Source organism: Panulirus ornatus, chromosome 16, assembly GCF_036320965.1.
Source record: "Panulirus ornatus isolate Po-2019 chromosome 16, ASM3632096v1, whole genome shotgun sequence".
Taxonomy (NCBI): Eukaryota; Metazoa; Arthropoda; class Malacostraca; order Decapoda; family Palinuridae; genus Panulirus; species Panulirus ornatus.
This window is the reverse complement of record NC_092239.1, coordinates 20949736-21021824: the sequence shown is the minus strand read 5'-3', so window position 1 is coordinate 21021824 and position 72089 is coordinate 20949736. Positions and strand designations below refer to the sequence as shown.

Sequence of the window (72089 nt, the reverse complement as noted above, 5' to 3'; positions counted from 1 at the left end):
AGGGAGGTGAATGCAAGAGTTTTGGAAAGAGGGGCAAGAATGAAGTCTGTTGTGGATGAGAGAGTTTGGGAAGTGAGTCAGTTGTTGTTCGCTGATGATACAGCGCTGGTGGCTGATTCATGTGAGAAACTGCAGAAGCTGGTGACTGAGTTTGGTGAAGTGTGTGAAAGAAGAAAGTTAAGAGTAAATGTGAATAAGAGCAAGGGTAATAGGTACAAAAGGGTTGTGGGTCAAGTCAATTGGGAGGTAAGTTTGAATGGAGAAAAACTGGAGGAAGTAAAGTGTTTTAGATATCTGGGAGTCGATCTGGCAGCGGATGGAACCATGGAAGCGGAAGTGAATAATGGTGTGGGGGAGGGGGCGAAAATCCTGGGAGCCTTGAAGAATGTTTGGAAGTCGAGAACATTATCTCGGAAAGCAAAAATGGGTATGTTTGAAGGAATAGTGGTTCCAACAATGTTGTATGGTTGCGAGGCGTGGGCTATGGATAGAGTTGGGCGCAGGAGGGTGGATGTGCTGGAAATGAGATGTTTGAGGACAATGTGTGGTGTGAGGTGGTATGATCGAGTAAGTAATTCACACTGTCTGCCTTTATTCATTCCCATCGCCACCTCGCCATACATGGAATACCATCCCCCTCCTCCCTCATGTGTGCGTAGTAGCGCTAGGAAAAGACAACAAAGGCTCCATTCGTTCACACTCAGTCTCTAGCTGTCATGCAATAATGCCCGAAGCCACAGCTCCCTTTCCACATCCATGCCCCACACAACTTTCCATGGTTTACCCCAGACGCTTCACATGCCCTGGTTCAATCCATTGACAGCACGACAAACCCGGTATACCACATCGATCCAATTCACTCTATTCCTTACCCTCTTTTCACCCTCCTCCATGTTCAGGCCCCGATCACACAAAATCTTTTTCACTCCATCTTTCCACCTCCAATTTGGTCTCCCACTTCTCCTCGTTCCCTCCACCTCCGACACATATATCCTCTTGGTCAATCTTTCCTCACTCATTCTCTCCATATGCCCAAAAAAATTTCAAAACACCCTCTTCTCTCTCAACCACGCTCTTTTTATTTCCACATATCTCTCTTACCCTTACGTTACTTACTCGATCAAACCACCTCACACCACACATTGTCCTCAAACATCTCATTTCCAGCACATCCATCCTCCTGCGCATAACTCTATCCATAGCCCACGCCTCGCAACCATACAAAATTGTTGGGACAACTATTCCTTCAAACATACCCATTTTTGCTTTCCGAGATAATGTTCTCGACTTCCACATATTCTTCAAGGCTTCCAGGATTTTCGCCCCCTCCCCCGCCCTATGATCCACTTCCGCTTCCATGGTTCCATCCGCTGCCAGATCCACTCCCAGATATCTAAAACACTTTACTTCCTCCAGTTTTTCTATATTCATTACCTCCCAATTGACTTGACCCTCAACCCTACTGTACCTCTTAACATTGCTCTTATTCACATTTACTCTTAACTTTCATCTTTCACACACTTTACCAAACTCAGTCACCAGCTTCTGCAGTTTCTCACATGAATCAGCCACCAGCGCTGTATCATCAGCGAACAACAACTGACTCACTTCCCAAGCTCTCTCATCCACAACAGACTTCATACTTGCCCCTCTTTCCAAAACTCTTGCATTCATCTCCCTAACAACCCCATCCATAAACAAATTAAACAACCATGGAGACATCACACACCCCTGCCGCAAACCTACATTCACTGAGAACCAATCACTTTCCTCTCTTCCTACACGTACACATGCCATACATCCTCGATAAAAAGTTTTCACTGCTTCTAACAACTTGCCTCCCACACCATATATTCTTAATATCTTCCACAGAGCATCTCTATCAACTCTATCATATGCCTTCTCTAGATCCATAAATGCTACATACAAATCCATTTGCTTTTCTAAGTATTTCTCACATACATTCTTCAAAGCAAACACCTGATCCACAAATCCTCTACCACTTCCGAAACCACACCTCTCTTCCCCAATCTGATCCTCTGTACATGCCTTCACCCTCTCAATCAATACCCTCCCATATAATTTACCAGGAATACTCAACAAACTTATACCTCTGAAATTTGAGCACTAACTCTTATCCCCTTTGCCTTTGCACAATGGCACTATGCAAGCATTCCGCCAATCCTCAGGCACCTCACCATGAGTCATACATACATTAAATAACCTTACCAACCAGTCAGTAATACAGTCACCCACTTTTTTAATAAATTCCACTGCAATTGAACCAAACCTGCTGCCTTGCCGGCTTTCATCTTCCGCAAAGCTTTTACTACCTCTTCTCTGTTTACCAAATCATTTTCCCTAACCCTCTCACTTTGCACACCACCTCGACCAAAACACCCTATATCTGCCACTCTATCATCAAACACATTCAACAAACCTTCAAAATACTCACTCCATCTCTTTCTCACATCACCACTACTTGTTATCACCTCCCCATATGCGCCCTTCATTGAAGTTCCCATTTGCTCCCTTGTCTTACGCACTTTATTTACCTCCTTCCAGAACATCTTTTTATTCTCCCTAAAATTTAATGATACTCTCTCACCCCAACTCTCATTTGCCTTCTTTTTCACCTCTTCCACCTTTCTTTTGACCTCCTGTCTCTTTCTTTTATACATCTCCCACTCAATTGCATTTTTTCCCTGCAAAAATCGTCCAAATGCCTCTCTCTTCTCTTTCACTAATACTCTTACTTCTTCATCCCACCACTCACAACCCTTTCTAATCAACCCACCTCCCACTCTTCTCATGCCACAAGCATCTTTTGCGCAATCCATCACTGATTCCCTAAATACATCCCATTCCTCCCCCACTCCCCTTACTTCCATTGTTCTCACCTTTTTCCATTCTGTATTCAGTCTCTCCTGGTACTTCCTCACACAAGTCTCCTTCCAAAGCTCACTTACTCTCACCACCCTCTTCACCCCAACATTCACTCTTCTTTTCTGAAAACCCATACAAATCTTCACCTTAGCCTCCACAAGATAATGATCAGACATCCCTCCAGTTGCACCTCTCAGCACATTAACATCCAAAAGTCTCTCTTTCGCGCGCCTGTCAATTAACACGTAATCCAATAACGCTCTCTGGCCATCTCTCCTACTTACATACGTACACTTATGTATATCTCGCTTTTTAAACCAGGTATTCCCAATCACCAGTCCTTTTTCAGCACATAAATCTACAAGCTCTTCACCATTTCCATTTACAACACTGAACACCCCATGTATACCAATTATTCCCTCAGCTGCCACATTACTCACCTTTGCATTCAAATCACCCATCACTATAACCCGGTCTCGTGCATCAAAACCACTAACACACTCATTTAGCTGCTCCCAAAACACTTGCCTCTCATGATCTTTCTTCTCATGCCCAGGTGCATATGCACAAATAATCACCCATCTCTCTCCATCAACTTTCAGTTTTACCCATATCAATCGAGAATTTACTTTCTTACATTCTATCACATACTCCCAAAACTCCTGTTTCAGGAGTACTGCTACTCCTTCCCTTGCTCTTGTCCTCTCATTAACCCCTGAATTTACTCCCAAGACATTCCCAAACCACTCTTCCCCTTTACCCTTCAGCTTCGTTTCACTCAGAGCCAAAACATCCAGGTTCCTTTCCTCAAACATACTACCTATCTCTCCTTTTTTCACATCTTGGTTACATCCACACACATTTAGACACCACAGTCTGAGCCTTCGAGGAGCATGAGCACTCCCCGCGTGACTCCTTCTTCTGTTTCCCATTTTAGAAAGTTAAAAAATACAAGGAGGGGAGGATTTCTGGCCCCCCGCTCCCGTCCCGTCTATATATATATATATATATATATATATATATATATATATATATATATATATATATATATATATATATATATATATATATATATATATATATATATTGTATTTTCTAACATTCTAAAATGGGAAACAGAAAAAGGAGTCAACCGGGGAGTGCTCATCCTCCTCGAAGGCTCAGACTGTGGTGTCTAAATGTGTCTGGAGGTAACCAAGATGTGAAAAAAGTAGAGATAGGTAGTATGCTTGAGGAAAGGAACCTGGATGTTTTGGCTCGGAGTGAAACGAAACTCAAGGGTAAAGGGGAGGGGTGGTTTGGGAATGTCTTGGGAGTAAAGTCAGGGGTTAGTGAGAGGACAAGAGCAAGGGAAGGAGTAGCAGTACTCCTGAAACAGGAGTTGTGGGAGTATGTGATAGAAAGTAAGAAAGTAAATTCTCGATTGATATGGGTAAAACTGAATGTTGATGGAGAGAGATAGGTGATTATTAGTGCATATGCACCTGGGCATGAGATGAAAGATCATTAGAGGCAAGTGTTTTGGGAGCAGCTGAATGAGTGTGTTAATGGTTTTGATGCACGAGACCGGGTTATAGTGATGGGTGATTTGAATGCAAACGTGAGTAATGTGGCAGTAGAGGGAATAATTGGTATACATGGGGAGTTCAGTGTTGTAAATGGAAATGGTGAAGGGCTTGTAGATTTATGTGCTGAAAAAGGACTGGTGATTGGGAATACCTGGTTTAAAAAGCTAGATATACATGAGTATACGTATGTAAGTAGGAGAGATGGCCAGAGAGTGTTATTGGATTACGTGTTAATTGACAGGCGCGCGAAAGAGAGATTTTTGGATGTTAATGTGCTGAGAGGTGCAACTGGAGGGATGTCTGATCATTATCTTGTGGAGGCTAAGGTGAAGATTTGTATGGGTTTTCAGAAAAGAAGAGTGAATGTTGGGGAGAAGAGGGTGGTGAGAGTAAGTGAACTTGGGAAGGAGACTTGTGTGAGGAAGTACCAGGAGAGACTGAATACAGAATGGAAAAAGGTGAGAACAATGGAAGTAAGGGGAGTGGGGGAGGAATGGGATGTATTTAGGGAATCAGTGATGGATTGCGCAAAAGATGCTTGTGGCATGAGAAGACTGGGAGGTGGGTTGATTAGAAAGGGTAGTGAGTGGTGGGATGAAGAAGTAAGATTATTAGTGAAAGAGAAGAGAGAGGCATTTGGAGGTTTTTTGCAGGGAAAAAATGCAAATGAATGGGAGATGTATAAAAGAAAGAGGCAGGAGGTCAAGAGAAAGGTGCAAGAGGTGAAAAAGAGGGCAAATGAGAGTTGGGGTGAGAGAGTATCATTAAATTTTAGGGAGAATAAAAAGATGTTCTGGAAAGAGGTAAATAAAGTGCGTAAGACAAGGGAGCAAATGGGAACTTCAGTGAAGGGCGCAAATGGGGAGGTGATAACAAGTAGTGGTGATGTGAGAAGGAGATGGAGTGAGTATTTTGAAGGTTTGTTGAATGTGTTTGATGATAGAGTGGCAGATATAGGGTGTTTTGGTCGAGGTGGTGTGCATAGTGGGAGAGTTAGAGAAAATAATTTGGTAAACAGAGAAGAGGTAGTAAAAGCTTTGCGGATGATGAAAGCCGGCAAGGAAGCTGGTTTGGATGGTATTGCAGTGGAATTTTTTAAAAAAAGGGGGTGACTGTATTGTTGACTGGTTGGTAAGGTTATTTAATGTATGTATGATTCATGGTGAGGTGCCTGAGGATTGGCGGAAGTCTTGCATAGTGCCATTGTACAAAGGCAAAGGAGATAAGAGTTAGTGCTCAAATTACAGAGGTATAAGTTTGTTGAGTATTCCTGGTAAATTATATGGTAGGGTATTGATTGAGAGGGTGAAGGTACGTACAGAGCATCAGATTGGGGAAGAGAAGTGTGGTTTCAGAAGTGGTGGAGGATGTGTGGATCAGGTGTTTGCTTTGAAGAATGTATGTGAGAAATACTTAGAAAAGCAAATGGATTTGTATGTAGCGTTTATGGATCTGGAGAAGGCATATGATAGAGTTGATAGAGATGCTCTGTGGAAGGTACTAAGAATATGTGGTGTGGGATGCAAGTTTTTAGAAGCAGTGAAAAGTTTTTATCGAGTATGTAAGGCATGTGTACGTGTAGGAAGAGAGGAAAGTGATTGGTTCTCAGTCAATGTAGGTTTGCGGCAGGGGTGTGTGATGTCTCCATGGTTGTTTAATTTGTTTATGGATTTGGAAAAGAGAGTTTTGGAAAGAGGGGCAAGTATGCAGTCTGTTGTGGATGAGAGAGCTTGGGAAGTGAGTCAGTTGTTATTCGCTGATGATACAGCGCTGATGGCTGATTCATGTGAGAAACTGCAGAGGCTGGTGACTGAGTTTGGTAAAGTGTGTGAAAGAAGAAAGTTAAGAGTAATTGTGAATAAGAGCAAGTTTATCAGGTACAGTAGGGTTGAGAGTCAAATCAATTGGGAGGTAAGTTTGAATGGAGAAAAACTGGAGGAAGTAAAGTGTTTTTAGATATCTGGGAGTGGATCTGGCCGCGGCTGGAACCATGGAAGCGGAAGTGAATCATGGGGTGGGGGAGGGGGCGATAATCCTGGGAGCTTTGAAGAATGTTTGGAAGTCGAGAACATTATCTCGGAAAGCAAAAATGGGTATGTTTGAAGGATAGTGGTTCCAACAATGTTGTATGGTTGCGGGGTGTGGGCTATGGATAGAGTTGTGCGCAGGAGGGTGGATGTGCTGGAAATGAGACGTTTGAGGACAATATGTGGTGTGAGGTGGTTTGATCGAGTATGTAATGTAAGGGTAAGAGAGATGTGTGGAAATAAAAAGAGCGTTGTTGAGAGAGCAGAAGAGGGTGTTTTGAAATGGTTTGGTCACATGGAGAGAATGAGTGAGGAAAGATTGACATAGAGGATATATGTGTCAGAGGTGGAGGGAACGAGGAGAAGTGGGAGACCAAATTGGAGGTGGAAAGATGGATTGAAATAGATTTTGAGTGATCGGGGCCTGAACAAGCAGGAGGGTGAAAGGCGGGCAAGGAATAGAGTGAATTAGATCGATATGGTATACCGGGTCGACGTGCTGTCAATGGATTGAATCAGGGCATGTGAAGCGTCTTGGGTAAACCATGGAAAGTTCTGTGGGGCCTGGATGTGGAAAGGGAGCTGTGGTTTCGGGCATTATTACATGACAGCTAGAGACTGAGTGTGAACGAATGGGGTCTTTGTTGTCTTTTCCTAGCGCTACCTCGCAGACATGAGGGGGGAGGGGGCTGTTATCCCATGTGTGGCGGGGTGGCGATGGGAACAAATAAAGGCAGACAGTATGAATTGTGTACATGTGTATATATGTGTATGTTTGTGTGTGTACATATATGTGTACATTGAGATGTATAGGTATGTGTATTTGTGTGTGTGGACGTGTATGTATATACATGTGTATGTTGGCGGGTTGGGCCATTCTTTCGTCTGTTTCCTTGCGCTACCTCGCAAACGCGGGAGACAGCGACAAAGCAAAATAAATAAATATAAATATATATATATAGGGATATATATATATATATATATATATATATATATATATATATATATATATATATATATATATATATATATATATATATATATATATATATATATATATATATATATATATATCAGCCAAGATAAGAAGGGAGTACCTATCTTCAGCCCCTTTTACACCACCTATCAAAATGTAATCAACAAAATCGTCCTCCTCACTCTCTCCAACCATCGCCTAGATCTATATAAGTCTGGACAGAAGGTGCTGCACCATTCTTGCCACCATCACCTCCTACCACCAAAGATCCCTCATAACAATGTTACATTTTTCCACCAGAACCACAATGAACCAATCTGAATTATTACGGACCATTACAAGAATGGCTCCATCCTACATTTTCTGAAAACCATCAATAGTTAAGTAGTAGACTGCCAACCCAGCATATGTGCAAAGACAGTCTGTTTAATCCCAGCGTTTATCTAATGCATAGCCCTACTGTCTATTTTGTGTACATTTTTTGCATACAGTCAGCCTTTGGATGCAGTCAATTTAGTACACTGTTATTCAGTACAATATTAACATCATCATTATCATCCTGCTTGTTTCATTTTGTTTTCTGTGGGAAACAGTGAAAGAGAATATACCTACAAAGAAGATTTTGCCAGAATGGCAAAGGTACCATGTAGCACTCACCACTTATCTTACTTGAATCACACACTTTCTCTGAACTGCGACCCCTATGAATACCACTGAGTTTATGTTCCTAAAAGGCCACTGGTTACCAAACCATGGTTGTCAGGATAAAGATACAAAGTCAATGGAAAATTGGGGGCTACGGGGACTGCCTCTCGCGTGAAATATCTTAAGTTCTATGATGAACACTTCAAGGCTGCAGATCAGCAAGTTTTACTTAAAGAAAAAAAAATGCTTATTCTATAAAAGTACAAAGAAATTATGTACAAAATTGGAAAGTAATAACATGATGGCAGTATGTTATCCCTGATGCCTTGCCTCCATACTCCCAAAAAGCAGTCAGCTAACTATCCCACACAAAAGGCTACACCAATGCTTACCCTAGCAACACTGCCTGGTTATAATACTACTACAGTCTCTCCCAAGCAATGGTGATTTGCCAGACTGGGTTACAAGCAGCCCATGATCACATAACACTAACCCAGTGCAAGGGAAAAAATTTATATATATATATATATATATATATATATATATATATATATATATATATATATATATATATATATATATATATATATATATATATATATATATATATATATATATATATATATATATATATGTATATATATATAATATATATATATATATATATATATATGTGTATATATACATATATATATATATATATATATATATATATATATATATATATATATATATATAGCATTTATGGATCTGGAGAAGGCATATGATAATTGTGTTACTGGAGTGATAGTTTTCATACATGGTGCTCTGACAAGAAAATAGTGAAATTGGAAAAAAAAAATGTAGCTTAGACATTGAAACTTATTCTTTTTTTTTCAAAGTGATAGAGATGGAAAGCAAAAAGGTGTTTTTCATAAATGTACTGGAAAAGTTGATGTCCAGATAAATTTTTGGTCTGTCAAGGCTTTATTATGGCGGATGACCAACTACCTACCCTCATGTATCCAAGATATGGTTGTACTTTTGTGTAATGAAGAAAATTGAGAAACATCGTAAGCCAATATTCCTGCTTCATGATAAGAGAAGTGGACAAGGCAGTATGATAAAGTGGTTAAATTGATGAAAGCTACTATTGACGTTTGTGTAAATGAATTATACATTTCCCTTTTCCATAGCCAGAGGTTGAACCATTATGTGACATTCATTTTATTTCATTTCATTTCAATCTAGAAGTTTCAGTTTTCTAAATTATTTCTTACATTTTTCATATGTATATATATGTATATGTGTGTATGTGTGTATATGTGCGTATGTATGTGTATATATATATATATATGCATATATATGTATATCATCCCTGGGGATAGGGGTGAAAGAATACTTCCCTCGCATTCCTCGCGTGTCGTAGAAGGCGACTACAGGGGACGGGAGCGGGGGGCCAGAAATCTTCCCCTCCTTGTATTTTTTTTACTTTCTAAAATGGGAAACAGAAGAAGGAGTCACGCGGGGAGTGCTCATCCTCCTCGAAGGCTCAGACTGGGGTGTCTAAATGTGTGTGGATGTAACCAAGATGTGAAAAAAGGAGAGATAGGTAGTAGGTTTGAGGAAAGGAACCTGGATGTTTTGGCTCTGAGTGAAACGAAGCTCAAGGGTAAAGGGGAAGAGTGGTTTGGGAATGTCTTGGGAGTAAAGTCAGGGGTTAGTGAGAGGACAAGAGCAAGGGAAGGAGTAGCAGTACTCCTGAAACAGGAGTTGTGGGAGTATGTGATAGAATGTAAGAAAGTAAATTCTCGATTAATATGGGTAAACCTGAAAATTGATGGAGAGAGATGGGTGATTATTGGTGCATATGCACATGGGCATGAGAAGAAAGATCATGAGAGGCAAGTGTTTTGGGTTTTGATGCACGAGGCCGGGTTATAGTGATGGGTGATTTCAATGCAAAGGTGAGTAATGTGGCAGTTGAGGAAATAATTGGTATACATGGGGTGTTCAGTCTTGTAAATGGAAATGGTGAAGAGCTTGTAGATTTATGTGCTGAAAAAGGACCAGTGATTGGGAATACCTGGTTTAAAAAGCGAGACATACATAAGTATACTGTGTAAGCAGGAGAGATGGCCAGAGAGCGTTATTGGATTACGTGTTAATTGACAGGCGCGCGAAAGAGAGACTTTTGGATGTTAATGTGCTGAGAGGTGCAACTGGAGGGATGTCTGATCATTATCTTGTGGAGGCTAAGGTGAAGATTTGTATGGGTTTTCAGAAAAGAAGAGTGAATGTTGGGGTGAAGAGGGTGGTGAGAGTAAGTGAGCTTGGGAAGGAGACTTGTGTGATCAAGTACCAGGAGAGACTGAGTACAGAATGGAAAAAGGTGAGAACAACGGAAGTAAGGGGAGTGGTGGAGGAATGGGTTGTATTTAGGGAATCAGTGATGGATTGCGCAAAAGATGCTTGTGGCATGAAAAGAGTGGGAGGTGGGTTGATTAGAAAGGGTAGTGAGTGTTGGGATGAAGAAGTAAGATTATTAGTGAAAGAGAAGAGAGAGGCATTTGGACGATTTTTGCAAGGAAAAAATGCAATTGAGTGGGAGATGTATAAAAGAAAGAGACAGGAGGTCAAGAGAAAGGTGCAAGAGGTGAAAAAGAGGGCAAATGAGAGTTGGGGTGAGAGAGTATCATTAAATTTTAGGGAGAATAAAAAGATGTTCTGGAAGGAGGTAAATAAAGTGCGTAAGACAAGGGAGCAAATGGGAACTTCAGTGAAGGGCGCAAATGGGGAGGTGATAACAAGTAGTGGTGATGTGAGAAAGAGATGGAGTGAGTATTTTGAAGGTTTGTTGAATGTGTTTGATGATAGAGCGGCAGATATAGGGTGTTTTGGTCGAGGTGATGCGCAAAGTGAGAGGGCTAGGAAAAATGATTTGGTAAACAGAGAAGAGGTAGTAAAAGCTTTGCGGAAGATGAAAGCCGGCAAGGCAGCAGGTTTGGATGGTATTGCAGTGGAATTTATTAAAAAAGGGGGTGACTGTATTATTGACTGGTTGGTAAGGTTATTTAATGTATGTATGATTCATGGTGAGGTGCCTAAGGATTGGCGGAATGCGTGCATAGTGCCATTGTACAAATGCAAAGGGGATAAGAGTGACTGCTCAAATTTCAGAGGTATAAGTTTGTTGAGTATTCCTGGTAAATTATATGGGAGGATATTGATTGAGAGGGTGAAGGCATGTACGGAGCATCAGACTGGGGAAGAGCAGTGTTCTTTCAGAAGTGGTAGAGGATGTGTGGATCAGGTGTTTGCTTTGAAGAATGTATGTGAGAAATATTTAGAAAAGCAAATGGATTTGTATGTAGCATTTATGGATCTGGAGAAGGCATATGATAGAGTTGATAGAGATGCTCTGTGGAAGGTATTAAGAATATATGGTGTGGGAGGCAAGTTGTTAGAAGCAGTGAAAAGTTTTTATCGAGGATGTAAGGCATGTGTACGTGTAGGAAGAGAGGAAAGTGATTGGTTCTCAGTGAATGTAGGTTTGCGGCAGGGGTGTGTGATGTCTCCATGGTTGTTTAATTTGTTTATGGATGGGGTTGTTAGAGAGGTGAATACAAGAGTTTTGGAAAGAGGGGCAAGTATTAAGTCTGTTGTGGATGAGAGAGCTTGGGAAGTGAGTCAGTTGTTGTTCGCTGATGATACAGCGCTGGTGGCTGATTCATGTGAGAAACTGCAGAAGCTGGTGACTGAGTTTGGTAAAGTGTGTGAAAGAAGAAAGTTAAGAGTAAATGTGAATAAGAGCAAAGTTATTAGGTACAGTAGGGTTGAGGGTCAAGTCAATAGGGAGGTAAGTTTGAATGGAGAAAAACTGGAGGAAGTAAAATGTTTTAGATATCTGGGAGTGGATGTGGCAGAAGATGGAACCATGGAAGCGGAAGTGGATCATAGGGTGGGGGAAGGGGCGAAAATCCTGGGAGCCTTGAAGAATGTGTGGAAGTCGAGAACATTATCTCGGAAAGCAAAAATGGGTATGTTTGAAGGAATAGTGGTTCCAACAATGTTACTTAGTTGCAAGGCGTGGGCTATAGATAGAGTTGTCCACACACAGCACATATACATATCTATACATCTCAACGTATACATATATATATATACAACAATGTTGTATGGTTGCGAGGCGTGGGCTATGGATAGAGTTGTGCGCAGGAGGGTGGATGTGCTGGAAATGAGATGTTTGAGGACAATGTGTGGTGTGAGGTGGTTTGATCGAGTAAGTAACGTAAGGGTAAGAGAGATGTGTGGAAATAAAAAGAGCGTGGTTGAGAGAGCAGAAAAGGATGTTTTGAAATGGTTTGGGCACATGGAGAGAATGAGTGAGGAATGATTGACCAAGAGGATATATGTGTCGGAGGTGGAGGGAACGAGGAGAAGAGGGAGACCAAATTGGAGGTGGAAAGATGGAGTGAAAAAGGTTTTGTGTGATCGGGGCCTGAACATGCAGGAGGGTGAAAGGAGGGCAAGGAATAGAGTGAATTGGATCGATGTGGTATACCGGGGTTGACGTGCTGTCAGTGGATTGAATCAGGGCATGTGAAGCGTCTGGGGTAAACCATGGAAAGCTGTGTAGGTATGTATATTTGCGTGTGTGGACGTGTATGTATATGCATGTGTATGGGGGTGGGTTGGGCCATTCTTTCGTCTGTTTCCTTGCGCTACCTCGCAAACGCGGGAGACAGCGACAAAGCAAAGAAAAAAGAGAGAGATAAAAAAAAAATATATATATATATATATATATATATATATATATATATATATATATATATATATATATATATATATATATATATATATTGGATAGGGGAGAAAGAATACTTTCCACGCATTCCTCTCGTGTCGTAGAAAGTGACTAAAGGTTACGTGAGCCGGGGGATAGAAACCCACCCCTCCTTGTATTTTAACTCTATAAACGGGGACATAGAAGAATGAATCACGCGTGGAGTGCTCATCCTCCTTAAAGACTCAGATTGGGGTGTCTAAATGTGTGTGTGGATGTAAGCAAGATGAGAAAAAAGGAGAGATAGGTAGTGCGTTTGAGGAAAGGAACCTGTATGTTTTGGCTCTGAGTGAAACGAGGCTCAAGAGTAAAGGGGAAGAGTGGTTTGGGAATGTCTTGGGAGTAAAGTCAGGGGTTAGTGAAAGAACAAGTTCAAGGGAAGGAGTAGCACTACTCCCGAAACAGGAATGGTGTGAGTATGTGATAGAGCGTAAGAATGTAAACTCTAGATTGATATAGGTAAAACTGAAAGTTGATGGAGAGAGATGGGTCATTATTGGTGCATATGCACCTGGGCATGAGAAGAAACACCATGAAAGGCAAGTGTTTAGGGAACAGCTGAGTGAGTGTGTTAGTAATTTTGATGCTCGAGTCAGGGTTATAGTGATGGGTGATTTGAATGCAAAGGTGAGTAATGTGGCAGTCGAGGGAATAATTGGTGTACATGGGGTGTTCAGTGTTGTAAATGAAAATGGTGAAGAGCCTGTAGATTTATGTGCTGAAAAACGACTAGTAATTGGGAATACCTGGTTTAAAAACAGAGATATACTTAAGTATACATATGTAAGTAAGAGAGATGGCCAGAGCGCGTTATTGGATTACTTGTTGATTGATAGGCGCGTGAATGAGAGACTTTTGGATGTTAATGTGCTCAGAGGTGCAAATAGAGGGATGTTTGATCATTATCTTGTGGAGGCGAAGGTGAAGATTTGTAGAGGTTTTCAGAAAAGAGGAGAGAATGTTGGGGTGAAAAAAGTGGTGAGAGCAAGTGAGCTTGGGAAGGTGACTTGTGTGAGCAAGTACCAGTAGAGACTGAGTACAGAAAGGAAAAAGGTGAGAACAAAGGACGTAAGGGGAGTGGGGGAAGAATTGGATGTATTTAGGGAAGTAGTGATGGCTTGCGCAAAAGATGCTTGTGGCATAAGAAGCGTGGGAGGTGGGCAGATTAGAAAGGGTAGTGAGTGGTGGGATGAAGAAGTAAGATTATTAGTGAAAGAAAAGAGAGAGGCATTTGGACGATTTCTGCAGGGAAATAATGCAAATGACTGGGAGATGTATAAAAGAAAGAGGCAGGTCAAGAGAAAGATGCAAGAGGTGAAAAAGAGGGCAAATGAGAGTTGGTGTGAAAGAGTGTCATTACATTTTAGGGAGAATGAAAAGATGTTTTGGAGGGAGGTAATTAAAGTGCGTAAGACAAGGGAACAAATGGGAACTTTAGTGAAGGGGGCTAATGGGGAGGTGATAACAAGTAGTGGTGATGTGAAAAGGAGGTGGAGTGAGTATTTTGAAGGTTTGTTGAATGCGTTTGATGATAGAGTGGCAGATATAGGGTGTTTTGGTCGAGGTGGTGTGCAAAGTAAGTGGGTTAGAGAGAATGATTTGGTAAACAGGGAAGAGGTAGTAAAAGCTTTTCGGAAGATGAAAGCCGGCAAGGCAGCGGTTTTGGATGGTATTGCAGTGGAATTTATTAAAAAATGGAGTGACTGTATTGTTAACTGGTTGGTAAGGTTATTCAATGTATGGATGACTCATGGTGAGAAATACTTCGAAAAGCAAATGGATTTGTATGTAGCATTTATGGATCTGATGAAGGCATATGATAGAGTTGATAGAGATGCCCTGTGGAAGGTATTAAGAATATATGGTGTGGGAGGCAAGTTGCAAGAAGCAGTAAAAAGTTTTTATCGAGGATGTAGGAAATGTGTACGTGCAGGAAGAGAGGAAAGTGATTGGTTCTCAGTGAATGTAGGTTTGCGTCAGGGGTGTGTGATGTCTCCATGGTTGTTTAATTTGTTTATGGATGGGGTTGTTAGGGAGGTGAATGCAAGGGTTTTGGAAAGAAGGGCAAGTGTGCAGTCTGTTGGGGATGAGAGAGCTTGGGAAGTGAGTCAGTTGTTATTCGCTGATGATACAGCACTGGTGGCTGATTCGTATGAGAAACTGAAGCTGGTGACTGAGTTTGGTAAAGTGTGTGAAAGAAGAAAGCTGAGAGTAAATGTGAATAAGAGCAAGGTTGTTAGGTACAGTAGGGTTAAGGGACACAACAATTTGGAGGTAAGTTTGAATGGTGAAAAACTGGAGAAAGTGAAGTGTTTTACATATCTGGGAGTAGATTTGGCAGCGGATGGAACCATGGAAGCGGAAGTGAATCATAGGGTGGGGGAGGGGGCGAAAGTTCTGGGAGTGTTGAAGAATGTGGAAGTCGAGAATATCATCTCGGACAGCAAAAATGGGTATGAGCAGAAGAGAGTGTTTTGAAATAGTTTGGTCACATGGAGAGAATGAGTGAGGAAAGATTGACAATGAAGATATATATGTCACTGTACAGTGAAAACGGGAATGAAATGCTTTTGAGATTGACAGTCGATTTTCCTCCTATCTTTCTTTCATTCTCAGAGTACTTATGCAACTGCAGATTTGTTTGACAGGACTAATTTTCAAGGCAATGGGCTGCAGGGAACACGAAGTTTTGATAACCTTTCCTTAGTACGCATCATAAATGTAAACTGTATAACATGACAATTAGATATAATATACACAGTATCATAGATAAATATTTGCGCCGGCCGCCGTATTCATAATACATACACAAGCAATATTCTCACTGAATCACAAATGACATTAAAAGTATAGTCAAATGTTTAAATTTATTACAAGTGTTGCTTGATTCTTCACTGAAAACATCACAGTTTGTGCTCAGCTCATGTTCGGTCGCTGGCTGTCCGTCAACAAGGTTACAGCAGATATAAACGAGCAAAGACCTCAAAGGTAAATGAGACTCCAGCGATGCTGTATCCTAGGAGGAGGAGCATGAAGGATCCCTGTATGTGTGTGAGGGTGAGGGACGTGACGCTTCGGCCAGTCCTTGTCCCCTGCCGTTCTTGCTGCTGCTGCTGCTGGGCCAGGTGTTCCCGCTGCCTCCTGCTACTCTGTCGACGAGCCTTAGCCATCTGATCGCCGCTCCATTTTTCGTACAATCCTGCCTGACGAAAGGGGAAACAAGTTGTCTTTACTTTTCTCCCCATCTATTCAGCAGATGAGCGATATCTCTCTTTACAGCAAAGTGACCAAGTTAGAACATATTGCACGTTCCGTCATCCCTCCTCTCTCTCACTTACACACACACACACACACACACACACACACACACACACACACACACACACACACACACACACACACACACACACACACACACACACACACACACACACCACACACACACACACACACACACACACACACACACACACACACACACACCTCACTCCTGCTTTTCACCTCTGCTAGCGGCACTCCTGCTGTCAATCTTTCCCTCATGTTCCTTTCATGCATCAGTACTAGGAAATGTTGTGTCATTTAGTTCCACAACTACTCTTATACCTTCACTTCTTTCTTAGATTTTTATCTAATTTTTCTTGCGTATTGGAAAATCTCTTCGGGGAAAAAATGAGAAAAAATGTCCTGCACTTTACTGATACCTGCGAACCAGCAAATTTGTATGTTAATAGTTTTTATGAAGCATTGGTAGATTATCTGAGTTTATCTTTGTCAATGATGTCTCATCCTCCACTATTTAGTTCTTACTGCATATGTGATTCTAATCATCAGACAAGAATGACATTCTTCCTTCACTTATTCATCTAAATTTCATGTCATTTTACGGATCCCAATTCTCTGTACACTTCAGGGAACTCTTGTGTCAGCTACGCTAACAAAGAAGCGTCCACACAAGAGAAACTTTCGCTCGCCTTCAAACTTCCTAGTGGTCATCAATTCACTGCTGTTGCTCACGGTATTTGGTGTGTCACCTGGTGTGACTTAACTGAAACGCTGATTGTATACCTGAGTACAACATGCCTGACTACAGCTTCGCCTTCAGATTGGTCATTCAGCTTTCCACCATGTACCTCTCCATCTCTCCCTACTGTTATACAGACCTTTCTTCGCCTCCAGTACCTTCCCACACACCAAACAGTATTACCATAATTCAGAATTTTATCCCATGCCCTCAGTCATATTCTCTCAGTTTAGTGTCAGTAGAATATCCACAAAAATCTTCATCTCACAGCACCTTTAACAAACTTCCTTCGGGGTAAATCTCCAGTCAAGTGAATCAGAATACGTGAAATGTGTCTGGCGTCAGTGATGAAAACCCGTACCTACCTCCACCCGAACTCACTCAGGTTCATCCACATGTCACGTATAGCATCAGCATGGAAGGATCTACTGCTTAAGACTCGAAATTGGACATTGATGACTTCGTCTTTAAGCTGACGTAAGCAGTGCAGTGACCCTATATACAAGCAGTTACATAATAGGAATGAGAGAAAAGGTTCCACCCATATGAAAAGACAGACATCTAGAGATGAAGAGAATAGATTGATGACTATTCTTGAAAACGGAAGGAGAGACAAGAATATGTACATCTCCCTTAAGATACAGTTCGATATGCTCTCCTAAAACTAGTCACATTGAGGAACCCACCTCTATTACGGCCATGATGCAGCGATCTAGCTGGGGACGGTAGGGGGCGTCGTGGGGAATGGGCCAGGCGGACAGGCCCGGCAGGATGTGCTGGCGGCCTACGTACAAGTCTGTGCTGCCGTCTGGCCGGGTGAAGTTCTCGGCGATGATGTGTTCCATGTAGCGGCGGCCCTCTACCACCGCCTGGCTGGGAGCCACAAAATGGACGCAATGAGGTCGTGCCACAAAGCGTAATTCAGCTGGTGTCTGTTCTTGTAGACCAGACTGTTCACGAACATGGTAGTCACGCCCTTTTCTAACTTCAGAATCACAGACAGTAGACTAACTTTTATCATAAGAGTGGAAAGAATATTTTCATTGATCTATTTACAACTACTTAAGGACAAACTCTACAAGATCCCGCAGCTCAAGTCTCCGCTACTTCCAGTAGCAGTAAAATGAAGACTCCTTTGAAGTGGAGAGTTCTTTGATGAGAGTGAACTCCTAGTAATACAGCCTCGCCAAAGTTTCTCTTCACTGCCGGCGTAACCTTGCTATGTATGAACGGGACTTGGCGACCAGAACATACCTACGTCATCACCTACTGCTATCGTTCGGAGAGTGATGGACGCTACAGTTAGCACATCTCGCTGTGTCACTCAGGCACTTCCCACTTCTGGCTTGATTTGTTTCGTTTTACATAAGAGACAATTCTGACTCTTGCTAGTACAGATGATTGTATGACTCCAGGATATGCTTCTTCTAGAAGCAGTGAAAAGTTTTTATCGAGGATGTAAGGAAGTGTAGGAAGAGAGAAAAATGATTGGTTCTCAGTGAATGTCGGTTTGCAGCAGGGGTGTGTGATGTCTCCATGGTTGTTTAATATGTTTATGGATGGTGTTGTTAGGGAGGTGAATGCAAGAGTTTTGGAGAGAGCGGCAAGTATACAGTATGTTGTGGATGAGAGAGCTTGGGAAGTGAGTCAGTTGTTATTTGCTGATGATACAGCGCTGGTGGCTGATTCGGGTGAAACTGCAGAAGCTGGTGACTGAGTTTGGTAAAGTGTGTGAAAGAAAAAAGCTGAGAGTAAATGTGAATAAGAGCATGGTTATTAGGTACAGTAGGATTGAGGGAAAAGTCAATTGGGAGGTAAGTTTGAATGGAGAAAAACTGGAGGAAGTGAAGTGTTTTAGATATCTGGGAGTGGATTTGGCAGCGGGTGGAACCACGGAAGCGGAAGTGAATCATAGGGTGGGGGAGCGGGCGAAAGTTCTGGGAGCGAGGAAAAATGTGTGGAAGTCGAGAACATTATCTCGGAAAGCAAAAATGGGTATGTTTGAAGAAATAGTGGTTCCAACAATGTTACTTAGTTGCAAGGCGTGGGCTATAGATAGAGTTGTCCACACACAGCACATATACATATCTATACATCTCAACGTATACATATATATATATACACTCACAGACATATACATCTATACATATGTACATAATTCATACTGTCTGCCCTTATTCATTCCCGTCGCCACCCCGACACACATGAAATGAACACCCCCTCCCCCCGCATGTGCGCGAGGTAGCGATAGGAAAAGGCAACTAAGGACACATTCGTTCACACTCAGTCTCTAGCTGCCATGTATAATGCACCGAAACTACAGCCCCCTTTCCACACCCAGGCCCCACAAAACTTTCCATGGTTTACCCCAGACGCTTCACATAACCTGGTTCAATCCATTGACAGCAAGTCGACCCCGGTATACCACATCGTTCCAATTCACTCTATTCCTTGCACGTCCTTCACCCTCCTGCATGTTCAGGCCTCGATCACTCAAAATCTTTTTAACTCCATCTTTCCACCTCCAATGTGGTCTCCCACTTCTCGTTCCCTCAACCTCTGACACTTATATCCTCTTCGTCAATCTTTCCTCTCTCATTCTCTCCATGTGACGGAACCATTTAAAAACACCCTCTTCTGCTCTCTCAACCACACTCTTTTTATCACCACACATCTCTCTTTCCCTTTCATTACTTATTCGATCAAGCCACCTCACACCACATATTGTCCTCAAACATCTCATTTCTTGCACATCCACCCTCCTCTGCACAACTATGAGGAGGGTGGATGCGCTGGAAATGAGATGTCTGAGGACAATATGTGGTGTGAGGTGGTTTGATCGAATAAGTAATGAAAGGGTAAGAGAGATGTGTGGTAATAAAAAGAGTGTGGTTGACAGAGCAAAGGGTGTTTTGAAATGGTTTGGTCATATGGAGAGAATAAGTGAGGAAAGATTGACAAATGTATATATATATATATAGAGAGAGAGAGAGAGAGAGAGAGAGAGAGAGAGAGAGAGAGAGAGAGAGAGAGAGAGAGAGAGAGAGAGAGAGAGAGAGAGAGAGAGAGAGAGAGAGCAGAAGAGGGTGTTTTGAAATGGTTTGGGCAAGTGGAGAGAACGAGTGAGGAAAGATTGACCAAGAGGATATATGTGTCGGAGGTGGAGGGAACGAGGAGAAGTGGGAGACCAAATTGGAGGTGGAAAGATGGAGTGAAAAAGATTTTGATTGATCGGGGCCTGAACGTGCAGGAGGGTGAAAGGCGGGCAAGGAATAGAGTGAATTGGATCAATGTGGTATACCGGGTTGACGTGCTGTCAGTGGATTGAATCAGGGCATGTGAAGCGTCTGGGGTAAACCATGGAAAGTTGTGTGGGGCCTGGATGTGGAAAGGGAGCTGTGGTTTCGGGCATTATTGCATGACAGCTAGAGACTGAGTGTGAACGAATGGGGCCTTTGTTGTCTTCTCCTAGCGCTACCTCGCACACATGAGGTGGGAGGGGGATGGTATTCCATGTGTGGCGAGGTGGCGATGGGAATGAATAAAGGCAGACAGTGTCAATTGTGTGCATGGGTATATATGTATGTGTCTGTGTGTGTATATATATGTGTACATTGAGATGTATAGGTATGTATATTTGCGTGTGTGGACGTGTATATATATACATGTGTATGGGGGTGGGTTGAACCATTTCTTTCGTCTGTTTCCTTGCGCTACCTTGCAAACACGGGAGACAGCGACAAAGCAAAATGAATAAATATATGAATATATATATATATATATATATATATATATATATATATATATATATATATATATATATATTATTATTTTATTTTTTTTATTATACCTTGTCGCTGTCTCCCGCGTTTGCGAGGTAGCGCAAGGAAACAGACGAAAGAAATGGCCCAACCTCCCCCCCCATACACATGTATATACATACGTCCACACACGCAAATATACATACCTACACAGCTTTCCATGGTTTACCCCAGACGCTTCACATGCCTTGATTCAATCCACTGACAGCACGTCAACCCCGGTATACCACATCGCTCCAATTCACTCTATTCCTTGCCCTCCTTTCACCCTCCTGCATGTTCAGGCCCCGATCACACAAAATCTTTTTCAATCCATCTTTCCACCTCCAATTTGGTCTCCCTCTTCTCCTCGTTCCCTCCACCTCCGACACATATATCCTCTTGGTCAATCTTTCCTCACTCATTCTCTCCATGTGCCCAAACCACTTCAAAACACCCTCTTCTGCTCTTTCAACCACGCTCTTTTTATTTCCACACATCTCTCTTACCCTTACGTTACTCACTCGATCACACCACCTCACACCACACATTGTCCTCAAACATCTCATTTCCAGCACATCCATCCTCCTGCGCACAACTCTATCCATAGCCCACGCCTCGCAACCATATAACATTGTTGGAACCACTATTCCTTCAAACATACCCATTTTTGCTTTCCGAGATAATGTTCTCGACTTCCACACATTCTTCAAGGCTCCCAGAATTTTCGCCCCCTCCCCCACCCTATGATCCACTTCCGCTTCCATGTTTCCATCCGCTGCCAGATCCACTCCCAGATATCTAAAACACTTCACTTCCTCCAGTTTTTCTCCATTCAAACTCACCTCCCAATTGACTTGACCCTCAACCCTACTGTACCTAATAACCTTGCTCTTATTCACATTTACTCTTAACTTTCTTCTTCCACACACTTTACCAAACTCAGTCACCAGCTTCTGCAGTTTCTCACATGAATCAGCCACCAGCGCTGTATCATCAGCGAAGAACAACTGACTCACTTCCCAAGCTCTCTCATCCCCAACAGACTTCATACTTGCCCCTCTTTCCAAAACTCTTGCATTTACCTCCCTAACAACCCAATCCACAAACAAATTAAACAACCATGGAGACATCACACACCCCTGCCGCAAACCTACATTCACTGAGAACCAATCACTTTCCTCTCTTCCTACACGTACACATGCCTTACATCCTCGATAAAAACTTTTCACTGCTTCTAACAACTTTCCTCCTACACCATATATTCTTAATACCTTCCACAGAGCATCTCTATCAACTCTATCATATGCCTTCTCCAGATCCATAAATGCTACATACAAATCCATTTGCTTTTCTAAGTATTTCTCACATACATTCTTCAAAGCAAACACCTGATCCACACATCCTCTACCACTTCTGAAACCACACTGCTCTTCCCCAATCTAATGCTCTGTACATGCCTTCACCCTCTCAATCAATACCCTCCCATATAATTTACCAGGAATACTCAACAAACTTATACCTCTGTAATTTGAGCACTCACTCTTATCCCCTTTGCCTTTGTACAATGGCACTATGCACGCATTCCGCCAATCCTCAGGCACCTCACCATGAGTCATACATACATTAAATAACCTTACCAACCAGTCAACAATACAGTCACCCCCTTTTTTAATAAATTCCACTGCAATACCATCCAAACCTGCTGCCTTGCCGGCTTTCATCTTCCGCAAAGCTTTCACTACCTCTTCTCTGTTTAACAAATCATTTTCCCTAACCCTCTCACTTTGCACACCACCTCGACCAAAACACCCTATATCTGCCACTCTATCATCAAACACATTCAACAAACCTTCAAAATACTCACTCCATCTCCTTCTCATATCACCACTACTTGTTATCACCTCCCCATTTGCGCCCTTCACTGAAGTTCCCATTTGCTCCCTTGTCTTACGCACTTTATTTACCTCCTTCCAGAACATCTTTTTATTCTCCCTAAAATTTAATGATACTCTCTCACCCCAACTCTCATTTGCCCTTTTTTTCACCTCTTGCACCTTTCTCTTGACCTCCTGTCTCTTTCTTTTATACATCTCCCACTCAATTGCATTTTTTCCCTGCAAAAATCGTCCAAATGCCTCTTTCTTCTCTTTCACTAATACTCTTACTTCTTCATCCCACCACTCACTACCCTTTCTAATCAACCCACCTCCCACTCTTCTCATGCCACAAGCATCTTTTACGCAATCCATCACTGATTCCCTAAATACATCCCATTCCTCCCCCACTCCCCTTACTTCCATTGCTCTCACCTTTTTCCATTCTGTACTCAGTCTCCCCTGGTACTTCCTCACACAGGTCTCCTTCCCAAGCTCACTTACTCTCACCACCCTCTTCACCCCAACATTCACTCTTCTTTTCCGAAAACCCATACAAATCTTCACCTTAGCCTCCACAAGATAATGATCAGACATCCCTCCAGTTGCACCTCTCAGCACATTAACATCCAAAAGTCTCTCTTTCGCACGCCTGTCAATTAACACGTAATCCAATAATGCTCTCTGGCCATCTCTCCTACTTACATAAGTATACTTATGTATATCGCGCTTTTTAAACCAGGTATTCCCAATCATCAGTCCTTTTTCAGCACATAAATCTACAAGCTCTTCACCATTTCCATTTACAACACTGAACACCCCATGTATACCAATTATTCCCTCAACTGCCACATTACTCACCTTTGCATTCAAATCACCCATCACTATAACCCGGTCTCGTGCATCAAAACCACTAACACACTCATTCAGCTGCTCCCAAAACACTTGCCTCTCATGATCTTTCTTCTCATGCCCGGTGCATATGCACCAATAATCACCCACCTCTCTCCATCAACTTTCAGTTTTACCCATATTAATCGAGAATTTACTTTCTTACATTCTATCACATACTCCCACAACTCCTGTTTCAGGAGTATTGCTACTCCTTCCCTTGCTCTTGTCCTCTCACTAACCCCTGACTTTACTCCCCAGACATTCCCAAACCACTCTTCCCCTTTACCCTTGAGCTTCGTTTCACTCAGAGCCAAAACATCCAGGTTCCTTTCCTCAAACATACTACCTATCTCTCCTTTTTTCACATCTTGGTTACATCCACACACATTTAGACACCCCACTCTGAGCCTTCGAGGAGGATGAGCACTCCCCGCGTGACTCCTTCTGTTTCCCATTTTAGAAAGTTAATACAAGGAGGGGAGGATTTCTGGCCCCCCGCTCCCGTCCCCTCTAGTCGCTTTCTACGACACGCGAGGAATACGTGGGAAGTATTCTTTCACCCCTATCCCCAGGGATAATATACATATATATATACATATACACATACACACACATACACATACATACGCACATATACACACACACACACACACACACACACACACACACACACATACATATATATATATACATATGAAAAATGTAAGAAACAATTTAGAAAACTGAAACTTCTAGCTTGAAATGAATGAAAAAATGAATGTCACATAATGGTTCAACCTCTGGCTATGGAAAAAGGAAATGTATAATTTATTTACACAAACGTCAATAGCAGTTCTCATCCATTTAACCACTGTATCAATAAGCTTCAATGTCTATGCTACATTTTTCTCCAATTTCACTATTTTCTTGTCAAAACACCATGTATGAAAACTATCACTCCAGTAACACAACTATAAACATTTACTTCCCCTTTAAAAAGAAGTTCTGGGGAAGTCTGTCTCGATACACTGCGGGAAACTCTACCACCTGGCGAGGTTTGTGTTGCAATGGTTCCCGATTCACAAACGTAGTAGCATCACTGGTGGGCCAAGGTAGTTCCGTTGGCGAAGAGGCGCTCAAAGCTGATCTGTCCGTGGTTGTTAGTAGACGCATCTCCTTGTGTAATATATATATATATATTGGGGTGAAGAGGGTCGTGAGAGAAAGTGAGCCTGGGAAGGAGACTTGTGTGAGGGAGTACCAGGAGAGACTGAGTACAGAATGGAAAAAGGTGAGAACAAAGGAGGTAATGGGAGTGGGGGAGGAATGGGATGTATTTAGGGAAGCAGTGATAGCTTGCGCAAAAGATGCTTGTAGCATGAGAAGCGTGGGAGGTGGGTTGATTAGAAAGGGTAGTGAGTGGTGGGATGAAGAAGTAAGAGTATTAGTGAAAGAGAAGAGAGAGGCATTTGGACGATTTTTGCAGGAAAAAAATGCAAATGACTGGGAGATGTATAAAAGAAAGAGACAGGAGGTCAAGAGAAAGGTGCAAGAGGTGAAAAAGAGGGCAAATGAGAGTTGGGGTGAGAGAGTATCATTAAATTTTAGGGAGAATAAAAAGATGTTCTGGAAGGAGGTAAATAAAGTGCGTAAGACAAGGGAGCAAATGGGAACTTCAGTGTAGGGGCTAATGTGAAGGTGATAACAAGTAGTGGTGATGTGAGAAGGAGATGGAGTGAGTATTTTGAAGGTTTGTTGAATGTGTTTGATGATAGAGTGGCAGATATAGGGCGTTTTGGTGGAGGTGGTGTGCAAAGTGAGAGGGTTAGGGAAAATGATTTGGTAAACAGAGAAGAGGTAGTAAAAGCGTTGCGTAAGATGAAAGCCGGCAAGGCAGCAAGTTTGGATGGTATTGCAGTGGAATTTATCAAAAAAGGGGGTGACTGTATTGTTAACTGGTTGTAAGGTTTTCTAATGTATGCATGATTCATGGTGAGGTGCCTGAGAATTGGCGGAATGCTTGTATAGTGCCATTGCACAAAGGCAAAGGGGATAAGAGTGAGTGTTCAAATTACAGAGGTATAAGTTTGTTGAGTATTCCTGGGAAATTATATGGGAGGGTATTGATTGAGAGGGTGAAGGCATGTACAGAGCATCAGATTGGGGAAGAGCAGTGTGGTTTCAGAAGTGGTAGAGGATGTGTGCATCAGGTGTTTCTTTGAAGAATGTATGTGAGAAATACTCAGAAAAGCAAATGGATTTGTATGTAGCATTTATGGATCTGGAGAAGACATATGATAGAGTTGATAGAGATGCTCTGTGGAAGGTATTAAGAATATATGGTGTGGGAGGCAAGTTGTTAGAAGCAATGAAAAGTTTTTATCGAGGATGTAAGGCATGTGTACGTGTAGGAAGAGAGGAAAGTGATTGGTTCTCAGTGAATGTAGGTTTGCGGCAGGGGTGTGTGATGTCTCCATGGTTGTTTAATTTGTTTATGGATGGGGTTGTTAGGGAGGTGAATGCAAGAGTTTTGGAAAGAGGGGCAAGTATGCAGTCTATTGTGGGTGAGAGAGCTTGGGAAGTAAGTCAGTTGTTGTTCGCTGATGATACAGCGCTGGTGGCTGATTCATGTGAGAAACTGCAGAGGCTGGTGACTGAGTCTGGTAAAGTGTGTGAAAGAAGGAAGTTAAGAGTAACTGTGAATAAGAGCAAGGTTATTAGGTACAGTAGGGTTGAGGGTCTAGTCAATTGGGAGGTAAGTTTGAATGGAGAAAAACTGGAGGAAGTAAAGTGTTTTAGATATCTGGGAGTGGATCTGTTAGCGGATGGAACCATGGAAGCGGAAGTAAATCATAGGGTGGGGGAGAGGGCGAAAATCATGGGAGCCTTGAAGAATGTGTGGAAGTCGAAAACATTATCTCCGAAAGCAAAAATGGTTATGTTTGAAGGAATAGTGGTTCCAACAATGTTGTATGGTTGCGAGGCGTGGGCTATGGATAGAGTTGTGCGCAAGAGGGTGGATGTGCTGGAAATGAGATGTTTGAGGACAATATGTGGTGTGAGGTGGTTTGATCGAGTAAGTAATGTAAGGGTAAGAGAGATGTGTGGAAGTAAAAAGAGCGTGGTTGAGAGAGCAGAAGAGGGTGTTTTGAAATGGTTTGGGCACATGGAGAGAATGAGTGAGGAAAGATTGACCAAGATGATATATGTGTCGGAGGTGGAGGGAACGAGGAGAAGTGGGAGACCAAATTGGAGGTGGAAAGATGGAGTGAAAAAGATTTTGAGTGACCGGCCCTGAACATGCAGGAGGGTGAAAGGAGGGCAAGGAATAGAGTGAATTGGATCGATGTGGTATACCGGGGTCGACGTGCTGTCAATGGATTGAATCAGGGCATGTGAAGCGTCTGGGGTAAACCATGGAAAGTTGTGTGGGGCCTGGATGTGGAAAGGGAGCTGTGGTTTCGGGCATTATTACATGACAGCTGGAGATTGTGAGCGAATGGGACCTTTGTTGTCTTTTCCTGGCGCTGCCTCGCGCACATAAGGGGGGAGGGGGATCTTATTCCGTGTGTGGCGGGGTGGCGATGGGGGTGAGTAGGGGCAGACTGTGTGAACTGTGTGCATGTGTGTATATGTGTGTGTCTGTTTGTGTATATATGTGTGTACGCTGGGATGTGTGGGTGTGTATGTTTGCGTGTATGGCCGTGTGTGTGTGTGCTTGTGTGTGTGGGTGGGTTGGGCCATTTCTTTCGTCTCTTTCCTTGCGCTACCTCGCAGGCGCGGGAGACAGCGACAAAGCAAAATAATAATAATAATAATATATATATATATATATATATATATATATATATATATATATATATATATATATATATATATATATATATATATATATATTTATTTATACATATATATATCTGTGTGTGTGTGTGTGTGTGTGTAATATCTTAAGATTAGCTTGAGAACATTAGTTTGACTACGTCTCCATACAGTCACGTTACAGCATGTTCTCAATGCCTGATAATTAACGTATCTAGCATAGTTCTGCATATAAATATTGCACTAATATAATGATAAACAGTTTACGACGGAATTTCACAATATAAACGAATGAACGGCTCGCAACTCACTTATGATCCAAGGCTTGCTGAAGACCCTCTAGAACACTGGGCCCGATCAACAGCAGCTGACTAAATTTCTGAAACACTTCATACTCGGAGTTGCCGAAGAAAACTTTGAACGCAGCTCCATACGGTCCCCACGTTGCTCTGGAAAATAACAAAATCTCGAAGTTGATGAAGCACAAACCTTGTAGTTTTTGGATTAATGCAGATGTTGCATAACTTAAATGTCTCTTATTGCCAAAGAAACAGTCTCAAACTTATTCCATCAGAACAAAATTAGACGAAGAAGTATAATTCTCCACAACAATAACTTATCAGACCTTGATACCAACAGGTCATATGCATGAGTAAGACTTTCTTCACTGAGTAATCATTCCGGCAGAGTCATCACAACAAGAGATGTAGGTCAATATATCACCTAAGAACAAAGTGAAGACCACACCAGTAAGACATCTCTAAAGATGGATCAGGCAGTTATCAGCTGAGTGTTTGTGCCTCAGTGTATTGATGGTCAGAGACACAAAACTACTTTCTTATCTTTACGTGATTGTTTTCTATCCAAGTGTTGAACATTTGAGTTAGTAACTTTCATTTCTGTGCATGACTGTACTGAGATGGGTGTAATGTGGATGGTAAAAACGTTAATGTTATCGATATAGTTCTTGAATCGTGTGGGCTTATCATCTAACACCAGATATTCTTGTTTGTTGACCACTGGAAATGATCAGTGATCTACTATTTGGAACTTGCAGTGCTCTCTACAGAAACGGAAAATACATAGCCTTTCTTCTACGGGAGAACGATAATTTGCAGCCGCTTAGAAATGTCTTTACCTGTCGATCACTTCAACCAGGTGTTCGACAGTCTCTGGTCGAGGAGGGTACTTGGGCAGCGTGAGGTGGGCGGTGAGGTTGCCGCGGTAGACCGCCCCGATGATGAAGGCGAACACCAGCCAGGCCGCCACCAGCAGGCGGCTGGAACTGGTGGTGGGCAGCCGTCGTGGCAGGTTCTGCCCCAGCAGCATCCCTGCCATGTCCTGCACCACCGACCCCGCCCCTAGCCTGCTGCCTCCGTCTCTCCTTTGCCCTACACGGATGACCTGAGACACACTAGTACTTGTAGAGGGTTATTATCAAAGTTATTGGACGTAAACTATGCTCAAAAAAGTCTTTTTCATGAATATGAAGTACAGTTTTCTTTCTTTGAAACAGACAACACTCTAGATACCCTTCCTGCAGGCAGTATAATAAGCTGGGGCATTTGAAACAAATCTTGGACATCAATGGGCATTACTGCTAACGTAAACACTAGTTACAGCCGAAGTGATCCAGCATTTAGCGAGTAACATTACATTGTTAGAAATTCCAGATACCATATCAATACCATAAGCCTAGATATATCCTGCTGGTAATCATTCATGAGCAGTTTTCGTGATATCAGGAGATAAAGTCTTCAGTAAGGATAAAATGTATAAAGTACAGCAGGTGGCATGTCGTACTGTGTCAATGCGACTTAAATGGAAAGGGAAGATCACGGCGGAGCTGGGCACTTCCTGCTACCCTTCTTAACCCTCTACACTCTGAACTGGGGTCATCATGGAACCCAGATTTCAGTTTTTAAACGTTATCACTTTAGATTATTCGACTAATGGGTGACATTTTCAGTTGTTGTTTGAGTACTTACCTTTGCTCTGTGATTCGTGACCTCGCAGTTTTGACAATTATCTGTGTAATGATATGAATCAAAATCTCTAGGGACTTACTTAACCCGATGTCAGTTCTATGCGTAGGAAACTGTTAAACTTGAAATAATCGCCAAGAACATTAATATTTGTCCTTAAGCATTTTGCACTCAACGCCATAGATCATGAACTATTAGAAGACCTTTTGAAGAGTCCAATTTCTCTTAGAATATTATTTCGTTTGTGTTTGTATTTCACACATGTTCTTCCTATTTAATGTTTTGTATTTTTTTAAAAGAATTTTTAAAGAGTTCAGTTGTTCCTCAATGAACTGTCTTTTAATTAGTGATTTGCTGACCTTTCAAGCGGAGAATACTTTCCTTGATACATCATACATTCATTTTCAAATCACAAAACTGACTCTTAAGTTAGAAATTTCCTGTAGGGTATAACAAAAGGAAAATGGATCAGATTCTTTCTGAGTTCGTTTCAGTCAAAAATTAGCATAAAAACTTTGTCCAGAAGAGAACTAAAGATCTGGAAAAAGTAATCAAACACTCAACATGAGTTCCGGACCGTCACAATCACCTTCCAACACATTTGACATTTTCATTTCTAGATCCTCCCACTCGGCATACACCATTTCTGCACCTTCAGGGACAGCCAACCACATTCTTATTTCTGCTACATGTGATTGGTTACACCCATCCTCTTCCCCAGCCATACTGAGATGCTATGTTCTGGCACACTAAGCGCGCTCAGGGAGTACCCCGGTGTTACTTTTATACCAGCTTTCCTTGGGACCGCCCAGTACTACTACACCGCTGGCAGTAATGCCTCACTTTGTGCTGACCGTAGAGTGGAGGTTATCCTGGATATAGGATACAGTCCTCTCTCTCTCTCTCTCTCTCTCTCTCTCTCTCTCTCTCTCTCTCTCTCTCTCTCTCTCTCTCTCTCTCTCTCTCTCTCTCTCTCTCTCTCTCTCTCCCTGATCTGTGAATGCTATTCATATGGAACTATCTTACAAACACGGATATATTGAGTCGCCTGAATTCTTTAAAACGATTATAATACATGAAAAAGGTTTGAGTTATCATACCATAATGAGGACTGCGGGTACACAGAGCAGGAGGGTGAGGACAGATCCCCACACCAGGTCGGTCAGCGGGTAGTAGAGGCTCTGCCAGCGGGGCGACAGGCTAGGCTTTCTCATGCTGAAGGCCAAAATGGCGTACTCGTAGGCGTAGGTCATGTCAAACCTCTCCAGACGTTGTGGTAGCACCATGTGATATACAGCTGCCATGAGGGATTTCCTCTCCTCTACCAGTTTCACTACCTATGGAGGAGACAGAGAGAGACAAAGCTTGACACATGCGAGAAAAATGAAAGACCGAGTTTAATCCTATATGATCATAAAGTAAAACGGTGCAAAACGTCGTATCATGTTTTGGGATAACGAATCCTCATGTCGTGTGGACAAGACAAAAAACGCATCATAAAGACAAGTAGCTGGTATTAATCCACAAGGAACTGACCAATGCACAATGCGTGTAGTCAAGGACAAAAAAAAAATCCTAATTGGTCCAGATGAGTAAAAATTGAGAGGATAGAATGGACAATGTAATGAAATGGATATAATATTCATTTTCTAGGAAGGTTGCCAGAGATATGTTGGTTACTTGCTGGAAATCATGGGAAAAAACGAAGTCCGGTAACTCCCGAGTATTTTCTAGCGCAGTACATCTTCAGCTCATGTTCCCCTGAAGATGTAATACACGAAAGTGCACTCGGGACTTAATGTGTTTCAATTTTCCTCATGGTTGTCAGCAGATACTTAGATCACACGCATCACTCTGATGTATATACATTATGTTGATGAGTGTCAAACGAAGCTGAGTGGCAAAGGAGCTCTGGAGAGGGATGGAGTGAGAGATAATAAACCGAGGTATGTGAAGGATGTTGTGGGTCAAGCAATGAGAAGTGTAGGACCTTTGATACAAGACCAATGGTTCAAAAAGTTTATGAAAGTAGACCTATGAACCACTCGGTGGATTACTAGACAAGTGAAGTCACAAAATTTGATATAGTTGTGCATTTTAGGTCAACACTATGGAAGAGGAGGAGAGAGGCTACTGAAAATTGATTGGTAGAAGGCAGAGTGGGTGAGGTATGATAGCATGGTTGGGGGCAGCTTGGTAAGAGGTAGAGCGAGTAAGGCAATGATTGCTTAGAGGTTACAGAAGATAACATTGGCATCAAGAGGATGTTTAGACTATGAATGGCTGGGCTTAAAAGATTTTTGATCTATAATTCCACACAAGAGATGACACATAAACATAAACGGTACGAGTACAGGGAAAGTAAAGAGAAACGCTACTAGTGTGCTTTGGTCAGATGGTTTTTCCCACATCAAATTATGGTGATGATATTACACTAAATACTTGGAACGAATCGGAGGAGGAAAGACACATACAAGAACAGAGAAGCTAGCTAACAAAAACGGAAGAATTGATTTATAAGAGAAATTGAATGCTGTCGAAACTAAAGTGTTGTGAAAATGAAGAGACACTGAAGTGCTATGAAGGTCAGTGAAGAATGTTACCACAAACTGTCAAACTTATTTAGGAAATAGAAGGTTAGCGAGACAGGCTCAGCCTGATAAAAGGAATATGTAGAAGAAAGATGATACATGGGAGAGAGAATCTGAAACTAAAATAGGTGATTGATATGAAGGATATGAAGGATGCTTCAATGAACGGTTAAAGGCTGCTGAGAATGAAGGGGAGTCCCAGCGTATTTTGAGGGCAATGAACATTGAAATATCTGCTTCACGTAAAAAAAAAAAAAAAAAGTTTCTTAGGTCAGGATGGTAGACCACTGATGAGGAGGGTAATGAGAGACGTAATGAGAGCATTGCACAGAAGTTATCCAAGATGGTGATGGTGGCGATATACGTATCAGTCCCTTAAGATTCGTCTTTGTATGAGAGCAGAGTAGGTAGGGGAGACGATATATAGAGGAGCGTATATCTAACAAATCATCAGATACGAAAGGGCGTATGGAGGACGAGCTAGCGACTCACCTCAGCCCAGGAGGTTGTTGGAAGTACATAAAAGGTAAAGTTGAGGGCGCTGGCCACAGAGTGCAGCAGTTCGCCGTCTGTGCCGGAGTAGCTCCTAACGGTGGTGCCGTCAGCGGCCTGCTGATCCTCCTCCACCCAGTGCGGTGGGAACGGCAGCGCCGTCACCGGTACCATCGCTCCCTGGAAACTGAGGAAGCATAAGACTGTAGTTACCTGCAGACAGCCTGCATCATGGGTCAGGTTCTCGTACGAGTTTCTGATATCATCCGCGATCACAGACAACCTACTAAGGACCCAGTGGTCTGTTGCTACTTGAAGTCTTTTGTATTTCTTTACATTCCTTTGTAAAGGCGAAGAATTCTCACCAAGACCAGCCCTTTGCACTCACTTATTGATTATCCTTCACAGTTTCTGGAATGATAACAGACGCTGGGATTGCTTTGTGTTTAACGGAACTGCAGCTGTACTGAAGAGCATTTTAATGAGTATCTCCTGCGGAACGTTAGAGCATCGCATTACGATATAATACTGAAGCTTGAAGTGTTACATCATCATAGATATAAGTAAATCTCAACCACGTTCCACATTCTGGGAGTTTCATAAGTGGATGTATCTGTACAGAAAGAAGAGTATGGTTTACATATCCACTATTGTTCAACTGGCATTCCTACATGTGATATCATCAATAAGAGAAACAAAAACTATATAGTTTGCTTTTGTTCATGTAGTGTCTTGCATTACATATCTTCCAACAACACAACATTGATATATGGATTTTTGTTCGATTTACGCCCGAAATTTGACATTGACAATATCATCAGGAAAATAGTCTCTACAAAGTAGTCAACACGTTCTGTTTTATTCAATGGAATGTTAATAAAGCAAGAACAGAAAAAAGAAAGAATTAGCAATCTATCTAAAGTCGGAGACGAATACTGCCTAACCATTATCCATGAACATTGTTCACATATTCCCTGGGCCTCGTATGATGCGACTGATAAGTGTGGGGGGACTGCTGCCCTTTCACGTATATTCAGGATCAATATACAAAACTGAGGCAGACTGCAGGAAGCTGAGAACATAGAATATCAGACTTAAACGCCAATAACTGATAAAAGGATGTGGGTAACACAAGTGCTTGAGACTTTACTGGAGAGCAAACCTGCTAGGAACAGTTTATTTGCATATCATAACAAATGAACTGATGTGTTTGATCAATACTTTCTGATCTTAAAAGCAGTGAATTAGTCGTGCATTTCAGGCTCAGTCCTTGCACCAAGCTTGTGTTAGATAACATCATACTAAAATGATTAATGAGGTTGCCGAATGACATAGGGAGAGACGTGACCAAATGTTCTTTATAGTACATAGCGAGGATGATAAGACCTGTGGAACGAGTGTAAAGTGAGGAATAATGTGACCAAATGCCTCCCCTTGGATTTGGCATGGATGTTTGATGGACAGAGGCAGGAAGAAAACAGATAGGTAGGTGACCAGATGCGACCATACCTTGTCCAAGCAGCGTGGCGAGAATAGCATCACCTTGCGTACTTACTCGTCGAACTTCTCCGGGAACAGCTGGTGTTGAATGAGCATGTGAAGACCGCCAGCTGGTGTCCAGGAGGCAATCCGCACCACCTGTGCTCCGGCCTGACTGTATGGCAGGTGGCTGTACGTGCTGACCCTGTATATGACAAGGGGTATCACTGCATGTTGCAGTACAACAGAGGGCGCACATAACAACTCTGCTGTTGTAAAGCAGGTGGTGCACATAATAAGCCTGTTGTTGTACTTCAGGTGTAAGAATGATTCTGTTGCTGTACAACTGTTGTACATGATAATTCTGCACGAACAGGAAATGGAAGAATAATCTGAACAATTTTAAGACTCAGATGAATATGGCTATACACTAAACTACACATGACAAGGGATATACTGCCCATTTTACAGCGTAGACGTGACATTCATGTCCAAAGTAAGGGAGAGACAGTCTCCATATCCAAACAATATAATACATCTGTCTTCCTTTCGTATGATGTGGAAAAACTTTAACGCAACTTCATCTACATAAACCGCCAACAGTTGTGATATACGGGAGCAATGTTGTGTTTGTGGGTATCTCTACTTCGCTACACCCAACGGTCGTCCATGCAATATACAGGGCATGGTCAAGCTTGCTCTGTGTCAGTTTAGAGCACTACAACAGTTCACATCGCTACCATTCAATGGCTTTGTGTTCAATCTTTTCCGTCAAGTTTCAAATAAGATTCACCATTATAGATAATTCACACTCATCACAGGGACGAGTTTATCTTTGGATGGTTTCTAAATTCCGCAAGTATAACATCTAATATCAGCAAGAGTTTTACTGGCAAGAGTTAAACGTAAGTGAGTTACACAAACACATCATCAGATGCCAGATTTTTGTAAAAGAAGGTAAGCGTCACAGTGATTTGATAGAACTGGACAATATTGGTGCATTAACCATCTATCGTATGAAGTTAATAAAAAGATAACAATTTTTAGCTGATTCACAATGATACATGCTACTAAGCGAAAGCCTCTAGGCCAACCTACGTTAGAGCAACCGTGCATCATGCCGTATGATGTGTCAAACTGAAACGACCTGAAAGCGCATCAGTTTCAGGTCCAGAGTTAACTGTTGTATATAGCTATTTTTCTTCCCTAATTTCCATATTGTTTAAAACTGTTATCATTACAAATGGTGACAGATATACAGGACTCGAAAATGATTCAGTTTCAATCTTTTTCCTTAATAAATGTATCGGAAAAGCGTATTGGCAGGTGGCATACTGTATACTAGACACTCCAGTTACCGGCAGATGTCGAATGATACAGCTTTTCCAGTACACAAACCAATATGGTGAGAGGAAAGTATTGTTTTCATGGGTCTATCCACTTCACCACATCTTTGCCGTCCGTCTGTCTGTATATTGCTTGAGTTTCGTTGACGTATTCGCACTGTACATGGAGGGAGGTGTGCACTCATGAGTCTACGTTTACGCAATTATGTGCGTGCATATAATTGTATATAAGTAAGTCTGTATTTGTGTGACTTTATATGTGTGTGTGTGTGTGTGTGTGTGTGTGTGTGTGTGTGTGTGTGTGTGTGTGTGTGTATGTGTGTTACTGAGGAGTACATTGTGGTTTTGCGATTACTATTTCTGTGTTATGAGAAGAGAGTTTTACACTTTCATATCTGACTTAGTTTATCAACCTTATCTTCTGCACATACATACACACCCTATCTTACACCAGGTGCCTATAGATCGACCAGACATAAAAGATAGGATGATCAACAGGGTTGGCTGTGAACCGTCCCCCTCGTCCGGGATTCGAACCTCAGCCCGTTGGAGTGGTAGGTTGAACGTGAACCACTGCATTCCGGAAGCACGTGTATAATTATTCATCTTAACAATACAGGGAGGGAGTTCTGCACTCGTGAAGCCCCATCACTTGCACTTTCTCTACTGTTATGAGACTTCTGAAATATTTTGAATATTCTCAGCCTTTACGACTTTGTCCATTCATCCACTGTCCTAACACAACATAAGTACCTTTTTACATACATACTAACAAGTTTCTTTATGATCTCTTTCATACCTCCTCCCTGATGGCTCTGTCTTCTTATTTTCCATGAACTGTTTACTGTCGACGTCATCCAACTGTTTAGAAATTTGAGGGATTTTACTCTAGTCATCACTTAATTTTTTTTGTTCCATTGTAAATGAATTGTCTTGATTCTAGCTAGAGGGAAAGTTGAACCTGATGGAGCCGCTGACAGATTTTAGAAACTGAGGGACTATTTCTTAAACGGGGGGGAGGAGGGAAGGTTAGTGCCATGAGCAACAGATAGAAAGTTGGGAAAATATAGAAAAGTTGGCGACGTAACAGTTCTCCGGCTGACCCATGTCGTTAGTACATGAGGTGTGTCATCTGAGTTAATAAAGGTAGTGACATATGTGTATATTACCTAATGTCTGATGACGTGATCTCCAGGTTGAGGAAGATGGTATTCATCATGGAGAAGGTCCAATGGGCGGGCAGGAGGGCGTGGAGCTGTGGGAGGGTGAGACTGGTGACCACCAGCAGCCTGGTGGCCCACACAAGGAGGCGGCCCTTGAGGGAGGACTCGGCGAACGCGGTGAGGAAGGCCGGGTCGTGGCTCATCACCACCACACTCACGCACCACGACCCCAGCCGCACCTGAACACAGACCAGGCCAGTTAAGATAAGAACGCTATAACTTCATCATCCTATGAGATCTACCTACTCGCTCCAGCACTTACGTGACAATTATCTGTCGCCTTCAGCTGTAATATGAAAGTGAACTCCCTCAGCACGAACGCCTGCCTGTTCCCCTAACCATCCACCTAAAAGTGACCTCTCCTCATCATCTGTTCTGTGAGAGTAACCTGACAACCTCACATTTCATGAGAGTTTAACACAGCCAGTACAGCTATGATGCACTAGTGACCCACCAGCCTTACAAGTAATGTAAGTCCCGTGAGAGGGACCTGTGTGGCCCAGCGCAAATGTGAGAGTGACGCACCTGCCTAGCTTGGTCGACCAGGTGGTAGAGCAGCGCCTGCGTCACGTTACCGTCCTGACCGTCCACCCTCACCTCCATCACCGTCACCCCCCGGGGAGAGGACCTCTCATCATCCAGATCCTGAAACCGTTTGCTCTGTGGTCAACAGACATGTAATAACCTCTGGGAAAACGTTGATAACAAGCGAGTCATAAGTTTCAGTTGCCCTTTGTATAAATCTAGCACTATCGCAGCTTCAGTTAACCCACTTAACAATAATGATAACGATAACTAGCGATGATGTAGCCTCATCCATGCCGTTACCGTGTAGAAATCTCATATTCTGAAAATAAGTAACCTCAGATTTTCGTGAAAAAAAAAAATGGTTTCTTTGCGTTTCGATGTGGCAAAGAACGCCATTACATTCAGCTTCCACCTTTATCAATAAGTAGCAGGTTTTGTGAGGCAAAGGAGAATACGCTCACTCAGTCAGTACATTGCAGTAACTAAAGTAGCATTATCAAAAACACATACTTTAGCGGTCAACTATGGACGAATAACCGTTCACACAGTCTGGTCTTAAGCCAACCCACTAGTAGTGCAATGTGGCTGGTCCACACTGTAGACTTTCATGATGAAAAGGACTATGTCAGAGTTTCCAGTAGAGGTTAGCCAGTCCTCACCGATGCCAGGGTTTGAGTGAAATATGAAGGGGTAAAATATGAAAAGGAAAGAGAAAAGGAGAAGTTTTTACGATTAATTTGATACCGTTGAGACACTTGACAGTATATAACAACAGATAGTTGGCTAGTGACACCATGCTGGACTTCATCCATCACGTTGATGATATTTGCCAGAATATCTCACCTGCTCTCCCTATATAAGTAAGTATACTGCTCCAACGTGATATCTAAGAACAAACAAAAGATAGATGCCATGAAACTAATGGTCTAAAACATTCAAATGCTACAAAAACATCATGAAATAATTCTCATAAAAGCATATGGCACTCACAAGGCTATACAAAATCACAAACCATCTGAACCCTTCATACCAGCATACGATGCCCCAACGTGAATCAAATTTGCATCACGTACAGACATCAGTGTAGACAAACGTGCATTATGTAAAACCTTGATATTCATAGAGAAAGCACAACGCATGGACACTAACAACACAAACCTAAAGGGCACCTGATGCTCTATGATAACACACACACCTGACGTACATACCAGATGTTATGCCAGGAAACCCTAACTATTATCATATGCTACACAGGAGCAGGCAATACCTGAAAACCGTATGGGAGGATATCACACTGAGACGCTACATGAAGACATTCAGCATCTATATATGAAAGCAGCTGTACATGTACGCTGCATGAAAGCAGGCAGCAGCTAGATAGAGGTATATGTCACCTTGAGGATGGGGAAGGTTTGGGTGGCACCGTCTGTGATAAAGATGAAGGAGCAGACAGAATCAGAAGTTACTTCCAGCACGTCGCCCACCGCTCTACTTTTGTCTGCCTCCACATCTCTGACACCTGAGGATCGAAGTTTATTTACCATCAGACATGAAGAACAGTCATTGACTACGGGATAAAACTGTCAATGAGTTGATGATTCAAAGTCACAGGGAAACTGCTTCACTGTATATACTATGTTGTTTTGCACGGAATGCCATGATCATAATGTCCAGTCAGGATCACCCATATTCTGATCACTACAACTGCATTGTTGGAATTCCTTCGTTTTAGTTGCTTATTGTACTTCCTACAAAGTATGTCACAAGAGCGATGGCAGAGGCCATTACGTTCTGAATGCAAGGTACAAAAGGACAGCGTAAACCTGGCTGCAACATTGATGGTCAGGGATCGATTCTTGGGTACAGTGGTACAGTGGTGCAGTGGTACAGAAGTAATTAGTTATACTAGATAGCTGTGATTTACACGGTTGATATATATATATATATATATATATATATATATATATATATATATATATATATATATATATATATATATATATATATATACATATATATATATTTTTATACTATTCGCCATTTCCCGCGTTAGCAAGGTAGCGTTAAGAACAGAGGACTGGACCTTTGAGGGAACATCCTCACCTGGCCCCTTCTGTGTTCCTTCTTTTGGAAAATTGAAAAAAAAAAACTGAGAGGGGAGGATTTCCAGCCCCCCGCTCCCTTCCCTTGTAGTCGCCTTCTACGACACGCAGGGAATACGTGGGAAGTATTCTCTCTCCCCTATCCCCAGGGATAATATATATATATATATATATATATATATATATATATATATATATATATATATATATATATATATATATATATATATATATATATGTATATATTTTATACTAATCGCCATTTCCCGCATTGGCGAGGTAGCGTTAAGAACAGAGGATGAGGACTGGGCCTTTGAGGGAATATCCTCACCTGTCCCCTTTCTCTGTTTCTTCTTTTGGAAAAAAAAAAAAGAGAGGGGAGGATTTCCAGCCTCCCGCTCCCTCCCCTTTTAGTCGCCTTCCACGAAACGCAGGGAATGCGTGGGAAGTATTCTTTCTCCCCTATCCCCAGGGATAATATATATATATATATATATATATATATATATATATATATATATATATATATTTTATATATATATATATAATTTTTTTTTTTTTTTTTTTCGCTGTGTCCCGCGTTTGCGAGGTAGCGCAAGGAAACAGACGAAAGAAATGGCCCAACCCACCCCCATACACATGTATATACATACGTCCACACACGCAAATATACATACCTACACAGCTTTCCATGGTTTACCCCAGACGCTTCACATGCCTTGATTCAATCCACTGACAGCACGTCAACCCCGGTATACCACATCGCTCCAATTCACTCTATTCCTTGCCCTCCTTTCACCCTCCTGCATGTTCAGGCCCCGATCACACAAAATCTTTTTCACTCCATCTTTCCACCTCCAATTTGGTCTCCCTCTTCTCCTCGTTCCCTCCACCTCCGACACATATATCCTCTTGGTCAATCTTTCCTCACTCATTCTCTCCATGTGCCCAAACCATTTCAAAACACCCTCTTCTGCTCTCTCAACCACATTCTTTTTATTTCCACACATCTCTCTTACCCTTACGTTACTTACTCGATCAAACCACCTCACACCACACATTGTCCTCAAACATCTCATTTCCAGCACATCCATCCTCCTGCGCACAACTCTATCCATAGCCCACGCCTCGCAACCATACAACATTGTTGGAACCACTATTCCTTCAAACATACCCATTTTTGCTTTCCGAGATAATGTTCTCTACTTCCACACATTCTTCAAGGCTCCCAGAATTTTCGCCCTCTCCCCCACCCTATGATCCACTTCCGCTTCTATGGTTCCATCCGCTGCCAGATCCACTCCCAGATATCTAAAACACTTCACTTCCTCCAGTTTTTCTCCATTCAAACTCACCTCCCAATTGACTTGACCCTCAACCCTACTGTACCTAATAACCTTGCTCTTATTCACATTTACTCTTAACTTTCTTCTTTCACACACTTTACCAAACTCAGTCACCAGCTTCTGCAGTTTCTCACATGAATCAGCCACCAGCGCTGTATCATCAGCGAACAACAACTGACTCACTTCCAAAGCTCTCTCATCCCCAACAGACTTCATACTTGCCCCTCTTTCCAAAACTCTTGCATTCACCTCCCTAACAACCCCATCCATAAACAAATTAAACAACCATGGAGACATCACACACCCCAGCCGCAAACCTACATTCACTGAGAACCAATCACTTTCCTCTCTTCCTACACGTACACATGCCTTACATCCTCGATAAAAACTTTTCACTGCTTCTAACAACTTGCCTCCCACACCATATATAATTAATACCTTCCACAGAGCATCTCTATCAACTCTATCATATGCCTTCTCCAGATCCATAAATGCTACATACAAATCCATTTGCTTTTCTAAGTATTTCTCACATACATTCTTCAAAGCAAACACCTGATCCACACATCCTCTACCACTTCTAAAACCACACTGCTCTTCCCCAATCTGATGCTCTGTACATGCCTTCACCCTCTCAATCAATACCCTCCCATATAATTTACCAGGAATACTCAACAAACTTATACCTCTGTAATTTCAGCACTCACTCTTATCCCCTTTGCCTTTGTACAATGGCACTATGCACGCATTCCGCCAATCCTCAGGCACCTCACCATGAGTCATACATACATTAAATAACCTTACCAACCAGTCAACAATACAGTCACCCCCTTTTTTAATAAATTCCACTGCAATACCATCCAAACCTGCTGCCTTGCCGGCTTTCATCTTCCGCAAAGCTTTTACTACCTCTTCTCTGTTTACCAAATCATTTTCCCTAACCCTCTCACTTTGCACACCACCTCGACCAAAGCACCCTATATCTGCCACTCTATCGTCAAACACATTCAACAAACCTTCAAAATACTCACTCCATCTCCTTCTCACATCACCACTACTTGTTATCACCTCCCCATTTGCGCCCTTCACTGAAGTTCCCATTTGCTCCCTTGTCTTACGCACTTTATTTACCTCCTTCCAGAACATCTTTTTATTCTCCCTGAAATTTAATGATACTCTCTCACCCCAACTCTCATTTGCCCTTTTTTTCACCTCTTGCACCTTTCTCTTGACCTCCTGTCTCTTTCTTTTATACATCTCCCACTCAATTGCATTTTTTCCCTGCAAAAATCGTCCAAATGCCTCTCTCTTCTCTTTCACTAATACTCTTACTTCTTCATCCCACCACTCACTACCCTTTCTAATCAACCCACCTCCCACTCTTCTCATGCCACAAGTATCTTTTGCGCAATCCATCACTGATTCCCTAAATACATCCCATTCCTCCCCCACTCCCCTTACTTCCATTGTTCTCACCTTTTTCCATTCTGTACTCAGTCTCTCCTGGTACTTCCTCACACAAGTCTCCTTCCCAAGCTCACTTACTCTCACCACCCTCTTCACCCCAACATTCACTCTTCTTTTCTGAAAACCCATACAAATCTTCACCTTAGCCTCCACAAGATAATGATCAGACATCCCTCCAGTTGCACCTCTCAGCACATTAACATCCAAAAGTCTCTCTTTCGCGCGCCTGCCAATTAACACGTAATCCAATAACGCTCTCTGGCCATCTCTCCTACTTACATAGGTATACTTATGTATATCTCGCTTTTTAAACCAGGTATTCCCAATCATCAGTCCTTTTTCAGCACATAAATCTACAAGCTCTTCACCATTTCCATTTACAACACTGAACACCCCATGTATACCAATTATTCCCTCAACTGCCACATTACTCACCTTTGCATTCAAATCACCCATCACTATAACCCGGTCTCGTGCATCAAAACCACTAACACACTCATTCAGCTGCTCCCAAAACACTTGCCTCTCATGATCTTTCTTCTCATGCCCAGGTGCATATGCACCAATAATCACCCATCTCTCTCCATCAACTTTCAGTTTTACCCATATTAATCGAGAATTTACTTTCTTACATTCTATCACATACTCCCACAACTCCTGTTTCAGGAGTACTGCTACTCCTTCCCTTGCTCTTGTCCTCTCACTAACCCCAGACTTTACTCCCAAGACATTCCCAAACCACTCTTCCCCTTTACCCTTGAGCTTCGTTTCACTCAGAGCCAAAACATCCAGGTTCCTTTCCTCAAACATACTACCTATCTCTCCTTTTTTCACATCTTGGTTACATCCACACACATTTAGGCACCCCAATCTGAGCCTTCGAGGAGGATGAGCACTCCCCGCGTGACTCCTTCTTCTGTTTCTCATTTCAGAAAGTTAAAAAAATACAAGGAGGGGAGGATTTCTGGCCCCCCGCTCCCGTCCCCTCTTGTCGCTTTCTACGACACGCGAGGAATGCGTGGGAAGTATTCTTTCACCCCTATCCCCAGGGATAATACATATATATATATATATATATATACACACACACACACACCACACACACACACACACGCACACACACACACACACACACACACACACACACACACACACACACACACATATATATATATACATATGAAAAATGTAAGAAACAATTTAGAAAACTGAAACTTCTAGCTTGAAATGAAATGAAAAAATGAATGTCACATAATGGTTCAACCTCTGGCTATGGAAAAGGAAATGTATAATCTATTTACACAAACGTCAATAGTAGTTCTCATCAATTTAACCACTGTATCAATAAGCTTCAATGTCTAAGCTACATTTTTTCCAATTTCACTATTTTCTTGTCAAAGCACCATGTATGAAAACTATCACTCCAGTAACACAACTATAAACATTTACTTCCCCTTTAAAAAAGTTCTGGGGAAGTCTGTCTCGATACACTGCGGGACACTCTACCACCTGGCGAGGTTTGTGTTGCAATGGTTCTTGATTTACAAACGTAGTTGCATCACTGGTGGGCCAAGGTAGTTCCGTTGGCGAAGAGGAGCTCATGAAACATATATATTGGAAAGGATCACAATTTTGCGCATGATCAAGATATTCCTATGAGTCCACGGGGAAGATGAAACACGATAAGTTCCCAAGTGCACTTTCGTGTAATAATCACATCATCAGGGGAGACACAAGAGAGAAATATAAGTCAGTTGATATACATCGAAGAGACGAAGCTAGGACGCCATTTGGTAAACATGCACGGAGGTTAGAAATGTTGAAAATGAAATGTCTGAAGACAATATGTGGTGTCAGGTGGTTTGATCGAGTAAGTAATGAAAGGGTAAGAGAGATATGTGGTAATGAACAGAGTGAGGTTGAGAGAGCAGAAGAGGGTGTGTTGAAATGGTTTGGACTTATGGAGAGAATGAGTGAGGAAAGGCTGACGAAGAGGATATGTATCATAAGTGGAGGGAACAAGAAGTGGGAGACCAAATTGGAGGTGGAAGGATGGAGTGAAAAAGATTTTGAGCAATCGGGTCCTGAGCATAAAGGAGGGTGAGAGGCGTGCAAGGAATGGAGTGAATTGGAACGATGTGGTATACCGGGGTCGACGTGCTGTCAATTAATTGAACCAAGACATGTGAAACGTCTTGGGTATGGATAGGGAACTGTGGTTTTGGTGCATTACACATAACGGCTAAAGAATGAGTGTGAACGAAAATTGGCCTTTTTTTTTTTTGTCTGTTTTCCTGGCGCTACCTCGCTGACGCAGGGGGTTGCGATGCTGTTTCCTGTGGTTCGAGGTGGGACCGGAAATGGGTCAAGGAAAGCAAGTATGAATATGTACATGTGTACATAAGTATATGTCTGTGTATGTGTATGTATATGTATGTATATGTGTATATCTTGATATGTATATGTATATGTATGTATATGCATGTGTGTGTGCGTGTATGTATAATTATGTGTATATGAGTGGATTGGTCTTTCTTCGTCTGTTTTCTGGCGTAATGCACCAAAACCGCAGCTCCCTATCCACATCCAGGCCCGACAGACCTTACCTTGGTTTACCCCAGACGTTTCGCATGGCCTGGTTCAGTCCATTGGCAGCACACCGACCCAGGTAAACCAAATCGTTCTAATTCACTTTATTCCTTGCACGCCTTTCACCCTTCTGTATGTTCAGGCCTCTTTGTCAATCGTTTCTCACTCATTCTCTCCATGTGTCCAAACCATTTCAACACACCCTCTTCTGCTTTCTTAACCACACTTTATTATTTCCACACATCTCTCTTACCCTTTCATTACTTATTCGATCAAACCACCTCACACCACATATTGTCCTCAAACATTTCATTTCCAACACATCCACCCTCCTCCTTACAAACCCATCTATAGCCCATGACTCGTAACCATATAACATTATTGCAACTACTCTTCCTTCAAACATATCCATTTTTCGTTCTCCGAGATAACGTTCTCTCCTTCCATACACTCTTCATCGCTCCCAGAACCTTCGCCTCCTTCCCCATCCTGTGACTCACTTCCACTTCCATGGTTCCATTCGCTGCTAAGTTCACTTCCAGATATCTAAGATACTTCACTTCCTCCAATTTTTGTCCATTCAAACTTACCTCCCAATTAACTACTAGACCTAATAACCTTGATCTTATTCACATTCACTCTCAACTTTCTCTTTTTTTCCAAATTCAGTCACCAACTTCGAATCAGCCACCAGAGCTGTATCATCGGCGAACAGCAACTGACTCACTACCCAGGCCTTCTCATCCCCAACATTCTGTATACTCGCCCCTTTCTCCAAAGCTCTTGCATTTACCTCCCTCATCATCCCATCCATAAACAAATTAAACAACCGCAAACCGACATTCCCTGGGAACCAATCATTCTCCTCTCTTCCAAATCGTACACATGCCTTACATCCTTGGTAAAAACTTTTCACTGCTTCTGGCAACTTACCTCCCACACCATATACTCTTAAGACCTTCCACAAAGCATCTCTATCAACCCTATTATATGCCTTCTCCAGATTCATAAATGCTACTTACAAATTCATCTGTTTTTCTAAGTATTTCTCACATACATTCTACAAAGCAAACACCTGATCCACACATCCTCTACCACTTCTGAAACCACACTGCTCTTCTCGAATATGATGCTCTGTACATGCCTTCACCCACTCAATCAATATAATTTCCCAGAACTACTCAGGCCCTCCCGACTTGTGAGAAAAAGTTTTAGGATGCGGAATGTGAGAGATGGAGAGGTGCGAAAGGGTAGTGGGTAGTGGGATGACGAAGTAAGGTCGCTCGTGAAAGAAAAAAGAGATGTATATGGGCGATATTTACAGGGTAGAAATGCAAGTAATAGGCAGACATACAAAGAAAAAGGGGTAGGGGTCTCGTGGAAGGTACAAGAATAGATCAAATTGGCCAAATGAGAGGTGGAGTGAGCTAGTATCAGTAGTCCTCTAGGAGAATAAGATGTTTTGGAAGGAGCTGAATAGTGTGAGGAAAAAAAAAGAGAAGAAATGGGAGCAATGGTGAAGGAGATAAAGGATGAAGAGGTAATAAGAATGATGTGGTGTGGAGGAGATGGAGTGAGTATTTACAGGTATTGTTGGATGTGTTTGGTGATAGGATGGCAGATATAGGGTGTTTGACTCGGAAGGTACGCGAAATGAGAGAACCATGGAGATTGGTTTGGTAAATAAAAGAGAGGTGGTGAAGATGTTGCATAAGATGAAATGTGGCAAGACGACTGGAGTGGTTGGTATTTCAGTTGATTTTTTCCAAGAAATGGGATGGCTGTCTTGTTAAATGGGTAATTAGGATCTTCATTGTATGTATTGATCGTGGTGAGGTACCTAAGGATTGGTGGAATGAGTATACAGTGCTACTGTACAAGCGCAAAGGGGATAAAGGTGCGTGTTCGAACCACGTAGTTAAAAGTTTGTTGAGTGTACTTCGTAATTTGTATGAGAGGGTGTTGATTGAGAGAGTATATAGAACATCAGAATAGAGAGAAAAAATGTGGTTTCAGAAGTGTCATGTGAGTTTACAGCTGGTGTACTGGCTACTGCGGTGGTGGTGTCAGGTGAGTGTACAGCTGGTGTACTGGCTACTGTGATGGTGGTGTTCTGTGAGCCTACAGCTGGTGTACTGGCTACTGTGATGGTGGTGTCAGGTGAGTGTACAGCTGGTGTACTGGCTACTGTGGTGGTGATGCTCTTTGAGCCTACAGCTGGTGTACTGGCTACTGTGGTGGTAGTGTCATGTGAGCCTACAGCTGGTGTACTGGCAACTGTAGTAGTGGTGTCATGTGAGTCTACAGCTGGTGTATTGGCTACTATGGTGGTGGTGTCATGTGAGCCTACAGCTGGTGTACTGGCTACTGTGATGATGGTGTCATGTGGGTCTACAGCTGGTGTATTGGCTACTGTGGTTGTGGTGTTCTGTGAGCCTACAGCTGGTATACTGGCTACTGTGGTGGTTGTATCATGTAAGCTTACAGCTGGTGTACTGGCTACTGTGATGGTGGTGTCATGTGAGCCTACAGCTGGTGTACTGGCTACTGTGGTGGTAGTGTTCTGTGAGCCTACAGCTGGTGTACTGGCTATTGTGGTGGTGGTGTCATGTGAGTCTACAGCTAGTGTATTTGCTACTATGGTGGTGATTTCATGTGAGCCTACAGCTGGTGTACTGGCTACTGTGATGATGGTGTCATGTGAGTCTACAGCTGGTGTACTGGCTACTGTGGTGGTGGTGTCGTGTGAGTCTACAGCTGGTGTACTGGCCACTGTGATGGTGGTGTCGTGTGAGTCTATAGGTGGTATATTGGCTACTGTGGTGATGGTGTCCTGTGAGTCTACAGCTGATGTACTGGCTACTGTGGTGGTGGTGGTGTCATGTGAGTCTACAGCTGGTGTACTTACTATTGTGGTGGTGGTGTCGTGTGAGTCTACAGTTGGTGTATTGGCTACTGTGGTGGTGGCAAGTGAGTCTACAGCTGGTGTTCTGGCTACTGTGGTGCCTACCGCTGGTGTACTGGCTAGTGTGATGGTGGTGTCATGTGAGCCTACAGCTGGTGTACTGGCTACTGTGGTGGTGGTGTTCTGTGAGCCTACAGCTGGTGTACTGGCTACCTGTGGTGGTGGTGTCGTGTGAATCTACAGCTGGTGTATTGGCTACTGTGGTGGTGGTGTCGTGTGAATCTACAGCTGGTGTATTGGCTACTGTGGTGGTGGCATGTGAGTCTACAGCTGGTGTACTGGCTACTGTGGTAGTGATGTCATGTGAGCCTACAGCTGGTGTACTGGCTACTGTGATGGTGGTGTCAAGTGAGTGTAAGGCTGGTGTACCCGCTGCTGTGGTGGTGGTGTTCTATGAGCTTACAGCTGGTGTACTGACTACTGTGATGGTGGTGTCATGCGAGTCTACAGCTGGTGTACTGGCTATTGTGGTGGTGGCGTCATTTGAGTCTACAGCTAGTGTATTGGCTACTATGGTGGTGGTGTTATGTGAGCCTACAGCTGGTATACTGGCTACTGCGATGATAGTGTCATGTGAGTCTACAGCTGGTGTATTGGCTACTGTGGTGGTGGTGTCGTATGAGTCTACAGCTGGTGTATTGGCTACTGTGGTGGTGGTGTCGTGTGAGTCTACAGCTGGTGTATTGGCTACTGTGGTGATAGTGCCGTGTGAGTCTACAGCTGGTGTGCTGGCTACTGTGGTGGTGGTGTCATGCGAGTCTACAGCTGGTGTACTTACTACTGTGGTGTTGGTGTCGTGTGAGTCTACAGCTGGTGTATTGGCTACTGTGGTGGTGGTGTCATTTGATTCTACAGCTGGTTTAGTGGCTACTGTGGTGGTAGTGTCCTGTGAGTCTACAGCTGGTGTATTGGCTACTGCGGTGGTGTCATGTGAGTCTACAGCTGGTGTACTGGCTACTGTGGAGGTGGTGGCATGTGAGTCTACAGCTGGTGTACTGGCTACTGTGGTGGTGGTGTTCTGTGAGCCTACAGCTGGTGTATTGGCTACTGCGGTGGTGGTGTCATGTGAGTCTACAGCTGGTGTAGTGGCTACTGTGATGGTGGTGTCATGTGAGTCTACAGCTGGTGTACTGGCTACTGTGGTGGGGGTTTCATCTGAGGCTACAGCTGGTGTAATGGCTACTGTGATGCTGGTGTCATGTGAGTCTACAGCTGGTGTACTTACTTACTGTGGTGTTGGCTGTCGTGTGAGTCTACAGCTGGTGTATTGGCTACTGTGGGTGGTGGTGTCATTTGATTCTACAGCTGGTTTAGTGGCTACTGTGGTGGTAGTGTCCTGTGAGTCTACAGCTGGTGTATTGGCTACTGCGGTGGTGTCATGTGAGTCTACAGCTGGTGTACTGGCTACTGTGGACGGTGGTGGCATGATGTGAGTCTACAGCTGGTGTACAGGCTACTGTGGTCTGGTGGTGTTCTGTGAGCCTACAGCTGGTGTATTGGCTACAATGGTGGTGGTGTCATGTGAGTCTACAGCTGGTGTAGTGGCTACTGTGATGGTGGTGTCATGTGAGTCTACAGCTGGTGTACTGGCTACTGTGGTGGGGGGTTTACTCTGAGGCTACAGCTGGTGTAATGGCTACTGTGATGCTGGTGTCATGTGAGTCTACAGCTGGTGTACTGGCTACTGTGATGGTGGTGTCATGTGAGTCTACAGCTGGTGTACTGGCTACTGTGATGGGGGTTTCATCTGAGGCTACAGCTAGTGTACTGGCTACTGTGATGGTGGTGTCATGTGAGTCTACAGCTGGTGTACTGGCTACTGTGATTGTGGTGTCATGTGAGTCTACAGCTGGTGTACTGGCTACTGTGGTGGGGGTTTCATCTGAGGCTACAGCTGGTGTACTGGCTACTGTGGTGGTGGTGTCATGTGAGTCTACAGCTGGTGTACTGGCTACTGTGGAGGTGGTGTCATGTGAGTCTACAGCTGGTGTACTGGCTACTGTGGTGGGGGTTTCATCTGAGGCTACAGCTGGTGTACTGGCTACTGTGGTGGTGGTGTCAGGTGAGTCTACAGCTTGTGTACTGGCTACTGTGGTGGTGGTGGCATGTGAGTCTACAGCTGGTGTACTGGCTACCGTGGAGGTGGTGTCTGGTGAGCCTACAGCTGGTGTACTGGCTACTGTGGTGGTGGTGTCATGTGATTCTACAGCTGGTGTACTGGCTACTGTGGTGGTGGCTTCATGTGAGTCTAGAACTTGTATATTGGCTACTGTGGTGGTGGTGTCATGTGAGTCTACAGCTGGTGTACTGGCTACTGTGAAGGTGGTGTCAGGTGAGTCTACAGCTTGTGTACTGGCTACTGTGGTGGTGGTGTCATGTGAGTCTACAGCTGGTGTACTGGCTACTGTGGTGGTGGTATCAGGTGAGTCTACAGCTTGTGTACTGGCTACTGTGGTGGTGGTGTCATGTGAGTCTACAGCTGGTGTACTGGCTACTGTGAAGGTGGTGTCAGGTGAGTCTACAGCTTGTGTACTGGCTACTGTGGTGGTGGTGGCATGTGAGTCTACAGCTGGTGTACTGGCTACCGTGGAGGTGGTGTCTGGTGAGCCTACAGCTGGTGTACTGGCTACTGTGGTGGTGGTGTCATGTGATTCTACAGCTGGTGTACTGGCTACTGTGGTGGTGGCTTCATGTGAGTCTAGAACTTGTATATTGGCTACTGTGGTGGTGGTGTCATGTGAGTCTACAGCTGGTGTACTGGCTACTGTGAAGGTGGTGTCAGGTGAGTCTACAGCTTGTGTACTGGCTACTGTGGTGGTGGTGTCATGTGAGTCTACAGCTGGTGTACTGGCTACTGTGATGGTGGTGTCATGTGTCTACAGCTGATGTACTGGCTACTGTGGTGGTGGTGTCATGTGAGTCTACAGCTGGTGTACTGGCTACTGTGATGGTGGTGGCATGTGAGTCTACAGCTGGTGTACTGGCTACTGTGGTGGTGGTGTCATGTGAGTCTACAGCTGGTGTACTGGCTACTGTGGTGGTGGTGTCATGTGAGTCTACAGCTGATGTACTGGCTACTGTGATGGTGGTGTCATGTGTCTACAGCTGATGTACTGGCTAGCGTGCTGGTAACGTGAGAGGGAGTTTACTCACCCATGGACGTCGTAGCGACTGCCTCAGCTACCTGACACGTCAGCAACACTGCTAGACTCACCTTCATTTTCCTCTTCTCCTGCTACACGTGGGACATAAAGCTGTATCACTGGAAAAACAAGAACAAGCTTCCATGAGGGAAATAACCACATCAATATTGTAGCTATATCAGGTGGAATGGCACTGCTACATCTCAAGGCGACATCACAGGAAGAAATGATATTACCATAAGGTTGATCCATGTATATAATATTGCTGCTGCTCATGAAGTACTGACAAAGACTTACCTTACATCTTACCTGCAAATATAGACAGCGTTTAAACTATTGTACTGAACGGTCGACAAGAGTTCTCTCAATGCCTATTTTTCATTTCTAAAGGCATCAATGAACTTATCCTGTTGCGTGGAGACAATCCACCTCATCAGGTGCCAGTACTTAACAAAGCTATTTAAATACCAACATCACACTAGGTTCCCGCCGTCGAAAACCAATCTTTCTAGGCCAACTACTGTCTGCTTTATCTGGTGCCATACCCTTGTAAGGGAGAGTGATTAAGGGGGATCATGTGGCGGGGGTTGACCTGGGTAGCTGGGTGTGTCACGAACAACTTTTCCTGTTTTCGTGTTTTGTCAATTCTCTCATAAAGATTTGAGTCCTGCTAGGATCGGCTTTAAAATCGCCTATGGACAAAGTAAAGTTCTTAGTATTAGCAATTTAGACAGATTTAATGACGTTACATGTGGCATAATCAGCAGAGGGGTAAAGAATAACGGGATTTTCAAGAATTATGAAATGATCATTTACATGACAGTGTTTAGCGATCGCATGTTTGTGGTCATCCCTCCGTACTGAATGTTGACACCGACTCTGTCTGTCACTGACAGTGGAAAGGAAGTGGGATATGACCTTTTGTTCTTAACTGAAGATAATCTTGATCCTGTTCAGCAACTGTGGCAGCTTTTGGTCATACTGACTGAGTTTGTAGAAAATAGATATAAACAAGTAGGGTTACTTTACGAGCTCCCTACGTATACAACAGAGATGGACGGAAAAACTTATGGCCAGTTAAGTGAAACTTGTGATAAACGTCATTCTTTTATTGTGAGATATTTTGACATAATAGCATCGAAGTGGGGAGAATCCCTTTCCAGTAGCTTCGAGGGTGGCTTGTGCCTAAACTTGCTCGATCGTGCCAGAATATGATTTGTTCAGAAACCCATTCGCAACGAAAGTATTGGACGCAAGTTTAGCTAAAGATGAGAATCTTTTGTAAATAGTCAGAATTAGAGAGAAGTGTGTAACATGTACTCACGAGGAAGTCACCTTTAATGTAACTTTCAGCTCTGCTGGTCAGTGCGACGGTCGTGCAAATGTACGACTGTACATGGAGGGTTGTACAGACCTTCGTTAGTCACCCTAACACGAGCCAGGTTTATACAGTTCACCATACCTTCTTTGTGGGCAGACTGAATGAGAGGCGACATATCTGCATTCTCTTGGAAATTGAAACCAATTGAGAAAAAAAATCTTTCTGTTTTGTGTCATCAATTCATCACACGAGCTAATTCTAAACGACTTTCACTTTCTGGATCTTCGCAGGAAAAATAGGAAGTAAGAAATGTGTATATGTGATAAGTGTGGACGTTTAATGCCATGTGTTAGGGTATCATGGTGCCTACACCTCGGACGCTGCGGAAACTACTCAAGGGATGCAAGAAAATGTTGATCAAAGATCACTTGATTTACCATTATAAAGTTGTAACGTCTGTTGCACACACACACACACACACACACACACACACACACACACATATATATATATATATATATATATATATATATATATATATATATATATATATATATATATATATATATATATATATATATATATATATATATATATATATATATATATATATATATATATATATATATTAGGTACAGTAGGGTTGAGGGTCAAGTCAATTGGGAGGTGAGTTTGAATGGAGAAAAACTGGAGGAAGTGAAGTGTTTTAGATATCTGGGAGTGGATCTGGCAGCGGATGGAACCATGGAAGCCGAAGTGGATCATAGGGTGGGGGAGGGGGCGAAAATTCTGGGAGCCTTGAAGAATGTGTGGAAGTCGAGAACATTATCTCGGAAAGCAAAAATGGGTATGTTTGAAGGAATAGTGGTTCCAACAATGTTGTATGGTTGCGAGGCGTGGGCTATGGATAGAGTTGTGCGCAGGAGGATGGATGTGCTAGAAATGAGATGTTTGAGGACAATGTGTGGTGTGCGGTGGTTTGATCGAGTATGTAACGTAAGGGTAAGAGAGATGTGTGGAAATAAAAAGAGCGTGGTTGACAGAGCAGAAGAGGGTGTTTTGAAATGGTTTGGGCACATGGAGAGAATGAGTGAGGAAAGATTGACCAAGAGGATATATGTGTCGGAGGTGGAGGGAACGAGGAGAAGAGGGAGACCAAATTGGAGGTGGAAAGATGGAGCGAAAAAGATTTTGTGTGATCGGGGCCTGAACATGCAGGAGGGTGAAAGGAGGGCAAGGAATAGAGTGAATTGGAGCGATGTGGTATACCGGGGTTGACGTGCTGTCAGTGGATTGAATCAAGGCATGTGAAGCGTCTGGGGTAAACCATGGAAAGCTGTGTAGGTATGTATATTTGCGTGTGTGGACGTATGTATATACATGTGTATGGGGATGGGTTGGGCCATTTCTTTCGTCTGTTTCCTTGAGCTACCTCGCAAACGCGGGAGACAGCGACAAAACAAAAAGAAAAAAAAAAAAAAAAAATATATATATATATATATATATATATATATATATATATATATATATATATATATATATATATATATATATATATATATATATATATATATGTGTGTGTGTCATGGAGACATCACACACCCCTGCCGCAAACCAACATTCACTGAGAACCAATCACTTTCCTCTCTTCCTACACGTACACATGCCTTACATCCTCGATAAAAACTTTTCACTGCTTCTAACAACTTGCCTCCCACACCATATATTCTTAATACCTTCCACAGAGCATCTCTATCAACTCTATCATATGCCTTCTCCAGATCTATAAATGCTACATACAAATCCATTTGCTTTTCTAAGTATTTCTCACATACATTTTTTAAAGCAATCACCTGATCCACACATCCTCTACCACTTCTGAAAACACACTGCTCTTCCCCAATCTGATGCGCTGTACATGCCTTCGCCCTCTCAATCAATACCCATCCATATAATTTCCCAGAAATACTCAACAAACTTATACCTCTGTAATTTGAGCACTCACTTTTATCCCCTTTGACTTTGTACAATGGCACTATGTAGGCATTCCGCTAATCCTCAGGCACCTTACCATTAGTCATACACACATTGAATAACCTTACCAACCAGTCAACCATACAGTCACCCCCTTTTTTAATAGATTCCACTGCAATACCATCCAAACCCGCTGCCTTGCCGGCTTTTACTACCTCTTCTCTGTTTACCAAATCATTCTCCCTAACCCTCTCATTTTGCACACTACCTCGACCAAAACATCCTATTGTTTATAGATGGGTTTGTTAGAAAGGTGAATGCAAGAGTTTTGGAAAGAGGGGCAAGCATGCGGTCTGTTGTAGATGAAAGAGCTTGGGAAGTGAGTCAGTTGTTGTTCGCTGATGATACAGCGCTGGTGGCGGATTCGTGTGAGAAACTGCAGAAGCTGGTGACTGAGTTTGGAAAAGTGTGTGAAAGAAGAAAGCTGAGAGTAAATGTGAATAAGAGCAAGGTTATTAGGTACAGTAGGGTTGAGGGACAAGTCGATTGGGAGGTAAGTTTGAATGGAGAAAAATTGGAGGAAGTAAAGTGTTTTAGATATCTAAGAGTGGATTTGGCAGTGGATGGAACCATGGAAGCGGAAGTGAATCATAGGGTGGGGGAGGGGGCGAAAGTTCTAGGAGCGTTGACGAATGTGCGGAAGTCGAGAACATTATCCCGGAAAGCAAAAATGGGTATGTTTGAAGGAATAGTATTTCCAACAGTGTTATATGGTTGCAAGGCGTGGGCTATAGATAGAGTTGTGCAGAGGAGGGTGGATGTGCTGGAAATGAGATATTTGAGGACAATATGTGATGTGAGGTGGTTTGATCGAGTGAGCAATGATAGGGTAAGAGAGATGTGTGGTAATAAAAAGAGTGTGGTTGAGAGAGCAGAAGAGGGTGTTTTGAAATGGTTTGGTCACATGGAGAGAATGAGTGAGGAAAGGTTGACCAAGAGGATATATGTGTCAGAGGTGGAGGGAACGAAAAGTGGGAGACCAAATTGGAGGTGCAAAGATGGAGTGAAAAACATTTTGAGTGATCGGGGACTGAACATGCAGGAGGGTGAAAGGCGTGCAAGGAATAGAGTGAATTAGAACGATGTGGTATACCGGGGTCGACGTGCTGTCAATGGATTGAACGAGGGAATGTGAAGCGTCTGGGGTAAACCATGGAAAGATCTGTGGGGCCTGGATGTGGAAATGGAGCTGTGGTTTCGGTGCATTATTACATGACAACTAAAGACTGAGTGTGAACAAATGGGGCCTTTGTTGTCTTTTCCTAGCGCTACCTTGCGCACATGCGGGGGGAGGTGGTTATTATTTCATGTGTGGCGGGGTGGCGATGGGAATGAATGAAGGCAGACAGTATGAATCATGTATATGTGTATATATGTATATGTCTGTGTGTATATATATATATATGTATACGTTGAGATGTATAGGTATGTATAGTTGCGTGTGTGGACGTGTATGTATATACATGTGTGAGGGCGGGTTGGGCCATTCTTTCGTCTGCTTTCCTGCGCTACCTCGCTATATATGTATATATATATATATATATATATATATATATATATATATATATATATATATATATATATATATATATATATATATATTCTTTTTTTTTTTTTTTTTTTTTTTTCTTTTTTTTGCTTTGTCGCTGTCTCCCGCGTTTGCGAGGTAGCGCAAGGAATACATACGTATATACATACGTCCACACTCGCAAATATACATACCTACACAGCTTTCCATGGTTTACCCCAGACGCTTCACATGCCTTGATTCAATCCACTGACAGCACGTCAACCCCGGTATACCACATCGCTCCAATTCACTCTATTCCTTGCCCTCCTTTCACCCTCCTGCATGTTCAGGCCCCGATCACACAAAATCTTTTTCACTCCATCTTTCCACCTCCAATTTGGTCTCCCTCTTCTCCTCGTTCCCTCCACCTCCGACACATATATCCTCTTGGTCAATCTTTCCTCACTCATTCTCTCCATGTGACCAAACCATTTCAAAACACCCTCTTCTGCTCTCTCAACCACGCTCTTTTTATTTCCACACATCTCTCTTACCCTTACGTTACTTACTCGATCAAACCACCTCACACCACACATTGTCCTCAAACATCTCATTTCCAGCACATCTACCCTCCTGCGCACAACTCTATCCATAGCCCACGCCTCGCAACCATACAACATTGTTGGAACCACTATTCCTTCAAACATACCCATTTTTGCTTTCCGAGATAATGTTCTCGACTTCCACACATTCTTCAAGGCTCCCAGAATTTTCGCCCCCTCCCCCACCCTATGATTCACTTCCGCTTCCATGGTTCCATCCGCTGACAGATCCACTCCCAGATATCTAAAACACTTCATTTCCTCCAGTTTTTCTCCATTCAAACTCACCTCCCAATTGACTTGACCCTCAACCCTAATGTACCTAATAACCTTGCTCTTATTCACATTTACTCTTAACTTTCTTCTTTCACACACTTTACCAAACTCAGTCACCAGCTTCTGCAGTTTCTCACATGAATCAGCCACCAGCGCTGTATCATCCGCGAACAACAACTGACTCACTTCCCAAGCTCTCTCATCCCCAACAGACTTCATACTTGCCCCTCTTTCCAAAACTCTTGCATTCACCTCCCTAACAACCCCATCCATAAACAAATTAAACAACCATGGAGACATCACACACCCCTGCCGCAAACCTACATTCACTGAGAACCAATCACTTTCCTCTCTTCCTACACGTACACATGCCTTACATCCTCGATAAAAACTTTTCACTGCTTCTAACAACTTGCCTCCCACACCATATATTCTTAATACCTTCCACAGAGCATCTCTATCAACTCTATCATATGCCTTCTCCAGATCCATAAATGCTACATACAAATCCATTTGCTTTTCTAAGTATTTCTCACATACATTCTTCAAAGCAAACACCTGATCCACACATCCTCTACCACTTCTGAAACCACACTGCTCTTCCCCAATCTGATGCTCTGTACATGCCTTCACCCTCTCAATCAATACCCTCCCATATAATTTACCAGGAATACTCAACAAACTTATACCTCTGTAATTTGAGCACTCACTCTTATCCCCTTTGCCTTTGTACAATGGCACTATATATATATATATATATATATATATATATATATATATATATATATATATATATATATATATATATATATATATATATATATATATATATATATATTTATATGTGCGTGTGTGGTTTCGGTGCATTATTACATGACAGCTAGAGACTGAGTGTGAACGAATGGGGCCTTTGTTGTCTTTTCCTAGCGCTACCTCTCACACATGATTGGGGAGGGGGTTGATATTCCAAGGTGGCGATGGGAATAAATAAAGGCAGACAGTATGAGTTATGTACATGTGTATATATGTATATGTCTGTGTGTGTATATATATGTGTACATTGAGATATATAGGTATGTATATTTAAGTGTGTGAACGTGTATGTATATACATGTGCATGTGGGTGGGTTGGGCCATTTTTTCGTGTTTCCTTGCGCTACCTCGCTAACGCGGGAGACAGAGACAAAGCAAAATTAATAGATAAATAAATGTATATATATATATATATATATATATATATATATATATATATATATATATATATATATATATATATATATATATATATATATATATGTATATATATGTATGTGTGTGTGTGTGTGTCTGTCTTCGTGTGTGTGAGAAATAAGGCAACCTCTCACATTCATAGTGATAGCAACGGAAAGCAAAAATATCTAGATAAGGCTCCGTCTGAAAGCTGGTAAGCCGTTCCAGCAGACACATAAAACTGAAGACATTGCGACGCTTCTCAAACAGGTTTGCAAAACGTCTCTCCATATCCTGATGCCAATCTTGTTCAACAAAAGATTTTCCAAACTGGAGGTTCACCTAAATTTCATATAACTAATACCAATAGCAATAAGTCCGTAGGAACCACACGTGACACACTAGGACACTCAGATGTCCCTTGAATCTCTCGTGTTATCTTTGATGCTCACTTGTTCATGACACTGTTATAAGATCTGTGAGAGCGCCGTATGATCTGTGACCGTAAGATGTGATCTGTGAGATTCTTTTTAATTTTGACGTTGATATTTGATCTCTGATACTGCTATATGATCCTTGACACTGCTGTATGATCACTGCGCGATCCCTGACACTGATATATGATCTCCGACACTACAGTATTATGTCTGACACTAACACTCCAGTATGATCACTGATTCTCCACTATCATCTCATATTCTGACATTGCTGCATGATCTCTGACACTGCTGTTTCATCTGTGACACTCCTCTATCATCTCTAACAGTGCTCTGTGATCCTTGACACTGTTGTATGACCCCCGACACTACTGTACGATTTTTAACCCTGTTATCATATAATTCATGAGTCTGCTTTTGACTCTGTTTTATGATCCCTTACACTGCTATATGGGATTCAACATGCCTTTATGATATTAAACTTTGCTGTATGATATATGGCAATTCTGTATGATATATGACAGTGATATATGACCCGTGAAATTATATGATCTGTAAAATAGTTGGCCGACACTTAAGATGTTGTTTGGGACAAAACAACGTTCGAGAATTCATGAAACTGTGGCCTTCTCGTAGACCTTGTGTTCTGGTAGGATACTATCACATACATGGTATACATGTATGGCTGCTGACAACGTCGTATGTTGTACGACAGCGTTACCTGAGCCTTGTAAATTTTTGGATTATTCCTGCACACACACACACACACACACACACACACACACACACACACACACACACACACTCACACGAACCTCGGACAACTAACACGGTTTCCACAATAGAAGATCCTGCCTGACGAATTTGCTGTAACTTTTAAGTTTCATTTATCAGAATTGGGACGAAAGGTTACCATCTGATATAAAGATTTCCAAAAGGCTTTCGATAAAGTACCTCACGAGAGACTTTTACATAAACTCAAAGCACACGGAATTGGTGAAGAACTTTGTACATGAATCAGAGACTGGCTTACCGGAAGGAAGCAGCGTGTAGAATTGAACGGCGAAGCCTCAGATTGGCTAAATGTAACGAGTGGTGTGCCACAAGGGTCGGTACTAGGCCCAATTCTTTTCATAACATACATTAATGACCTGGAACTCGGTCTCATCTCTAAGATCTCCAAATCTGCTGACGATACTAAACTAAGCTGTAAACAGGCGAGACTGAGAAATTATTTAGAGATGTCATTAGCAACATTTTGAAATACACTAAACAGTGTCAAGCAGTAAGTAAAAAAGATAACCAAATGTTAGGTTTCATAGCCAGGAACATAGATCACAAGACACCAGAAACAGTTCTCACACTTTATAATTCTCCAGTGAGACCACACCTTGGGTATTCAGCCCAATTTTGGCCCCCAAACTATGAAAAAGACGAGGAAAAATTAAAGCAATTACAAAGAAGCGCGACAAATTTGATCCCATCCTTAGAATTATGGCATGCGAAGACAGGCTAAAATGATTAGATCTCTTCTCACTTAAAAAAAAAAGTAGACTTTGCAGGGACTTAATCCAAGTGTTCAATTTTCTGAACAAGTTCGATAAAGTAAATCACGAACATCTTTTCGAAATACAAGAAAATATGGTTACCCTCAGGTGAAATGGAATAACTCAAAACTAAATATGTAGGTGTGATGAGCACTGGAATAAGTTACCGTCGGAAGTAATAATGCTAAAAATAAATACCTTCAAAAGTCGTTTAGACAAATATCTTATAAATTAATGTTTACTTTGAGAAAAACTCCAAGAAATAAACGTATAAAAACGATAGCGTTATCGGAGACCTTAGAAGGCTAATGTCGGTGATAGCTTAGAAAAAGTATTGAGCAGAACTATCGTTTTCTTTTGTCAAGTTAAATCATTTTTTTTTCCAGACAACGCAGTCGTGGGCCAATCAGGCCTCCTGTTGTCTGTCTTTCTCATGTAAACTCATGTAAACCCTCGATCCGGCTGTACGTCTGTCATCGACGCTTTCGGACCTCCAGAGGTCAACTGTCGACCAGAATTAATCTCTCCCCACCAGCTAGATACTTGGGTTACTCCTAACGCAACATACCATCTTCAAACGAGATTGTCTGCCTCTAATAAATTCAGTTGGGGAAAATATAAATTTGTTTATATATATATATATATATATATATATATATATATATATATATATATATATATATATATATGTATATATTATCCCTGGGGATAGGGGAGAAAGAATACTTCCCACGTATTCCCTGCGTGTCATAGAAGGCGACTAAAAGGGAAGGGAGCGGGGCGCTGGAAATCCTCCCCTCTTGTTTTTTTTTTTCCCAAAGAAGGAACAGAGAAGGGGGCCAGATGAGGATATTCCCTCAAAGGCCCAGTCCTCTGTTCTTAACGCTACCTCGCTAACGCGGGAAATGGCGAATAGTATAAAAAAAAATATATATATATATGTAAATTTATATATATATATATATATATATATATATATATATATATATATATATATATATATATATATGTTTTATGTTTCATACTATTCGCCATTCCCTGGGATAGGGGCGAAAGAATACTTCCCACGTATATTACCTGCGTGTCGTAGAAGGCGACTAAAAGGAGAGGGAGCTGGGGGCTGGAAATCCTCCCATCTTGTTTTTGATTTTCCAAAAGAAGGAACACAGAAGGGGGCTAAGTGAGGATATTCCCTCAAAGGCTCAGTCCTCTGTTCTTAACGGTACCTCGCTATTCTGTCACCAACACTAACCTCCAATGACCCGCGTCCATTATAACAGACACCTTGTACCAACAACCAGTGTTCGCATAGATACAAGAACTGTCCTAAACCTACTACTGTGAATGTCATAAACAATCCACGAACAAGCACACAGCTAAGCAAGCAGATAGCCTCGTTTTCCCATCATTATGTGGACATCAACTACAGATCAATGTAACGCAAAAAACGTGAAAATAGTCATCACTTGATGTTCATCTTTAATCACATAATGTATGTCAACACAGTGTTACTGCTATTCAACCAATATGTAACTTCACATCAACTAATCACCAGTACATTTTGAATGTATAAACCTCTAAATATGTACCGTAAAACTTCCTGTACTATGTACATATACCTGATGCTTGGTCTTATCCAAAGCGGAGAAGTACCGAGCATCATCTTGATCTCAAATTCTTTGTTTGAATAACTAGTTGCTATTATCCCCCCCCCCCCCCATTTTGTAATATCTTAACAGTATATGTTCAGCAGAGTGGATGCCTGAATTTGATTAACCTTCTTTATCTATCTTATCTTAAATACACACACCAAACTTGTTTCCAATAGAGTGAATCTATCTTATCTTAAATACACACACCAAACTTGTTTCCAATATAGTGAGTCTTAAGAAAGTGGACCATTTACCATAACCGTATTTTCACTGAGTCTACCATTAGTGTGCATCACAAAGTGATCATAGCGACAGTAGTCATGACTACCATGTAACAAGAAAGGAGACTGGACCACTAGGTACACCGGGTAACCTGAGAGTAACAATAAACTGAAGAATAAATTGGACGATTACCTTCCAGCGCGGCCTCTGCAAAGCACTGGTTTGCCCGCCTATCTCCACCTCACTATATACACTCGCCGTAGCCACACAAACACACTGGTGCATGTTGGTGATTGGCTGGCGTAGGCATGACCTATGGTTATTGGTCCATTCTAGCGCGTTTTACCTATGTTACTACCATCAGCCATTTAAAGAAGAGTTCCAAACTCTGTTTTTCTTTTCTTTCCTTCTTTAGATTTTCTCTTGTTTTCTTTTTTCACTGACCTGTTTGGGTAAAGGTGAATTCCTTTTGTTCTTTTTTTTTCTTTTTGAGGGAGAGAGAAAACTGTGTTCAAGTGCTGACAGAGAATTGGTCACATCTTACGGAGAGAAAACAAGTTATGTATATTTCATGACTAACTCTAACCTATGACTGTCCCTATTGTGACGTGGTGACGTCCTCCCACATCCGTGACATTTCTTCTCTCTATGAGTTAATGGGAAGTTTATTGACAGCGATATCGCCATAGTATGGTATACAAAGAAATAAACTCTATGACCGTTTTTCAACGATCATGTTTTGTTAAAAGCCTTCCAGACACTATATCAAGGACAGGAATCCTACCTTCTAGTTGCCAAGTCTTTAAGGAGAAAGTACGATATCGTCAGAGAACCTACTTACAACTTTCAGTGAACAATATTCAAGCAATTCAATTCAGATTGGTGACCATTAGACTATAACATAATTCTCTTTATATTAAACGACAATCTTCAGTCTCAGCTATATACTCACACCATCGACCTGTTTCCCCACCAGTCCTCATATTTCACCTTAAGAAATATAATCTCCCTTCCGCAACAGAAAATTTACCCCACTTTTATCGATAGCATCCTTCACCACTGTTTATACCACGCAGCGTTACGACCTTCAGTCTCCATTACCACGTCATACTCCAGCGTTCAACACCTCGATCTTCCTCACCTGTTACCACAGTCTCAACTCACCACTAACTTAGGCCTCACGACTTACTTCAATAATAGACTTCACTTCCCATTCCAGTACTACTTTCACCTCTCACCACCTTTGTGTTCCACCACCACACCCTTCACCTTGCAATGGCACAATACCACTACCTTGCATCCAAAAATATTTCACCCTCCACCACATGGCATCCACCCCAATATTCATCATCTTCCCTCACAACAATTTTCCGCCGTTTTAATTCTCATTCTCCACACTGATAACCGTCATCCTCAACCACTACACCTCTCACTTTCCACCATCACAAGAACCTTCCTCCATGACAAGAGCAGTCATTCCCTAACATCACAACCCTTACCGTTCACTCACAGTCTTCACCCTCCATTATGACAACCCTTGCCCTTACATGCAGCTAAATAACTCTCAAAAACAGTCCTCACCCTCCACCATTACCAGCCAAATTGATCCCTTCACTCACAAATAAGTCTTACGAGGAAAGACTTAAAGACTTAACAAACGGTTCTCAACATGGTTTTCGACGAATTCGTTCATGTCTGACAAATTTCTTTGATTTCTTCTGTAATTCAGTTAACAAGTATACTATTAGAATTAAAGAGGTTGGTTTGAGAGGATGACCACCTGTGACGTGGGTAAATAGAGAAGAGTGTAGGAGAGACAGTAATGGGGTAAGAATACATGAACTTATGTATATGAGGGAAACATTTAAGGACAGATATAAATGGAGACTTTATCGCCGTGCATAGCCATGATGGGAGTTCCTGGAAGGACTGAGCATCATAGATATAAACATAGATATTCAGAAGCCATCAGATAAAGTCCTGCATCAAAGATTATTAGCAAAAGTTAAGTCACATGATATAGATGGTGTTGTATTTCGATGGGTAGAAAATTAGTTGACTGGCTACGATCAAACCTCAGAATGGTTAGACGTGACATGAGGTGTGCCACAAGGATCAGTCTGGAACCAGTTTCCCATACTTATTCATGATACTGATTATAGGCTGTACTATAAGATATCAAAGTCAGCAGACGTTGTTAAGCTGGGTGATAAGTCTACGACAGAAACTAGATGTCCACAGCTCCACAGCTTCAAGCTGATATAGCCAAAATGACGGACCGAGCTCACAGTTGGTAAATGTCTTTTAACAGCGACAGGTGAATTCTGCTGAACTCCAAAACGTCAATTAGGAATAACACTTAGGTGTGATAATCTTTGAAGCTCAAAAGCTAATTAAGTAGTGCTTAAAAGGGTAAAAAAGACGAACTCAGTTCTTGAATTCATAAACAGGGCATTCGTACTCAAATGAAATGAAATGTATTGACTCTGTACAACTTACTGGTACGTCCTTACCAGTATATATATATATATATATATATATATATATATATATATATATATATATATATATATATATATATATATATATATATATATATATATATATATATGTATATAAATATATATATATATATATATATATATATATATATATATATATATATATATATATATATATATATATATATATATATATATATATACTAGTATATATATATATATATATATAGACGATGTGTGGATCAGGTGTTTGCTTTGAAGAATGTATGTGAGAAATACTTAGAAAACCAAATGGATTTGTATGTAGCATTTATGGATCGGGAGAAGGCATATGATAGAGTTGATAGAGATGCTCTGTGAAAGGTATTAAGAATATATGGTGTGGGAGGCAAGTTGTTAGAAGCAGTGAAAAGTTTTCATCGAGGATGCAAGGCATGTGTACGTGTAGGAAGAGAGGAAAGTAATTGGTTCTCAGAGAATGTAGGCTTGCGGCAGGGGTGTGTGATGTCTCCATGGTTGTTTAATTTGTTTATGGATGGGGTTGTTAGAGAGGTGAATGCAAGAGTTTTGGAAAGAGGGGCAAGTATGAAGTCTGTTGGGGATGAGAGAGCTTGGGAAGTGAGTAAGTTGTTGTTCGCTGATGATACAGCGCTGGTGGCTGAATCATGTGAGAAACTGCGGAAGCTGGTGACTGAGTTTGGTAAAGTGTGTGAAAGAAGAAAGTTAAGAGTAAATGTGAATAAGAGCAAGTTTATTAGGTACAGTAGGGTTGAGGGTCAAGTCAATTGGGAGGTAAGTTTGAATGGAGAAAAACTGGAGGAAGTAAAGTGTTTTAGATATCTGGGAGTGGATCTGGCAGCGGATGGAACCATGGAAGCGGAAGTGGATCATAGGGTGGCGGAGGGGGCGAAAATTCTGGGAGCCTTGAAGAATGTGTGGAAGTCGAGAACATTATCTCGAAAAGCAAAAATGGGTATGTTTGAAGGAATAGTGGTTCCAACAATGTTGTATGGTTGCGAGGCGTGGGCTATGGATAGAGTTGTGCACAGGAGGATGGATGTGCTGGAAATGAGATGTTTGAGGACAATGTGTAGTGTGAGGTGGTTTGATTGAGTAAGTAACGTAAGGGTAAGAGAGATGTGTGGAAATAAAAAGAGCGTGGTTGAGAGAGCAGAAGAGGGTGTTTTGAAATGGTTTGGGCACATGGAGAGAATGAGTGAGGAAAGATTGACCAAGAGGATATATGTGTCGGAGGTGGAGGAAACGAGAAGTGGGAGACCAAATTGGAGGTGGAAAGATGGAGTGAAGAAGATTTTGTGTGATCGGGGCCTGAACATGAAGGAGGGTGAAAGGAGGGCAAGGAATAGAGTGAATTGGATCGATGTGGTATACCGGGGTTGACGTGCTGTCAGTGGATTGAATCAGGGCATGTGAAGCGTCTGGGGTAAACCATGGAAAGCTGTGTAGGTATGTATATTTGCGTGTGTGGACGTATGTATATACATGTGTATGGGGGTGGGTTGGGCCATTTCTTTAGTCTGTTTCCTTGCGCTACCTCGCAAACGCGGGAGACAGCGACAAAGCAAAAAAAAAAAAAAAAAAAAAAAAAAAAAATATATATATATATATATATATATATATATATATATATATATATATATATATATATATATATATATATATATATATATATATATATATATATATATATATATATATATATATATATATATATATATATATATATATATATATATATATATATATATATATATATGTGTATATATATATATATATATATATATATATATATATATATATATATATATATATATATATATATATATATATATATATATATAGCCTGGGAATAGGGGGGAAAGAATGCTTGCCAAGCCTTCCTCACGTGTCGTAGAAGGCGACTAAAGGGAACGGGAGCGGGGGCTGGAAACCCTCCCTTCCTTGTATTTTTACTTATCCCTGGGGATAGGGGAGAAAGAATATTACCCACGCATTCCTCACGTATCGTAGAAGGCGACTAAAGGGGCCGAGAGGGGGAAGGTGGAAACCCTCCCCTCCTTGTATTTTAACTTTCTAAAAGGGCAAACAGAAGAAGGAGTCACGCGGGGAGTGCTCATCCTCCTCGAAGGCTCAGATTGGGGTGTCTAAATGTGTGTGGATGTAACCAAGATGAGAAAAAAGGATAGGTAGTATGTTTGAGGAAAGGAACCTGGATGTTTTGGCTCTGAGTGAAACGAAGCTCAAGGGTAAAGGGGAAGAGTGGTTTGGGAATGTCTTGGGAGTAAAGTCAGGGAGTTAGTGAGAGGACAAGAGCAAGGGAAGGAGTACCACTACTCCTGAAACAGGAGCAGTGTGAGTATGTGATAGAGTGTAACAAAGTAAACTCTAGATTGGTATGGGAAAAACTGAAAGTGGATGGAGAGAGATGGGTGATTATTTGTTCATATGCACCTGGGCATCAGAAGAAAGATCATGAGAGGTGTTTTGGGAGCAGCTGAGTGAATGTGTTAGTAGTTTTGATGCACGAGACCGGGTTATAGTGTTGGGTGATTTGAATGTAAAGGTTAGTAATGTGGCAGTTGAGGGAATAATTGGTGTACATGGGGTGTTCAGTGTTGTAAATGGAAATGTTGAAGAGCTTGTAGATTTCTGTACTGAAAAAGGACTGGTGATTGGAAATACCTGGTTGATAAAAAGAGAGATATACATAAGCATACGCATGTAAGTGGGAGAGATGGCCAGAGAGCGTTATTGGATTACATCTTGATTGATAGGCGCGCAAAAGAGAGACTTTTGGATGTTAATGTGCTGCGAGGTGCAACTGGAGGGATGTCTGATCATTATCTTGTAGAGGCGAAGATGAAGATTTGTAGAGGTTTTCAGAAAAGAAGAGAGAATGTTGGGGTGAAGAGAGTGTTGAGAGTAAATGAGCTTCGGAAGGAGACTTGTGTAAGGAAGTACCAGGAGAGACTGAGTACAGAATGGAAAAAGGTGAGAACAAAGGTCGCAAGGGGAGAAGGGGAGGAATGGGATGTGTTTAGGGAAGCAATGATAGCTTGTGCAAAAGATGCTTGTGGCATGAGAAGCGTGGGAGGTGGGCAGATTAGAAAGGGTAGTGAGTGGTGGGATGAAGAGGTGAGATAATTAGTGAAAGAGAAGAGAGAGGCATTTAGACGATTTTTGCTGGGAAATAATGCAAATGACTGGGAAATATATAAAAGAAAGAGACAGAAAGTCAAGAGAAAGGTGCAAGAGGTGAAAAAGAGGGCACATGAGAGTTGGGGTGAGAGAGTATCATAAAGATTTAGGGTGAGAAACTGCAGAAGCTGGTGGCTGAGTTTGGTAAAGAGTATGATAGAGGAAAGCTGAGAGTAAATGTGAATAAGAGCAACGTTATTAGGTACAGTAGGTTTGAGGGACAAGTCAACTGGGAGGTAAGTTTGAATGGAGAAAAACTGGAGGAAGTGAAGTATTTTAGATATTTGGGAGTGGATTTGGCAGCGGATGGAACCATGGAAGCGGAAGTGAATCATAGGATGGGGAAGGGGGCGAAGGTTCTAGGAGCGTTGGAAAAAATGTGTGGAAGTCGAGAACATTATCTTGGAAAGCAAAAATGGGTATATTTGAGGGAATAGTGCTTCCAGCAATGTTATATGGTTGCGAGGCGTGGGCTATGGATAGAGTTGTGCGCAGGAGGGTGGATGTGCTGGAAATGAGATATTTGAGGACAATATGTGGTGTGAGGTGATTTGAACGAGTAAGTAATAATAGGGTAAGAGAGATGTGTGGTAATAAAAAGAGTGTGGTTGAGAGAGCAGAAGAGTGTGTTTTGAAATGGTTTGGGCACATGGAGAGAATGAGTGAGGAAAGATTGACCAAGAGGATATATGTTCAGAGGTGGAGGGAACGAGGAGAAGTGGGAGACCAAATTGGAGGTGGAAAGATGGAGTGAAAAAGATTTTGACTGATCGGGGCCTGAACATGCAGGAGGGTGAAAGGCGTGCAAGGAATAGAGTGAATTGCAACGATGTGGTATACCGGGGTTGACTTGCTGTCAATGGATTGAACCAGTGCATGTGAAGCGTCTTGGGTAAACCATGGAAAGTTGTTTGGGGCCTGGATGTGGAAAGGGAACTGTGGTTTCGTTGCATTATTACATGACAGCTAGAGACCGAGTGTGAACGAATGTGGCCTTCATTCTCTTTTCCTAGCGCTACCTGGCACACATGAGGGGGAGGGGGTTGTTATTTCATCTGTTGCGAGGTGGCGATGGGAATGAATAAAGGCAGACAGTATGAATTATGTACACGTGTATATATGTATATGTCTGTGTGTGTATATATGTGTATACGTTGAGATGTATAGTTAAGTATATTTGCGTGTGTGGACGTGTATGTATATACACGTGTATGTGGGTGGGTTGGGCCATTCTTTCGTCTGTTTCCTCGCGCTACCTCGCTAACGCAGGAGACAACGACAAAGCAAAATAAATATATATATATATATATATATATATATATATATATATATATATATATATAAATATATATATATATATATATATATATATATATATATATATATATATATATATATATATATATATTATATATATATATATATATATATATATATATATATATATATATATATATATATATATATATATATATATATATATATATATATATATATATATATATATATATATATATATATATATATATATATATATATATATATATATATATATATATATATATATATATATTCTTTTTTTTTGCTTTGTCGCTGTCTCCCGCGTTTGCGAGGTAGCGCAAGGAAACAGACGAAAGAAATGGCCCAACCCACCCCCATACACATGTATATACATACGTCCACACACGCAAATATACATACCTACACAGCTTTCCATGGTTTACCCCAGACGCTTCACATGCCCTGATTCAATCCACTGACAGCACGTCAACCCCGGTATACCACATCGATCCAATTCACTCTATTCCTTGCCCTCCTTTCACCCTCCTGCATGTTCAGGCCCCGATCACTCAAAATCTTCTTCACTCCATCTTTCCACCTCCAATTTGGTCTCCCACTTCTCCTCGTTCCCTCCACCTCCGACACATATATCCTCTTGGTCAACCTTTCCTCACTCATTCTCTCCATGTGCCCAAACCATTTCAAAACACCCTCTTCTGCTCTCTCAACCACGCTCTTTTTATTTCCGCACATCTCTCTTACCCTTACGTTACTTACTCGATCAAACCACCTCACACCACACATTGTCCTCAAACATCTCATTTCCAGCACATCCATCCTCCTGCGCACAACTCTATCCATGGCCCACGCCTCGCAACCATACAACATTGTTGGAACCACTATTCCTTCAAACATACCCATTTTTGCTTTCCGAGATAATGTTCTCGACTTCCACACATTCTTCAAGGCTCCCAGGATTTTCGCCCCTCCCCCACCCTATGATCCACTTCCGCTTCCATGGTTCCATCCGCTGCCAGATCCACTCCCAGATATCTAAAACACTTTACTTCCTCCAGTTTTTCTCAATTCAAACTTACCTCCCAATTGACTTGACCCTCAACCCTACTGTACCTAATTACCTTGCTCTTATTCACATTTACTCTTAACTTTCTTCTTTCACACACTTTACCAAACTCAGTCACCATCTTCTGCAGTTTCTCACATGAATCAGCCACCAGCGCTGTATCATCAGCGAACAACAACTGACTCACTTCCCAAGCTCTCTCATCCCCAACAGACTTCATGCTTGCCCCTCTTTCCAAAACTCTTGCATTCACCTCCCTAACAACCCCATCCATAAACAAATTAAACAACCATGGAGACATCACACACCCCTGCCGCAAACCCACATTCACTGAGAACCAATCACTTTCCTCTCTTCCTACACGTACACATGCCTTACATCCTCGATAAAAACTTTTCACTGCTTCTAACAACTTGCCTCCCACACCATATATTCTTAATACCTTCCACAGAGCATCTCTATCAACTCTATCATATGCCTTCTCCAGATCCATAAATGCTACATATAAATCCATTTGCTTTTCTAAGTATTTCTCACATACATTCTTCAAAGCAAACACCTGATCAACATATCCTCTACCACTTCTGAAACCACACTGCTCTTCCACAATCTGATGCTCTGTACATGCCTTCACCCTCTCAATCAGTACCCTCCCATATAATTTACCAGGAATACTCAACAAGCTTATACCTCTGTAATTTGAGCACTCACTCTTATCCCCTTTGCCTTTGTACAATGGCGCTATGCACGCATTCCGCCAATCCTCAGGCACCTCACCATGAGTCATACATACATTAAATAACCTTACCAACTAGTCAATAATACAGTCACCCCCTTTTTTAATAAATTCCACTGCAATACCAACCAAACCTGCTGCCTTGCCGGCTTTCATCTTCCGCAAAGCTTTTACTACCTCTTCTCTGTTTACCAAATCATTTTCCCTAACCCTCTCACTTTGCACACCACCTCGACCAAAACACCCTATATCTGCCACTCTATCATCAAACACATTCAACAAACCTTCAAAATACTCACTCCATCTCCTTCTCACATCACCACTACTTGTTATCACCTCCCCATTTGCGCCCTTCACTGAAGTTCCCAGTTGCTCCCTTCTCTTACGCACTTTATTTACCTCCTTCCAGAACATCTTTTTATTCTCCCTAAAATTTAATGATACTGTCTCACCCCAACTCTCATTTGCCCTCTTTTCCACCTCTTGCACCTTTCTCTTGACCTCCTGTCTCTTACTTTTATACATTTCCCACTCAATTGCATTTTTTCCCTGCAAAGATCGTCCAAATGCCTCTCTCTTCTCTTTCACTAATAATCTTACTTCTTCATCCCACCACTCACTACCCTTTCTAATCAACCAACCTCCAACGCTTCTCATGCCACAAGCATCTTTTGCGCAATCGATCACTATTTCCCTAAATACATCCTATTCCTCCCCCACTCCCCTTACTTCCATTGTTCTCACCTTTTTCCATTCTATACTCAGTCTCTCCTGGTACTTCCTCATAGGGAAAATGAAACACGAAAAGTTCCCAAGTGCACTTTCGTGTAATAATCACATCATCAGGGGAGACACAAGAGAGAAATATAATAGTCAGTTGATATACATCCAAGAGACGAAGCTAGCTCCCCTATCCCTGGGGATAGGAGAGAAAGAATACTTCCCACGCATTCCTCACGTGTCGTAGAAGGCGACTAAAGGGGACGGGAGCGGGGGGCCAGAAACCCTCCCCTCGTTGTATTTTAACTTTCTAAAAAGGGAAACAGAAGGAGTCACGCGAGGAGTGCTCATCCTCCTCGAAGGATCAGATTGGGGTGTCTAAATGTGTGTTTATGTAACCAAGATGAGAAAAAGGAGAGATAGGTGGTATGTTTGAGGAGAGGAACATGGATGTTTTGGCTCTGAGTGAAACGAAGCTCAAGGGTAAAGGGTAAGAGTGGCTTGGGAATGTCTTGGGAGTAAAGTCAGGGGTTAGTGAGAGGACAAGAGCAAGGAAAGGAGTAGCACTACTCCTGAAACAGGAGTGGTGGGAGTATGTGATAGAGTGTAAGAAAGTAAACTCTAGATTGAAATGGGTAAAACTGAAAGTTGATGGAGAGAGATGTGTGATTATTGGTGCATATGCACCTGGGCATGAGAAGAAAGATCATGAGAGGCAAGTGTTTTGGGAGCAGCTGAATGAATGTGTTAGTAGTTTTGATACACGAGACCTGGTTATAGTGATAGGTGATTTAAATGCAAAGGTGAGTAATGTGGCAGTTGAGGGAATAATTGGTATACATGGGGTGTTCAGTGTTGTAAATGGTGATGGTGAACAGCTTGTATATATATATATATATATATATATATATATATATATATATATATATATATATATATATATATATATATATATATATATATATATATATATATATATATATATATATATATATATATATATATATATATATATATATATATATATATATATACATATATATATATATATATGTATATATATATATATATATATATATGTATATATATATATATATATATATATATATATATATATATATATATATATATATATATATATATATATATATATATATATATATAT

General features: G+C 41.9%; 1 protein-coding gene across 1 annotated transcript; it reads right to left on the bottom strand.

Annotated features, from left to right (window-relative positions):
• Positions 1–15782: 15782 nt before the first annotated feature.
• LOC139754188 (ionotropic receptor 93a-like) lies at positions 15783–38484 on the bottom strand. The gene is made up of 10 exons (XM_071671399.1): positions 38356–38484; positions 36959–37078; positions 36380–36612; positions 33941–34069; positions 32386–32572; positions 30403–30639; positions 28456–28721; positions 27629–27766; positions 17635–17821; positions 15783–16130 (listed from the first exon to the last, which is right to left on the bottom strand). Exons 2-10 carry the CDS (start codon positions 37034–37036, stop codon positions 15882–15884), a joined length of 1704 nt encoding a protein of 567 aa, XP_071527500.1. The 5' UTR covers positions 37037–37078; positions 38356–38484; the 3' UTR covers positions 15783–15881.
• Between the last annotated feature and the right edge of the window lie 33605 nt (positions 38485–72089).

What these genes read in the sequence shown, in the direction of transcription:
- LOC139754188 (XM_071671399.1), bottom strand. Translation starts at nt 37,036, where the DNA reads ATGGAGGTGAGGGTGGACGGTCAGGACGGTAACGTGACGCAGGCGCTG. An exon ending in CTGGTTGAAGTGATCGACAG is followed by an intron (nt 27,767 to 28,455) that starts GTAAAGACATTT and finishes GTTATTTTCCAG; the next exon opens with AGCAACGTGGGGACCGTATG. An exon ending in GCATCATGGCCGTAATAGAG is followed by an intron (nt 16,131 to 17,634) that starts GTGGGTTCCTCA and finishes CCCTTTCGTCAG; the next exon opens with GCAGGATTGTACGAAAAATG.